Below are 72,089 nucleotides of genomic sequence, written 5' to 3'. Positions count from 1 at the left end.
AAATGGGATCTCTGTCACTTACAATAATCTTTGGGTTTCCATGTAGCTTTTGAATTGTTTCCATAAATGCAGTAGAAACTGTACTGGCTTTAAATGGATGTGATAATGCACAAAAGTGTGCATACTTGGTAAGTCTGTCAACTACCACCATGATGACACTCTTTCCCTCAGACTTGGGTAAACCTGTGATAAAATCCATTGAAACCTCCTCCCAACGTTGGCTTGGAATGGATAAAGGTTGTAATAGACCCGGTGTCTTAATTGTTTCAACTTTATTTTGTTGGCAAACCAAACATTCTGCCACAAACTTTTGAATATCTGATTTAAGGCCATCCCAAAAAAATTCCTTCTTAACCCTGTGGTAAGTTTTTAAAAATCCTGAGTGCCCTCCTAAGGGAGAAGTGTGCAATTCCATAAGAATCTTTTGTTTTAGCTGGGAATTCTTACAGAGGTATAAGCGATCTTTGTACCATAACGAATCATTTTTCCAGCTAAATGTATCAGACGTACTGGAATCTTGTTGTAGCTTTCGAATAAGTGCCCACACTTCTTCGTCATTCTTCCATTCCTCCCTTGCTTCATTTATCCAATCTGGTTGGATAATAGAAATGGCGCACAACAATGCTTCCACATCCTCATCCTTTCTTGAGAGTGCATCTGCCACCACATTTTGCTTCCCTTTTTTGTAGATGATTTCAAAGTCATAACCCAACATCTTTGTGACCCACTTTTTTGCTCTTCAGAGGATAATCTTTGTTCTAAAAAGTATTTAAGGCTATCATGATCCGTTTTTACCTTGAAGTGTCTTCCCATTAGGTAGGGTCGCCATTTCTTAAGTGCATGGAGTATTGCCAACATTTCCTTCTCATAAATAGCTTTTCTTAGAAACTTTCCCTTGATTGGACGACTTTCAAAAGCAATGGGTCTTTCATCTTGCATTAGAATAGCACCAATTCCATTTCCTGAAGCATCGACTTCTTCAAATATCATTCAGGTTGTTAGATCCGATAGGTAGCTGGCGTCAATTTGTAGATCTTTAGTCTTGCTTTCGCATATTGACTGATACATAGCATTTCAACTTATTTTCATTGACCAATTAGCATCACATTCCACAATAAAGGTTTTTGTGAAGTCCTGTGTAGCTAAGACCGGTGCTTGGCACATTGCCTCTTTAAGATGTTCAAAGGCCTTTATTGCTTCCGGAGTCCATGAAAATGCATCTTTCTTCAATAATGTTGTTAGAGGTGCTGCTATTCTCCCATAATTCTTAACAAACTTGCGATAATACCCTGTCAACCCAAGAAATCCTCGCAGATGCTTTATGGATGTGGGGATTTTCCATTCCTTAATGGCTTTAATTTTGCTAGGGTCTACCTTAACTCCTTCATGAGATACAATATGACCCAAATATTCCACCTCCTGGACTCCAAAGAAACATTTGGATCTTTTTGCATATAATTGTTTCTCCTCCAATAGTTGTAGCACCCTGTCAACATGTTCAACATGATCCTTCCAAGACTTGTTGTAGATTAGTATATCATCAAAAAATACTAACACAAATTTTCTAAGGAATGGTTTGAAAATTGAATTCATCAAACCTTGAAATGTTGAAGGTGCATTGGTAAGGCCAAAAGGCATGACCAAAAATTCATAATGACCCTCATGAGTTCTAAATGCCGTTTTTGGAATGTCTTCAATCTTCATTCTGATTTGATGATATCCTGAACGAAGATCCAACTTGGTGAAGTAAATTGATCCATGCAATTCATCCAGTAATTCATCAATGACAGGAATGGGGAACTTATCTTTAATAGTGAGCTTGTTGAGCTCCCTATAATCTGGACACATGCGCCATGATCCATCCTTCTTGTGCACCAATACTACTGGAGCAGAGAAAGAACTTTGACTCGGTTGAATTATACCAGCCTCTAGCATTTCTGCAACCATACGTTCAATTTCACTTTTTTGACATAGGGATATCTGTACGGCCTGATGTTTGGAGGAACACTTCCTGGAATCAGATGAATAGCATGATCATGATCACGCATAGGTGGGAGACCTTTGGGAGTCTCAAATACCTTGGAATGATTGTCCAGGACTTTTTGGAGATCTGGAGAAATAGATGATTCCAATGTGGAAACATCTAGCGAACATAATTGTGCAATTACACCTCTTTGCTCCTTTTTTAGAAGCTTTGTCATACCATTAGAGCTGATTATCTTTCCTGGTTTCCCTGCAATACCCCTTAATTCAACTTCCTTTCCTTCCGTAGAAAATTTGATGAAAAGTTCTTGAAAATTAAAAGCTATTGTACCCAAGGATTGTAGCCATTGGACTCCTAGTACAACATCAGCACCTCCCATTGGAATGGAAAGCATTGGGCTAGTCAATACATATTCTCCCATGGATAGCTTGATATTATGGCACTTTCCAGAGAATTTATTGTTCCTCCATTTGCAATCATCACTTGACACTCTGGTGCTGGATATAGGAAGCAATTCAATTCTTTTGCTACCTTACAATGAATAAAATTGTGGGTGCTTCCTGAATCAATCAACACTATTACCTTTTTCTTCTTGATTTGTCCTTCTATCTTGATGGTTTGAGGAGTGGTAATTCCTGCCAATGCATTACAAGATATGGTCGGATTTATTTGTTCTTCATCTAGGCTTTGTTCCTGGAGTATATCCTCTTCTTTTGACCTTTCTTGCTCCTTTTCTTCTTCCTCTTCACAATCTATGTAGAATAATTTCTTCTCAGCACACTTATGACCTTTAGTGTATTTGCTATCACAACTGTAACAAAGCCCTTTTGCTCTTTTTTCTTCCAATTGTTGTGGTGTCAACCTTATAGGTTGTGGAAGACTAGGGGCAACAACACTTCCATCTTTATAGTTGTGAGTGGTATGCTTCCTGGTTGCCATAATTTTGCTTTCCATTTTTCTTGCTAACCTGAATGCCTTCTCTAATGAATCAGGTTCCCAAAGGCGAACATCATGTTGGATATTATCCTTTAAAGACCCTATGAACACATCAATCCTATGCTCCTCTGGAATATCTTTTACCCTTATGTTCAATTTTTGGAACTCCTCAATGTGCTCCATTATTGAACCCTTTTGTTTGAGACTTATCAATTGGCTAAAAAAAGTGTTGCTTTTTGTATCCTCATAATGTGCTATCAATTCTTCCGTAAAAATTGCCCAAGTGATAATTTTTTTACGAGAGCAAAGCCATTGATACCATACAAACTGATTTGGTTCCAAATATAAAGTTGCCATACGTACCTTTTGTGTGTTTTGCACATTATTGAGATCGAAGAATTGCTCCATCTGTAATATCCATGTGGCGGGATCCTTGCCATCAAACTTCCTCATATCGATTTTTGGAATATGGTGGGTCTTCGATCCAACATTAGAGTCTATGGAATCATGATTAACATTTCTTTTGTTCACATCATGAGTTTCCTTTACAACCTTTTCACCATTAGTAAGTATTTCTTGTAAAAAATTTGTCAAATCTGTCTTCAAATCTGCCATGTCTGTCTTCAAATTTGTCCTCAAATCTGCCTTCAGATCATCCATCTTAGCTTCCATGCCCTTTATCTTAGATTCCACGCCATTTATCTTAGCTTCTGTTAGCTTTTGTGAGCGTGACATTTGTTGCACTTGTTCTTGTAATTTTGATATATCATGTAGCATTTCTTCCTCTTCTTCATGAGTCATGCTAGAGCTTTCAGGTTCCTTACTAGGTGTTTGCATTTTCTTTCCTCGGGGCATCAGTTACCGATAATAATTCTTTACTATGCCCTTTGAATTCCTTCAAACCAAGCTTATGCAAAATTTAAAAAAAAAACTACACACCTTTTTTTTCTTTGTAGAAGCCTGATATTGAATCTGATGTATCTCTGTAATTTCGAATCATCCAATTCTATAATTGTGACCTGTAGTAGCCTCCTATGTCCTCTTTCCAATGCCACTAGTCTGATCCAAATTGGATTCTCCAAGAAAGAGTTATGCACAATCTCCCGCAGTGACCTGATTATAGACTAGTTCCGTAGAGCGAACTTGTATGAAGTGCCACGTGTCCCTGTTTCAACCTTTGACTCTGAAAAATATATAAAAGAAAACTACAATCCGTCCTATTTCTTTAACTTCTTACGAAATTTCAATCCTATGCTCAGAAAAAAAGTTATGACGATTTTCCCCAGGTCACCTGTTTTGAGTATAATTCAGGAGTCTGCAAAAAGACCAACTTCCTCAGATCATATCTCCAAAAATATCGCGCGAAAAGCTCTGAAATTTGGACCCAAGGTTCAGCATGATTGCTTCTCAAATGGGTTTTTTTTGTGACTTCTGAAACGTCACAAAAAAAAGTTATAGCGAAAATGCCACGATGACCTGTTTGGAGCAGCGAAACCCTAGAATCCAAAGCTCTGATACCAAATGTTATGAAACCAGCTCAAGAAAAGATAGAAAAGATAGATCAACACCTTAGAATTCAGCCTCTTCAAGGGGGAAACCTCCTTTACATTACATAAATGAACAATTCTTTGATGATTCAAATGACAAAACCTCCTTTCTATATATAGGAGTCTAAGGAGTCACAATATAATCCAGCCGACCTAACAATAATAATATAAAGCCACAAAAATAACAATAGAGGGATTCTATAGGCACATTAATAACAATATGGGGGCAATGGGGGCACAACAATATAAATAAGGGGTATAACTACAATAGTAATGGGGTAATCACTAGTATTATAGGGACCCAACATTGACACCACAACAGTTGGAGGAAAAAAGAGAAAAAGATCTTTGTTACAGTTGTGATGGAAAATACACTAAAGGTCATAAGTGTGGTGAGAAGAAATTAATGTACATAGATTGGGAAGAGGAGGAATAAAAGGAACAAGAAACATCAAAAGAAGTGGATATACACTAGGAACCAACCTCGGAGAAAGAATAAATGAATCCGACCATATCTTGTAATGCATTGACAGGAATTACCACTCCTAAAACTCCCAAGTTAGAAGGACATATCAAGAAGAAAACAGAAATAGTGTTAATTGATTCGGGTAGTACCCATAATTTTACATTGTAAGATATCCAAAGAATTGAATTGCTTCCTATATCCAGCACCAGAGTGTCAAGTAATTATTTTTTTGCTAAAGCAAGAGTCAATCCTTCTATTTCAAAAAGTGAAAAAATAGATTATCATAAATACAAACGTATCCCGACATCAAGGAAACAATAAAAATTAGAAGATCAGCCACCTTGGTCAAAACCTCTTAGCCTTACAAAGAAAAACATGTAACCCAACGAAAATAACACAAATTCGCAACCCCACCCCCGAAAATCCCACAAAACCTCCCACAACTCAGTACCCGGAAGAGTCCCTTTGATCTGAGTCATCCAATACCACGCTCAAACCAACGGCCGAGGATGAAATTGCTCAGCAAAGACAACCGAAGTTTAACGGGTCACCTCTCCAAGTTGCATGATCAATCTTGACCATTGAACCACACAGCGAAATCCTACGGTTGAGATTAATATCACACCGAACAAGCTGATCAGACGTTAGTGTACAATGGAGGGCGATTTTCCAAACCATTTCTCTACCACGTGTAGGAAGCTGGATGGGATCGTTGCACTAAAACTGTTTCCCACTTGAGAGCAGTGCGATCATCCGAAAATCGCCTAGGAAGCGGTTTTACTCTCTGAAACCCAAAAATGTGAATATTCCAGCTGCCAGTGAAACATGGATTTCTCCCTCACTTGCTCAACTTCCCTGCTTCAACCTAAAACCTAGAAAAGAGGAGAGCCTCTCCATTAATCAAGAAACTAAGGTGTCTGTTTCACTCACCCTGATGAACTATGATTTCCATCTCACTAACACTAGGAATTTTAGCAGCCTGCCGAATTCAGCTCCCCATCAAAGACCAATTTGCAAGAAACTAAAGACGCATACGAAGGACAAAATATTACGAGCTTGCCTCCATGCCTTTGTATCTAAACACTCTCCTATCCTCTTCCTCTTGCTCGTAGCAAAGAGTTCTCAGTCTACTTTGACACAGCTCCTGCCACTCCATCGAAACCTTGTTCTCTGTACAGCTGACCCCCTGATTAGCAAGAAGATCCACAAGCTTATTGGCCTTTCTGCGTACATGATGGAAACTGATAGTGCGAAGGTTTTGGAGATGATCCTGAATTCTCTGGAAAACCCTGATTAATTTCGAGTGTTTGGAGACTTTCTCTGGCATTGTTCCACTATTTATTCTTTTCACTGAGTTAATGATTAGCTCAGAGTCCGCCTCTATTATCACATTGCAACAGTTATCTTGACTCAGAAAATCCAGGCATTGCTCCAAAGCCATTAGTTCATCCATGTTGTTGGTGGCTTTTCCTAGGTGGCAATGGAAGATGAAGATAATACTTCCCTCAGCATCCCTAAGAACTCCCCCACACCCAGCAGTTCCCAAGTTTCCTTTTGAAGCCCCATCAATGTTGTATTTCAGATATCCTTCTGGGGGAGGATCCCAGAAATCCTTCTCCGTGTCCCTTAATGTAACCTTCCTACCAAGACCTTGAGGAGTGAGCCCCTCCATCCCCAGTTGTCTGAGAATTTTTAAATCCATATCTGAGGGAGGATTTTTTGGGTAGTTACGAACAGTGGTACCCACTATCTCCTTAAGTTGTTTCAGGATTGTCTCAAACAAGCGATGTGGGGGATTCTTTTCCTCCTTAAATATTCTTTTGTTCCTCTCCTTCCAAACATTCCATATAATGAAGCTTGGTGTAAGGGCCCAAGCTGAGTTGAGAATTTCATAGTCCGAAAAATTTCTTCTCCAACTAATGAGGGTATTAATGATGCTCCCTCTATCCTTGTCGGATTGTTGAAAGATTTTGGCAAATATGTCCCATAACCAGGAGGTGAAAATGCAGTTGTTGAGTAAATGCTTCATTGTTTCCTCTTGAGCCTCACAGAGTAGGCATCTAGAAGGCCCCAAAACACCCCTCTTCTTGATGTTGTCCCAAGTCAAGATTTTCCTGTGGTAAACCAACCACATGAAGAGTTTGATTTTAATCCATCATTGGTGCCTCCAAAATTTCTACCAGATTTTGTCCAGAACCTGGGGATCCAGCTCTAGGAGAATGCCTTTTGCTTCCTTAAGATTAAAGGTGCCCTCTTTGTTGTTGCCCCATCTTAGATGGTCTTTCCCCTGTGAAACTAAGATCTTCCTTTGTTCCACCATTTTCATTAGTGCCTTTGATTTTTTTCAAGGGATTGTTATTTTTGCAATCAATGTTTCTCCAGATTGTCCACTTTTCCATCTGCTGAGTGTGATCCCAGCAGTCCTTTACCTTAATTAATCCTTGGGAAACTGTATCATGTTTAAGGTTGAGGAAGTCTTATTTTAATAGTATTGGTTCTTGTTGCAACTTATCTTCCCAAAAAAGAGCTAGATCCCCTTCTCTGATTTCCCAGAAACTATTTTCTTGAACTAGTCTTCTATTTTCCCAGGCTTTGTTCCAGATGTGTGAGCCCTTAATATTACCTAAAATTCTTATGAGATCACTAGTTTGCCAGGCTCTTGGATATTTTTCTTTCCAGATATTTTCCCATTGAGTCTCTAGATTCTGAACCCAGCGCCACCATAGTTTGGCCCCTAATACTTTGCTGAGTATTTCATGATCATCCAAGCCTAGCCCTCCATGGTTCTTGGGTTTACAATTTTTTTCCCAAGACACTAAGGCCCATTTCTTTCTTGTCTCCTCCTTACCCCAAAGGAAGTTTCTTTGGATATTTCTGAATTGTTGTAGGACTCCTTTAGGAGTTGGGAGGGCAGATAACATAAAAATAGGGATGGCTTGCAGAACAGCTTTTGTAAGAACCAACCTGCCAACAAGATTTAAAGATCTGATGGTCCATTTACTGAGTTTATCTTGCAACTTATTGAGCAAGGGTTCCCAAATTCTTTTGAGCATTGGTTTAGCAGTTAGAGGAATTCCCAAATATTTTGAGGGAAGGGAATCCCTTTGAAAGCCAAGAATTCTAGAGATATTTTTCTGAATAGCAATATTGGTATTGAAGAAAACGATTTTTGATTTGGAGAGATTAACTTCCATACCTGAGGCCAAGGAAAAGAGATTCAGAATTTTTTTGTAGGCTGAAGCTTCTTTGACTGTGGGAAGTCCCTGTAACATGGTGTCATCTACAAATTGTTGGTGAGTCAGGGCCTGACCATTCTCAGTTAGTTGCAGTCCCTTAATCTTTCCTGTAACTTTAGCATGCTTTATTGACCGACCCAATCCTTCCATCATAAGGATGAAAAGAAAGGGGGAGAGAGAATCTCCCTATCTGAGACCTCTTGAAGGACTCAAAATCTTAGAGAGAGAGCCATTAACTAATATAGAAAAATTGGAGGAAGTCACCAGAGCCATTACCCATCTGACCCTATTGTGATCAAATCTAAAAGCAATAAGAATTTTTTTTATATAATTCCAGTTCACCTAGTCATAGGCTTTGGCTATATCCAATTACATGATCATGCCTGCTTGCCTCTTGCTCTTTAATGAGTGAACCACCTCTTGAGCTTGAATAATGTTGTCCAGAATTTGTTTGCCTTACACATAACCTAATTGTTCCCCTGAAACCAGAACAGGAAGTAAAGGTTTGAGTCTGTTAGCCACTACCTTAGATATTATCTTGTAGACCACATTGCATAGGGCTATGGGCCTATATTTATCCGGTGTTTGAGAAATGTCATGTTTGGGGATAAGGGAGATGAAGGAGGTATTGAGCACTTTCAGAATGGTTTTGTTCAACCTAGAGTCCTCCACTACCTGCAGAATGTCATGTTTAACAATATTCCAGCAAGCTTTAAAAAAGTCCACATTGAAACCATATGGGCCTGGTGCTTTGCCATTCTGCATATCTTTTAGGACTTCACCAACCTCCTCTTTCGTTACTGGTATATTAAGGTTGAAATTATCTTCTCTGGACACCAGTTTCGATATATTACAAGTTACCTCCTTGATGAAGTGCTCTCTATCTGTATTGTTCTCCTGAGTTATACCTTGGAAGTGTTGGACTAACACAACTTCTATCTCTTCCTGGGAGATAAGAAGCTCCCCCTTCTCATTCTTGATCGAAGAGATTCTGTTATGAGTTCTATTGGCAATGGTGGATCTGTGAAAAAATTTAGTGTTACTCTCTCCTTCTTTGAGCCATTGAACTCTAGACTTTTGTCTCCAAAATATTTCCTCTTGTCTACATAGATTATCCCATTCTTGATGATGTTTATCCACTTGATCGCTTATGGATTTATCAAAGTCTTCCGTGATCAGAGCTTGATTGAGAACCTGCATTTTGTTTTCAACGGATTTTTTCTCCACAAAAATGTTGCCAAAATCATGCTTGTTCCAATCTTTAAGTCGAAGCTTGATGTGCTTTAGTCTTTTGTGAAGTAGGAACATTCTTGTCCCCTGAATCTGCAAATCTTCTGACCACCATTTCTCAATGTTGCTGATGAAGTCAGGGTGGGATAGCTAGATATTCTCAAATCTAAAAGGTTTGTTCCTAGGAGTTCCAATGCCCTTAATCTCCAATTGAATCGGCCAGTGATCTAAGCCTCCAAAGGGAAGAACTCTCGCTGTTACTTCCTTATCTGCTAGCATAAGATCCTCAGAGATTAGAAATCTATCTAACTTTGAGGCTACATGGGACTCTCCTCCTCTTTTATTATTCCAAGTAAAGAGGCCAGTATTCCTATTAGTGTACACAAGATTCTTATAGTCTGAAAAGGTTTGAAATGCTAAAGAGTCTTTATTTAGAGCTCTGGTTCCCCCTTTTTTCTCTAAAAGAGTTTTGATCATGTTGAAGTCACCTCCCATGATCTAGGGTATTTCTGAATGTCTGTCCCTAAGATCCACAAGGGAATCTAGAAACCTTAGTTTGTCATCTATTCTTTCAGGGCCATAAACATTTGTGACCAGAAAGGTATTCATGTCTCCTACCGGTTGAATAACTACTGATAAATAATTCTTGGAGGCCTCAGCATCTAAAATGCCAATTATTTGGGGGTTCCAAAGAGTGAGTATACCCCCCGACTGTGTTCTCATCTTTGACTTCTAGAAACTCGACTCTACTAAGCCATTTGCTGTGAATTTGTCTTAATTTTTGAATGGAACATTTCATTTCTTGGATGAAGATAATATCCGACATTTCTTGTTTCATTCTATTACGAAGCATTCTCTGCTTTCTCTTACTCCCTATACCTCTAATATTCCATGATGTAAACTTCATTATCAAGATTTGTAAAGGGGTAGTTGGCTAGATCTTTCATCTTACCTAAATCTATCATCAGCTTTCCACACTCCATCAAGAGTTCATTTTGCTTTTTCTTGCCTGGGTTTCTAGTAGCTAATCCCAGAGTCATTTTCATCATTTTCACACCTCTATTGTCCTGCTTATCGATGCTTTTTCCTTTTTCAAACTCCTTAGCCTACGTTTTCCATAAAAACAACTGTTGTATTCGATTGAATTCTTCTTGAGGTAATGAATCTACTCCTCCTGTGGTTCCCTGTTGCAAGAATCCTTCCAGATCTAGGTTTTCTTTATCAAGAATTTCCTGTAGTTCATGATTCTCTAGGTCCATCTCATTCTGGATCATTTTTTGATCCATCTCTAGTTTTGCATCACTCATTATGGCTTCCTTCTGATAATCGATGTCTTGTGTTTGTTCCCAATTTTCTTCTGTCTCCTTGTCCATAGGACTTCCTTCCATTGCTTGATCTTCTTTTGAGATCTCTTCATCTTCCTCAAGCACTTGGAATTTGTTCTGAGTAATCTTTTGTCCTTCATCTTGATGTTTTTTTGGTCCTCTTTTTCCGCCCTTTCCTCGATTCATGACTTTCTGAAAATTGTCTGTTTCCTTCATTGTGTTAGTTTTACTCTTGTTTACTACTTCACTAAGTGGGCAATCTCTGAATAGGTGTCCATGTTCATGACATCTGTGACATCTAAATGGAGCTCATAGTCTACTGTTTGCACCCATTCTTCATCAAAAACTTCCAAGATCACCTCATCTGGTAGAGCTCCTAATAGATCCATATCCACACATATTTTGGCAAAGGACGTATATTTTCCCTTTCTTGTGGCTTCAAAATCTTTAACAAAACGACCTAATTTATTGCTTATGGCAGCTAACGATTCATTTTGCCAGTAATCAAGAGGTAGATAATAGAGCCTTACCTAGACCGGTACTGAAGTAAAAGTTTCCTATTCTGGAACAAAATTCATCATCCATGGCTGCATGTAGAATCCAGCTGTAGCATAGAAGTAAGGTCCTCCTTCAAAAACTTTGTCCTTGTCTTCAATATTCATGAATACCACATTAAAAAATCCCTTTGAACCAAGGTGTAGGTCAATGCTACCTTTAGGTTTCCAGTGGTATCTGATAAATGACTGTAAAGCTTTTTCAGTGGGCCAAAGTCCCATGAATTTGCAGATGACGGCATACGTCCTCATGTGATCTCTGTGCGCCTGCAGAGCCAGACCATTTAAAATAACTCTGGGTGTGATCTCTGCTTTGGGTTTGTAGGGTCCCTTTTGTTTTTGTCTTTAGTTCCCTATTTTTTGTCTTCTACCTCCTTGTCTTTTGGGCCCTTATTTTCCTTATTTATGGCTTCTCCTATCTCCTCTTCCATGTTTCTTGTCCCTTCCTCCACAGAACCTATAACCTTTTCTATAGGTTTCTTTCCTCTACTACCTACAACCTCCTTATAGAGGGAGTGGAGCTCCCTCCTCTGCAACCCTCCATATGGATCACCGACTGCAACTATCTAAAACCCTCATTGTTCGTCCTCATTGTTCGTCCTCCCTTCAACCTCAACCAAGTGTCAAGTAATTGTTACAATGGAGGAACCATAAATTTATTTGGAAGGTGCCATAATATCAAGCTATCCATGGGAGAATATGTCTTGAATAGTCCAATGCTTTCCATTCCAATGGGTGGTGTTAATGTTGTACTAGGAGTCCAATGGTTACAGTCTTTGGGGAGGATAGCTTTCAATTTTCAAGAACTTTTCTTGAAATTTTTTGGGGAAGGAAAATAAGTCGAATTAAAGGGTATCACAAGGAAATGACTAAATATAATCATATCTAATGGCATGAAAAATATTATAAAGAAAGAATAACGGGGCATAATTGCATAATTATGTTCACTAGAGGTTCAAACAATGAAATATTCTATTTCTCCTAATCTCCAAAACATCTTGGACAATCATTCTAAGGTTCAAGTAGTGGAAGATCACATCGAGCATCAATAACAAGTTCTACAACTTAAAGGATAACCTCACTTTGGCGCAAAATTGAATAAAACAACAGGGAGATCAATATTGCAGCGAAAGAATTTTTTATGTAGGCGACTAGGTATTTTTAGGGCTACAACCATACAAACAAATGTCCCTCAAGCAAGCTAAGAAGGATAATAAATTATCACCAAAGTACTATGGTCCTTAAAAGGTGTTAAAAATATTGTTACTATGGCATACAAATTGGAGCTTCCTACATCTTCCTGAGTGCCCCCAGTTTTCCATGTTTCATTCTTAAAGAAGGTTATAGGTGACAAGCTCCCAGTTCAAACAACATTCTCGAAAGTTGATAAGGAAGGAAAAATCATATTTGAACCTGAAGCAGTTATGGAATCAAGAACCCAACATCTATGAAATTGATCAATTTATGAGTATCTCATCAAGTGGAAGAACTTACCTACTGAAGACTCCACATGGGAGGATGATAATTTTATATAGAAGCATCCAAAATTACTCAAACATTGAGGAACAATTTGCAGGAGAGGGGCATGTTAGGTCCCTATACTACTAGTGTAGCCTCTTAGTATTATTAGTGCAACCCCCTTATTCTATTTTTGTGACCATGTAGTCCCCATGTTATTATTAGTGTGCCCCATAGAATCCCACTATTATTATTATTGTGCCCCTACAATATTATTGTTATGTAAGCTCTAATTATATTGGCACCCCTTAGAATCCTATATATAGAAAGGATATCTTGTCATTTGTATCATCCAAGAATTGTTCATTTGTGTAATGTAAAGGGGGTTTCCCCTCGAAGAGGCTTATTTTGAAGTCGTTGATCTATCTCTTCTTCTATTTTGTGAGTTGGTTTCATAAAAAAATCATTTTTCTATCTAAATGTATTATATGTACTCGTATCTTGCTACAACTTTTGAATGAGTGACCAAACCTCTTCATCATTCTTCCATTCATCCCTTGCTTCGATTATCCACTCAGTTTGGATAATATAAATTGAACAAATAAATGCTTCCACATCCTCATCCTTTCTTAAGAGTGCATCTGCAACAACATTTTTCTTCCATTTTTTGTAGATGATTTCAAAGTCATAACCCAACATCTTTGTCACCCATTTTTTCTACTCTTCTGAAGATAATATTTGTTCCAAAAATTATTTAAGACTATCATGATATGTTTTTACATTGAATTGTCTTCCCATTAGGTAAGGTCACCATTACTTTAGTGCATGTAGTATTTCCAACATTTCCTTCTCATAAATAGGTTTGTTTAAATACTTCCCTTTGATTGGATGACTTTCAAAAGCATTGGGTCTTACTTCTTGAATTAAACAAAAAAAATTCCATTTCTTGACGCATCACATTCCACAATAAAGTTTTTGTGAATTCTGGCATAGCTAAGAATGGTGCTTGGTACATTCCTCTTTAAGATGTTCAAAGGCCTTTGTTTCTTCTAAAGTCCAAGAAAATGCATCTTTCTTCAGTAATGATGTTAGAGGTGCCACTATTCTCCCATAATTCTTAAAAAACTTGTGATCATACCCTATCAACCTAAGAAATCCTCGAAGGTTCTTTATGGTGGTGGGGATTTTTCATTCCTTAATGGATTTAATTTTGTTAGGGTCTACCTTAACACCCTCATGAGATACAATATGACCCAAATATTCCACATCTTGTACTCCAAAGAAATATTTGGAGGTTTTTGATATAATTGTTTCTCTACAAATAGTTTGAGCACCCTGTCAACATGTTGAACATGATCCTTCCAATACTTGTTATAGATTAGTCTATCATCAAAAAATACTAACACAAATTTTATAAGGAAGGCTTTGAAAATGGAATTCATCAAACCTTCAAATGTGGAAGGTGCATTAGTAAGGCCAAAACACATGAACAAAAATTCTTAATGACCCTCATGAGTTCTAAATGTTGTTTTTAGAATGTCCTCAATATTCATTCTAATTTGATGATATCTTGAATGAAGATCCATCTTGGTGAAGTAAATTGATCCATGTAATTCATCCGAAAATTCATCAATGACAGTAATGGGAAATTTATCTTTAATAGTGAGCTTGTTGAGCTCCTTATAATTTGGACAAATATGCCATGATCCATCCTTCTTGTGCACCAATATTACTAAATCTGACAAAGAACTTTGACTAGGTTGAATTATACTAGCCTCTAGCATTTTTGCAACCATACATTCAATTTCACTCTTTTGGGCATAAGGATATCTGTAAGGCCTGATGTTTGGAGGAACACTTCCTAGAATCAAGTGAATCACATGATCATGATCATGAATAGTTGGGAGGCATTTGGGAGTCTTAAACACCTTGGAATGATTGTCCAGGACTTTTTGGATATCTAAAGAAATAGATGATTTCAATGTTTGAACCCCTAGTGAGCATAATTGTGCAATTAGCCCTCATTGTCCATTCTTAAGAATCTTTTCCATGCCATTAGAGTTTATTATCTTTCTTGGTTTCCTTGCATTACCCTTTAATTCGAATTCCTTTCCTTCCCAAAAAAAATTGAAGAGAAGTTCTTGAAAATTTAAAGTTATCGTCCAGAAAGTTTGTAACCATTGGACTCCTAGTACAACATCAACACCAGCCATTAGAATGGAAATCATTGTACTATTCAATACATATTCCCCGATGGTTAGCTTGATCTTGATGAGCACGATTATTGCAACAAGAATATTGCAACTCCTTGGGGTTACCAACTTTAATTTTGTAACAAGCTCTAGGGAAAATGTCCATATAAATAGCATAATAGGAACAAAAATACAATAAACAGATTACCCATCAAAATCCATATATACATCAGTACATTTTCACATGAAATCCAATGGAATGAATTTTTCATTAATAAATGCAATGAACCAATCGGTGATCGGACTACCACGTTCCACTCGACCATAGATTGGCTGAGCCACGTCTCTCTTCAGCCAATCACCCTCATGCCATATTCCAAGAATGAATGTGGGACTCGTAGATCACATCAAAAACACCAAGCAATATGGATGCCACCGGAGTTCTCCACCTACACCGTGAGGAATTTGAGTGCCTCCTAGTCTCTTAGACTTTACCTTGCATCCATAGTTTGATCCAAGGATCACTAGGCCCTACACCGAAACATACTCTCCAAGCTTTACCGTGCATTCCATCCAAGAATCACTAGGCCCAATGGAGAGAAAATCCACCTCTTGGCTTTACCGTATATCCCGCCATTCACCGGCAAGGATTCCTAGGCCCACCGAGGTACACAATCTAACTTTACCGCAACCCACAGTCCGGTTCAGGGGTTTCTAGGCCAGTGGCTTCGTGCATATTTAGTTTTGTTCAGGGACCACTACCACCATGTTTTTGTCAATTCAGAGATCCACCCCACTCAGCTTCGAATCTAATCCAGCCATCCCCCAAAAAACGCATGAGAGAACCCATCTCAGCAAAGCTATCAGGAAATGGAAAGGCTACGCTAAAAATACTGTCACACCTGGCAAAACCCATGCCATGGTAGAAAAGAAACACAGGCAATCCCATGCATGCCAAATCTAGCAAGGAAAATACACATGTAAGTTGATACTTGCAATGAAGCTTGTTGTAGCTTCTTGATCCTGCTTTTCCATGATTGATCTTTGCTCCCTCTTACCTTCTTTGTCTTTCTTGCTCCAATGCCAAAGTTCTCCAAGAAAGCTATAAGTGTCCAAGAGTATGAGAGAGAGAGATAATAATGAGAGAACTCCAAAAGTAAACTGACCAAGTCTTGCCCACTGATCCTCAAAATCCTTTTTATTAATGAGGCCTCTATTTTCTTCATTTTCCATTATTTTCCTTCAATTTCCTCCTCACATGCAACATATGACCTTTCACCTTCCTTTTCTCCTAATTTCCGTTATTTTCATAAATAAATGTGTCAGAATACCTTTTTTCCTTTTTAATGCCTTAGCCATTTCCTTTGCCAATTTCCTTAGCCATAAAAAACCAAATCAACACCCCCTAGGATGTCTTTCCCACCATCCAGCTTGGAATACTTGTCCCGTCATCCATGGTATTTAGATATTTTTACATGGAATTTTCACCAGGGCTATTACAAAACCCTCCCCCTTGGGGGAACACCATCCTCGATGCTCCATGACACCTATAACCAACATGACTGTAGAAAACAAAACATACTGCCCATGGATCCTTATAACACATCTCGTTGTAGTATTTATAATGAAAGATATAATCAAAATCAAAACATCATGACAACATACCACATATTGGAGCTTTATAACATAGCTCATTATGGTATTTACAATAACCACATATACATACACATATGTACATTTTTTCAACCAACAAATAAAATAATATGAATCTGCAACAAGGGAATCTAGAGGCTCACTCCTCCGCCCTCAAAGTAATACTAGGATCCACATCCTTCCCAAGAAGTCTAGAATCCACTACAAAGTCAAATTTGCATGCAATGTCCAGCTCTGTAATCCTGTGCCACCTTCCCTCTCATCGAACGGTTACCAACTCATTTTTCCAGGGCGCACTCCCAATGTGCATCTGATTCCATATGGCAATGCTAATGACCAAAACAAATACATCTATTACCTTCCCTTCTCTACTACATAGTCCCTCAAGAATCCTGTCACCCCTTCCATGCAGTCACTCACCTTCCAAGTTCTGTTGGCACCCCCATCTGGGCAGTCCATCCCTTGGCAAGGCTTCCTCACATCAGAAGATACGACAACCAAGGCACATACCTTCCTCAAAACCATCATACTAGTCATAGTATGCTCATGGAAATCAATGGACACACTATCAGGTACCAGTGTCCCACAATGGCCCAGCTCCTAAATACTTTACCAACATGTTGTTGCATGTTTCAGTTTCTTTGTTGTTGCTACCAATTCTTATAGTCGATTTGAACTACCCAACTGGGCATTTCATTTATTCCTATACCAAGCACATAGCTTCCATTAGATTTAAAATAAATTGAAATAAATTCACATCATACCTCATTGGTAGCTCATCAATAAGGTACATTTTCAATCCTGTTCGCTTCCTATCAAAACAATTCAAGCTATCATACTTGACCAAATCAAGATATATAAATATATCATAAAAGGTTAGCTCAAACACAACCATCATAGATCAAAATCACATGTAACCATCATAAACCAAAATCATAGATCCCATATAATCATCATATACCATAGTCATAAGTCACATGCATAATAAAACTGAAATAAAATGTTGTTACTTATCCTTTCATCAATCCTTAGCTTCTACATTTGTCTTTATTCCGTACGCACTCTAGATCGATTGCTACTCCCAAAAAACACCCAGTGCCTTCTCCTCAACCATGTGCATAGACACATAGTGTGCATCAAACACATACAACCACATGACATACCACACCATGAAATACATGCATCTACACTTGACATACAACACATACACCTACACCTAGTGTATACAATCCAATGCATCCATCTATACCTGATGTGAAATATCACCCAATACATGTACTACACGAAGTACAACACAACGAGTACGCACACCACAATACCATGACTACATGATGCTCATACACAATACCACATGCCCATAACACAACATGTATGACATGCACACAATACCACATGTGCACCAATACCATATATACAACATGTGCACAATACCACCTGTACACTACACCACCAACACAATGTGTGCACAAAATTGCATGTACACAGCACCACCTGCATAACGCCACATGTACACTACACCATTGTATAATGTGTATGCAATACCACATGTACACAGTACCACATGAATGATGTGTACGCGACACCATATGTACATAACATCACATGCATGACATGTACACAACACTACATGCTCATAACACCCTATGTAAAACATGTACATGGCACCACTTGTACAATCATGCACACAACACCATATGTACATAGCACCATATGTACAATGTGCACGCAACACCACATCTAAATATCACTGCATATCTAACATATACATAGCATCATTGATGCAAGAGCATCTGACACTCTTAATAAAATTCAGAATCCAAAGATGATAAGGAGATGTGGACCATCAGAGAAAAACAGGGGACAAATTCTGTTTAAAATAGAGCTAGTTTGATGGAATTGATAAAGTCTCTAGAAGACTTATTTAATGTAATCTAATCTTCCATGTATGCGTATAGAGATTTTAGGGGTTTGTTGAGTGATTGTGGGAGGAAACCGTGCATCTTAAATGATCCACGATTGTTGTAATCTCTTATAAAAAGAGAGTCTGTGTAGAGAGAAGGGGGGATGAGATAGAGCAATAGATAGAAATTTGTGTAACCAGAGTGTAGTTTCAATGTAGTCGAGAGGGAACTTGTTTCTAAGGATGAAATGCCTTAGCCTGTATTCAATATTGTATAGTGAATAGATTATGTGTTCTGTGGATTTCCGCATGACTGTGTATTATGTTCTTTTCATTTCTGTTGTGTATATATATGCACTGATGTCTTAAATCTCATTTGTAAGTGTGTTGATCAACCATCAATCACTATAGGATCGATGGCGATCCAAAGTTATCAAGTTATTGTTGTATGGTGTGTCGTGAGAATAGAGATGGCAGAGGAGAACTGTTTTAAAATGAATTCCATAAATATGCAGAGGATCAATGGCATTGTGACAAAGAACAGGAACCGTCAGATCATCCAAATCGATGTATATTAATGGCGGAAGAGGAATGGCATAGGAAATAGATGTCAATCATCCGATTAATAGATCTCATATATCCACGGTCATCGCATGGTGGAAGAGCATGAAAGTTAATTCGCGAGGAAAGTAGTTTCGCAACAATGAAAGTGGTATTTCGGGCGAGGTCTAAGCTATAAGCTATATTAAAGGCTAGTCACCTGATTCCACTAACCATTCGACACATAGTAACCGAGGAGAGAGGAAAACAACTTTTCGGGCGGGTAACCACTATGCAAGTGGTCCACCCGAAATCAATGTCAACCGTCAAATCTAATGGAGGGAGATCGATGGTGGACGATCAATGGACTATTTTGAATTTTCAGAGTGAATGTTGACCATTGGATTGGAGAATGAAATGGACGGTGGAGATCAGGCCAATCAAAGATCGGAGATCAGAAAGCACTACGGAGATGTCTTTGATGTGTGGGCCTGACGATTTATGAACGCAGATGCATAATATTTGAGATCCGTCTAAGTGTTTTAGGTGCTTTTTTCTTGTGTTTCCCGTGTTATTCCATTATGTTGTGTGCCCCGGGTTTTTAAGGAAAAATCAATGTTTAACGCTTTCGATAGGTTTGTGGGCCATAACCCACAGGCTTAAGGATCGAAATTTATAAACAAAGGGGAAATTGGTATACCACAAAATCTCCTTTCATCAATCATCCATACACATCATTGGATATCCAACATGCACAAAGCACCATATGCACACACGCTGCATATACATCATGAAGATAGTACAATATGTATACAACACCCCAAATGCAATATTCGCACAACACTATTTGTACCATCATGTACATAACATTGCATAAATAACATGTACACATGTTATGTATACACAACACCACAAGTGCACAAATCATAGATGCAACATGTACAACATATACAACGTGTGCACAACAATAGTACCATACATCCAAAACCACATTGTCCTTACCAAGAAACCTTTATTCGCGTGTCTTATCCATGCTTACCCTAGCATGTCACAAACCACACTACCTTCACTTTGCTAATGTATCCTTCAGCGTTACATGTCATAACATAAACATACAAGCATATAAATTCATATTCACATGACATTGACCTCATATATTTGTCATGACTACTCTTCCACTTGATTCCTCACGAGACCAGGAACCTGTCCATGTCGTTCTCTTGCATAAGAAATCATTCCTCCACAAGAATTATCCCTGACAACCCTATCAAATAGTAAAGATACATGGATACATACATATCTATATCTATATATATATATATATATATATATATATATATATATATATATATATATATAACGTTAGCATAAAACAATCATGATCCTGTCAAACAACGACATACATACATACATGTATACATATATAAACTTCAACATAATCATGATCATAAAATAATTACTAGATATCAAGGTCAAGGTTTAAGAGAAATTCCTTTATTCATGCAACACATACAAAACATTAAGAATATTCATTCCCATCATATCCAAGGCATACAATGCCTCAGATCCATTTACTTTACATTCTTTGGTTACCTTTCTCATGTTTGTATTGCCACCATCCATTTACCACAATGGACCCAACCAGTCCAACTGGTTTTCATAGTCTTACCTTCCGTTGCGGTGACTCATTCCCCGAGCTTCATTTGTGTCTTACATTACTTTTTTAGTACCACATAGCTCTCCCCGAGCTCCATTAACTTTCCTCTTTCCCAACCAATTCCCCAGACTCAAAACATAAAAGGCAAGAATTAAAATAACAACAAAAAGAAAATCATGAAAACCAATAACAAAACGACTCTGCAAACAAATTGGTATGGACATACACTATTCATAAACAAATCTGAAAATCAAGTGCAAGAAAATCACAAAAGGCTAAAAACACAAGACTAAAAACAAACACCATGACTCAAGCCCCATGGTTCCCGGGGAAACTCAACTAGAGCCTTCTTCAAGATATCATGGCAGTCTCTTTCCATGCAACTCCCTGCTTTATACTATCATTAACACATAATTGTTAGTGCATAAATAAACATAACAATACACCAGTTACCTCATTTATTTGTGCCAAGAACACTGCTTGCAACTAAACACATCCACGTCACCTCTCGAGGGACTCAAATCCTTTAACAGATCCACATGTAGCTAAAGACTAGATAATATACCTGTCAAGTACATGTTCATGAATATAGCACATATCCACATAATGTCAGACAAAATCAAGGTTAAGAATACTTCATGTGTGCAAAGTACTCATTCATTTGAAATTAGGGTTTCCAAACATAGCCAAAGGAATTCTTGCCCAATTCCTTTCTTTTACCTTTTTACTTTGTTGGAATCGGGGCTTACTATATGTTGTCACATCACCCAACTGTTAGTGTACAAACACATCAACTACTACCTTCTCAGGCTAATACCAACAACGTTTCCTACAACTGCTCACACATGTCAACCAGATGTTCCAAATATCAAGACAATCATATTTATCAATCTTAAATCAAAACAAACAATCATGTCATAATCCATAATCATTAGTCATAATACTACAACTATCAACTATATTCAAGTACATATCAACTGTCTCAACACATACATGTTAGTACAATCATCTTAAAAAAATAAAATCGTTTGAACACATACTCATATTAAGCAATTCATCAATCATTCAACCACTTGCAAACATACCATGTTACATAAATCAATTAGACAACATAATAGGCACCAAACACTCAAGTATCAAATAGACGACATAATCACTATGAAACACAAAGTATGATACATAAGCAAACTCATACCTTAGTGTACGTCAAGGGAGGCTATCTTATCTTCATAATCAAGCTAGGTAAGCATGATACAACTTTACAACATATCAACTCAAACATAAATCATGATATCCCTAACAATAACTAACTAACATGTTCATGTCATAAGCTCATAAGAATTTTTCATTCATGCATAACAATCACATATTTATGATCAATCTAGCTTAGTATGACACCATCTCACAAATATGTTGGTTCATACCTAAATATCGCAACCATACCATCTACATAGGTCAAACAAGGTTAACACAATACATATAACATCAAGATCTTCAAGGATATGAACATAACCATCACGCATATGACCAATCCAAATTACAACATCAATATCTCAATGAAATAACTCTAATCTTCAAGTTAATAGCACATTACGACAATAAGCTATATATCATTCTCATCAACACATATAACCTAATCATCAATTTACCTAACATAAACAACAAAAGCAATGCATACAACCACAAGCTACTATCACTCTTGACTATCCGACCAATGTGCATATAACTACACTAATCAACTAACATCTATCATGAATGTAACCATAACATCAAAATACATGTACATAAACCTAATGTATATAAACATAATGCATATAAAAATCCTTAACTTACATACCTACATGCCCACATGCAATACCTGTATGATGATCTGCCCTTGCCTCGAGGTCCAATATTGCAACTTCATTTTGATGATCTGCATCTCTTGCTTTATCTCATCCAAATCATTAGCATCATAACAACCAATAGCGCCATGATGACCTAAATTTCATATAATGACTTCACAAGGCATGTTTGACCTACTATACATGCATAATCATAGCCATGACCATACATGCATAACAACAACCATTACTCCATTGTACACAATGCCACATGCAACCAACAGTATGCATAAGTAATGCCAAATCAACTACACCTACACATAAATGTGAGGTCAAACATAAGAGATCAATTCTTGTAATTAACCTACAATATTGATACATGTAATCAAAATTCTCAAAAATGTAACCTAACATACAAGGATGTAAGTAGGTATCATGAAATCAACATGTAAGCAACATATAATTCATATATAGTCAGTCGCATGTTCCAAAAATAAAGACATCATGTCTATTCATTTGAAATCAACATTCACCAATACTAACAACCTATAAGCATACCCCCTTACTATCCATGGTCCACACTAAGGTAGAAGGAGGAAGCTACTATAATGGCCCAATCTCCAATGTCCAATTATGGAAATGGGATCTCCAAAACTCTACTAAATTTAATCACACTTGAAAAGAAATTGATTTTTATTTCTCATGCATTTTGTATGATATTAAGTCAAAAATATTTCATTTATTCCACTTGTAACATAATAACTAAAAACATGCCACTTTTCCATTTCCTTACATGAAAATTTTCAAATTCCTTGCATGCAACCTTTCAAATTCCCTACATGCAACTCTTCCATTTTTTTTGCATGAAAATAGGAATAGATCAGATACATCCATATTATCATACTACACTACTATCCCATTAAAAAATTACATTCTCATCAAACAATTACCAAACTTTTACATTTTATTCAAACAACTACTATTCTATTACATTTTCATGTAAGCATTTCTTCAAACACTTTACATGCAAACTAATATAGAAAACTATTTGCATACAAGTAAGAATATATCAACTACAAAAATACTATTACACATAAATACTATCCCCAACCACAAATAACATACTCATTGGAGCATTTTATCAAACAGTTTGCATGGAATTAATCATTGAACCATTTAAGAATTTCATCAAACACTTTGCATGCAAATTAATATAGTGAATGATTCAATGCATATATCCTAAACTTTAGTAGAAAAAGTTATGGTAAGCAAACCATATTATCAGTGGTATTTTCCCTCACTGTGGTTCAAGTTTAAACTTCTGAGATTTCATATATGAAAAGTTATAACAAAATACCAACACAATCATATTTGGTGCACAATTCGAGTATCTAGAAATCTTGACTTCCACTGGTCATATCTCCTAAACTATAGTGAATGAATGTCTGAAAGTTTTATCACAGTATAAGTGGGATTTCCCCCCATTGCGGAAAAAAAATCAGCTCCTAAGAGTGCCCAAAACAAACGTTATAACAAAAATGTCAGCGTGACCTATTTGAGGCCTGATTTTAGGAGCATTCGGAAGGCTCGACTCCCTCTACTCATATCTCCTAAAATATTGTGACCACATATCTGAAATTTCTACCACATAATCCATGGTATTTCCCCTCAATGTGGACAATTTTTTAACTTCTGAAAGCCTACAGAATATGAGTTATTGCAGAAATTCCAACATGACCTGTTTTAAAGGTGCATTCAAGAAGGTCATCTTCCTTAGATCATAATTCCTAAAGTATTGTGAACCAATATCTGAAATTTTTACCACATTATCAGCGTAATTTAACTTAAATATGGAAAAAATTTCAAATTCTAATATGCCACAGAAGTAAAGTTATAACAAATATGACAGAAACGTCTAAAATTTAAACTTTGTTCTTCATTTCACCTATGATAGAGCCCATCCAGTCCAAGTGTTTGAACCTGGAAGCTCTGATACCACTCTGTAACAACCTCCACGGTAAATGTGCACATAAACAAAATAATAGGAAAAGAAATACAATAAACATATCAGCCATAAAAATCCATATATACATCAGTACATTTGCACATGAAAATCAAGGGAACGAATTTTTCATTAATAAATGCAATGAACCAACCAGTGATGGGACTACCACGTTCCACCCGACCATAGATTGGTTGAGCCAAGTCTCTCTTTAGCCAATCACCCCCGTTCCATATTCCAAGCATGAATGTGGGACTCATAGAACACATCAAAAACACCAATCAATGTGGATGCCACCAGAGTTCTCCGCCTACACCGTGAGGAATTTGAGTGCCTCCTAGCCTCTCAGGGTTTACCGTTCATCCACATTTTGATCCAGGGATCACCATGCCCTACATCAAGACATACTCTCCAGTATTTACCATGAATTCCATCCCATAATCACTAGGCCCAACGGAGATAAAATCCACCTCTTGGCTTTACCATATATCCTGCCATTCACCAGCAAGGATTCCTATGACCACCAAGGCACACAATCTAGCTTTACCACAACCCAAAGTCTGGTTCAGGGGTTACTAGACCAGTGGCTTCGTGCATCCTCAGTCTAGTTCAGGGACCACTACCACCATGTGTTTGTCAATTCGAAGATCCCCCCTACTCTGCTTCGAATCCAATCTAGCCATCCCCAAGAAAATGCATGAGAGAACCCATCTCATCAAAGATATCAGGAAATGGCAAGGCTAGGCTAAAAATACTGTCACAACTCGAAAAACCCATGCCATGGTAGAAAAGAAACACATGCAATCCCATGCATGCCAAATCTAGCAAGGAACATACACATGCAAGTTGATACTTGCAATGAAGCCTGTTGTAGCTACTTGATCCTGCCTTTCCCTATGTGATCTTTGCTCCCTCTTGCCTTCTTTTCCTTTCTTGCTCTAATGCCAAAGTTCTCCAAGAAAGCTCTAAGTGTTCAAGAGTATGAGAGAGAGAGAGAATAATGAGAGAGCTCCAAAACTAAACTGACCAAGTCTTGCCCACTGATCCTCAAAAGCCTTTTTATTATTGAGGCCTCTATTTTCTTCATTTTCCATTATTTTCCTCCAATTTCCTCCTCACATGCAACATGACACCTTTCACCTTCCTTTTCTCCTAATTTCCATTAAATAAATGTGCCAAAATAACTTTTTTCCTCTTTAATGTCTTAATCATTACCTTTGCAAATTTTCTAAGCCATAAGCAACCAAATGAACATCCCCTAGGATGTCTTGCCCACCATCTAGCTTGGAATATGTGTCCCATCATCCATGGTATTTATATATTTTTACATGGAATTTTCACCAGGGTTGTTAAAACTTTATCAACACGGGGTTTGTACAAACTTGGAGGTGACAGTGTTGTATACACAAGTAGATGCAATGGGTCCACTCTTTGTCACTGCTGAGCTAGCGATAGACCACTAGGGTTTCTCAAACCAACCTTCTATTGATTTAGAAGAATTTTTATTACCAATGGAGAAAGGCTAATTTTACCCTAATTGAGAGAATTGAAATATTATCTACCGCAGTAAGGAAAGATTGAAATAAATGCTTTAAACACACCACTCATCTAGCTATTTGTTAATATATCTTGCTTCAGAAGAATTCTAAACTAACATATGTGTAATCCTAACTATCATGAGCATGCAATCTGAGATAATAAAACACTTTACAACTGGGAATGTAAATGAACACAATAACCTTTTTTCCTTTTTGTCCTTTTTGTGAAATTATGAATGCTAATTCTTATTGGTTGTATGGTGGGTAGGTTAGGTGTGGAGAGATATGGTTGTGAAGGGTCAAATGGATTAGGAGGAAAGAAGGGGTCTTCTCCTAACTTTCTGGATGCATTTTCCACAAGTCAGCCTCAAACCAGGACACTACAGGTCGTCCTACAGGATGTCCTAATTCACCTGCAAGATGTCCTAATGCTCCTACAGCATCCCCTGTATTCCTATAGGATCTGGATGAAATAATAAGGAGTGATTTGGAAGGTGGTATAGGGCTTATGGAAGGTGAGTGATGGAAGAAATAAGGCAAGGGAGTGGCTAGGACTTCCTCAAAACTCAAACCAAAGTTTGTAAGATGGTTGGATTTTCTCAACAATCATGGAAAGTTGTTCTTAAATCAGTTTATGGACTTAGTGGCTTTTAGTGATCATGGATGGATGAGGTTAGGCTAGGGTTGTTGACATGAGATCTTCATACACTATTGAAACTCTTGCAATACACACATTACTGGAATTTACCCATGAATCATGTCAAACAAGAAAGATTTCCAATCAACATAAGAAAACAAAATTCCATTATTTAGTTGCCTAGTTCATGCATGGAAATACTTGCAGAATATTGTGAAACACCATGAGATCTAATACAAATCTGGAGATATTAGAAATAACAACTGAAACCTATTCTTGAAAATTGAAAAGATGCTGGCCTAATTAGCAGAAAACCCTAAATTCCATAAGAAATCATAATTCTATCTTTTTGGGGCTGAATAGGAGTTTTCCTCAAACCATGGTCCCTAAAGGGAGGAGTGAAGCAATATTCGCCTTCTATCAGCCTTTTTGGTGTTCCTTTATCTCTCTAAATATATTTCTAAGGATATGCACAAATGGAAGCAAACTAATCAAATTCACCAATACTTGCAATGAAATAATGTCAAAATCAATTCAATAATTAATCTATGAAATAACCTAAGCATACAAGTACCATAAGAGGAACCTCTACTGCTAGGGTTGGGCCCTAACCCAAGAGATTTAGCCCTCTGAGTCAAATCAGTGTTGGATCAAGGAAATGATCATTCTCATTATCATATCAAAAAAATTACATAACAGTGTTTTGCCACAATCCTCAACTCGAAAATACTTAGGGCTCTTACATAAAAAAATCTGAATCCTAATGAGGCTCTAGGCATCCTTATTTATACAACACAAGTCTCCAACAACTTCCTTAAATATAGGGAGGCTTGGCTCCCAAACTCAATATGAATTGGTTCTTAAATACCATTGGCTTGACTGCCCGTGATCTCCATGACTCGGCTACTTGCAACTCCGAGCTAGTGTGATTTGATTGAGGGATATTTGAATGAGTGAGGATTTAATGAGGAAGATCCATCTCCTACAATCTCTCCTTCTTGTCTCATTCGAGTTCCCGCACCTTAATTAACCAAAATTTCCGTGATTTTCTCCCAAAAGCCTGCAATCAATGCACATTAGACCACTAGATATAACATCTTACTTTTACTCATCTCAGTAAGCAAAATATAATTACAACATGTAATTAATTATGAGAAGATTTGATTCTAGTAAGCTTGGAGGTGTATTAAGGTCCATATAGTTACCCAATAATGATCCTCATCATCACCCCCTACTGAAAGTGTTCTCATCCTCTGAGAAACTTAATCTATGTCCATGTCCTTGATTGCTCTAGTAGCATCCCTAACATCCCATGTTTCTACTGTAGTTTCCTCTTCCTGTGAATAAATCATGCCTTCCTCTCTATCTCTTCCCACTTATTTCTTTCTTCTTCTTCTTTCCTTCCTGCCAACATTCCTAGAAGCAGTGGTGGACTGAGTCTCGAGCCAATCCAAATGACTTTGAGTCTTTGTAGAACCTACTTATACATGGGTGTTCTATTTACTGCCTCTATCATTCTGTAAGGAGAATGGTATTCCCTGATTTTTAGGTTGTAAGGCAAGGTTTTCCACCTCCTTTAGCAAGCTTGCATGTTTTCATGTCCTAGCAATCTAAACATGTCTTCAAAGTGTGTGACTATTTGTTCTTGTGTAGCAAGATACCTAGGTGCGAGCTTAGGATCATTTGCAATGAGGTTTTGGCTGTTGATTACAGCCATTGTGTTAGATTATTCAGCTATGATGATAAGGGGTTTTGTCTCTTCTCTTTTCATTACCTTTTCATCTTTGTAGCTCTTTACTCCTCACGATTCATCCATGATGCTAAGGCCATCAGTTCCAAGTCTCCTAGTTTTGAATTTGGGTCCCACACATTCAAATCTCTTAAGGCCAAATTGTGTAGGTAAAAATCAGATATTTGTTTCTCTATCTTCCAAGGTTCTTTGATCACAGAGATCAATGAATTGCCTATATTCTTGGAATGGCATAGTGCCTCTCTGTGCTAAAGTATTGATTTGGAATTGTAGCCATTGTTCCTTGAGATACAAGGCATAATACTTTGTTGGCATCCTTCACTGGATTGCCTCTAAGGATACACTGGCCATAGTTTCCAACAGGCTTTCCCTTTCTTGTAGTTGTCCTCAGAGTCATGCATTCGATGCTTCATCATAACCTCTATGTCCCTTATGTTGCTCAATTCTCTGCCCATCTCCTTCAGTTTTTCCTCCATGTGGCCTACATCCTCCACTCCTTTTGATTTGGAAATTTGCATCCTAGTGTGTTTTCTTGCCCTCTCTCTTTCAAGTTCAAAGAATAAGGGAATGGAAAAATTTTGTGGGATTACCCTACCTCCTTCAATGAACCTGTAGTAGGAGCTAAGGTTGGGATGTGGATTAGGTTCCCTCGGTTCTTGGTCTTCTTCCTTTGTTTCTTGTTGAGTGATACCTTCTTGGTCCCTTTTCTGTACATCATGTAGGTTTGACAGAGTTTCCTATAGGTTTGACAGAGATTCCTTGCCTAATTCTAGTGTTATTTCTTGTCTTGAAGTATAGTGTGGTTTGTCTTTACCTCTTCCCTTTTGACTTGAAAGGTGTACTTAGGGAAGTAATAGCAGTTGTTGCCCCTTTCTCAGTTGGTTCTGGAGATACCCTTGGTGAATCTCCCCCTTCTTTGTCTTGAATTGTAGACATTTGTTCTTCCTTTTTTTTTGTTTCCTCTTTTCCACTTTTCTTCTCATTCATGTCTTCCTCTCCACCTTCCTCTATATATTCACTCTTCCCATCTATCTCTTATTTTGTTTCTTATTTTTTCTCTTCTTCATTCTCCTCCTCTATTTCTTCTTCTTTTTCACCCTCTATTTCTTCCTCATTTTCCTCCTCTGCTTCTTCTCTCCTTTCACTAGCAGTGGGGCTTTTGTCATATTCAAGAGCTTGAATTTCTCCTCTTGTCTGCATGTCTTTGAAGGTGGTACATGTAATAGGGAGTCTTAGGTTTTGTAGAGCATCTTCTAAGATGAGTTTGATCAACCCATGATGGGCTTGTCATTGATGTTTTCCTTCCTGCACTTTGATGCTCATGTCTATCATTGATTGATGAAGAAAATAGGGTATACTCAACCTATTTTGAGGATGTGTGTTTTCTCCAAATCTCAAATCTTGGAGGAGTCTGAAGTGGTATCCATACACAACACTGCATCTCCCTTCACATGATATGTATTTAATGAGGTGGTAACTAACTTCATCCCAAGGGTATGGAATTCTTTCCCTTCTCACCCCATTATTTTCCTCCACTGGCTCATCCCCTTCCAAAAATAATTTCTTCATTGCAAGGGTGATATTACCCTTGTCTTCTTTTCTCCATGGTAACCCTGAAGGAAGTATAGTGATTTTTCTTATAACTTTAGGGGTAATTACTACTAATAATCCTTTCGTCACAACAATGGCATGGGTCCTAGTGAGGGGTATGAGTGAGAGAGAAAATTCTCTGGCCACCTTGACATCATCGTATCCTCTCATCCTCTCAAAGAACCCCATCCATTGGTGCCTTGTGAAAATTTCTACTGTAGGAGGATGCTAGTATTTCCTTGTTGTGTGTAAGGGTTCTCCCTTGTTAAAACCTCCTATATTCTTCCCTTGGTAATTGTGGAGGCTTGTATGGACACAATTCAAGAATTCTGGTAGGTGATAGAGGTTTGAACGTTTAACTTTTCAATACAATTCTCCTATACTGCAATATCCTTAATCAAATTGAGGATTTTTCTTCTTTCAACTGGAAAACATGGAAGCTATAGCTCCTACCTCACTTTTACATGGCCTAGTGAGGACAACCTTTGATTTCTCCTCCTCTGGTGCCCTTTGATAATCCTGTAGGTGGTTTCCTTTGTCTCTTGTAGGCTTCCTATACGTTTTCCTGTAGGATCCTGTAGATCTCCTACGCTGTAAATGCTCACTATCTCATGTAGGTGTTGCTTCAAGAAGGCCAGGAGAAACCTCTTTTCGATAAATTCTCGATATTTCTAATGCTCTCTTTTTATGGGAATAAGTGTTTTATTTCCATATATGGATGATCATGTGGAGTGGCATGCTGGTTGTCTAAGTACGAGCACCTCCTTTTGTACTGTTGGTCCCACTATCAGTCCATCGTTCCACCTTACCTAGTAATCATATCCCACTTCCTTCCTCCTTAACTTAACCATTTTTGGCCTTTCTCACTTTTCCTTCTGATTTGACTGTTGCCACGTGTGGAGTGGTATAACTTTTTTTTTCCTCATCGACTAGCCAAAGGTGGCCAAGTTAACTGGACACCTTTACTTACAAAACCAACTCTCACATAATCCTACAGTTTTGATCATATCGTACTAATGAGATAGCATGAGTAAGATGACATACCTATGGATAAGATGCTTTGATGATGATGCATGCTAGAGAGTGATGTCTATGTGATGTGTTCTTTCTGCATATTCTTCTTTGTATTTTCCTCTTTTGATGTTTGTTTCTTTTGATGTGCAGGTGGTGGAGAGTGCCTCAAAAGAGGTTTTCACCCAGAGATATTTTTATTTTCTTCTCTTTTTCTTTTTTTGAAAACACCATTGGGCTGCCTCAATAGGTTTTCAACCCAACAGTGGGACTCAGGTGCCTCATAGAGATTTTCACCTAAGGCTCTTTATTTTTTTCCTTTTTTTTCCTTTTCTCTCTTTTTTTTTTTTTTTTTCTTCCTTTTTTCTTTAGGGACTTGGTGGGGTGGAAGCTTAGTCTTGATCCACCACCATCAATGTATTTTTGATGCTATTGATGAATTCTTACCTTGACAGCGGCTTCTTGTAGATCTTCAATCTATACCCATTGACAAGAAAAGGGATAGCCTCTGCATCAATGGTTCTTATCTGTTCAACACCATTATCATAACATTTTTCTATGACATAAGGTCCTAACCATCTAGTGCTTAACTTGCCTTTAAAATCCTTGTACCTAGAATCACACAACAAAGCCCAATCACCTTCTTGAAACTGTTTGTCCTTTATATTCTTGTCATGCCAAATTTTCCTTTGGACTTGAGTCACCTCTATGTGCAAGAGGGCCTGCATCCTAAATTCATCTAACCCATTTGGCTGGAGAAATCTATCTTGTTGTTCTCTGGTGAGATCTAGATCCATTTGCGCTGCCATTGTTAGGGTGTTATATTCAAATTCTATGGACAAAGGAGCTTTCTTCCCATAGACTAGCTCATAAGGAGTGAACCCAGTGGTGGTCTTCCAGGTGGTATTGTAGGGCCAAGTGACCTCAACTAATCTATCTTCCCAATCCTTTCTATTGTTCCTAATCACCTTGGCCAGAATGCCTTCTAGCACTCTGTTGGTTACCTCCACTTGCCCATTAGCTTGTGGGTGGCAAGGAGTGGATGTCCTGAGATTGATCTTTTGTTGGCTTAACAAATTCTCAATCATGTGAGATGTAAATTGACTTCCCTGATCAGTCGCCAATTCTCTAGGGTACCCAAACTTATAAAATACATTTTCCCTTAAGAATTCAGCCACTTTTTCTTGTTTTGTTGCTTTGATTGATCTGAAAATGAAACTACTTTGTTTTTCTGTTCAAGGTATTCATTTCCATTAAATTTTATGTGCAAACTGTTACTGATGTCTTGCAATTGAAAAAAAGTGTTTTTGGTAAATTTCTGAGTCTTATGTGTGGAGTGTTATTTCATTTTAATGTTTATCGTATCAAATCTGAAAAACATAGCAAGATAAATTCACATAATATAACACAGTAGCTGATAAGGTAGTTCACCCCTCCTGGGCTACAACTGTCAGGTCCAAGACCCCCAAATGGGCATGTCCTTGCTCTTATTAGATTCTGAAAATGGTTATACAGTGAGAAGAAAACCTAAACAGGAAAAATAAGCTATGAAAATGAGCTCAGAACATAGAAAACAGTCAAGAATGACTTTTGTTTCACCTCCAATGGTTAACCATAGCCCAATACAGCTCCAACACTCCTTAGGCCCTGATGGCTCTCCAATTTTCTTCACTAAAAAAACACCTGAAGATGAGCTCTGTTGGCTCTGAAACCTATACCATTGGCTCTGGAATGCTTAGAATACCCAAAAAAAAAAATCGTCCAAAAAGGATCTCCTCCTCAAAAGTTATGACCAACTGAAGTTTTCTCCAGTTTGGCCTAAAAAAACTCCACTAAATGTGGATGAACTAGAGTTAGGCCCACTAAAAATGGAAAATCTGCCAAAAATGGCATGCTCCACCAAATTAGCTACCAAGCTGACCATAATCGTTGGTGCTAACCGCATGCATGTGAGCAAGATTCGGGGGCGGTTACATTAATTTTAATGCTAGCGGTGGTTATCGTAGACAGCAGAAACTCTGAACATGTGACCAGGGGACCACTGGTGGTTTAGACCGCTGGCGGTCGATTGCCCAAACAGCATCCTGTTAACATTTAAATGTAACCTACCACACAGTATGGTTAAGAAACAAAGTGTGGCACAGACGGTTAGGGCGTTTCGTTTGCATGCGTGAGGTCCCGCGGTCAAATCTAGCTAAGGCCCAACAAAATTTTGATTGCCAACTCAGGGCCACGTGGCAGCCTCCGAGCTTGCCACATGTCGGCCCTTGATTGGCCCTCCGAATGGAATATTCCAGCGAATATTTTGGGGAATATTCCAAGGAATATTCCTCAGAATATTCCTTTTTAAATTTTTTTCAAAATTCAAAATTTGCAATTTATTAGACATTTTCAAAATGCAATAACGCCTCCATATGGTGTCAGTTTTTTGAACCGTTCATGGTGCCAGAATCAGGACGATGAGATCTATCCGGTTATTTAGGTTTCAACTAATTCTAAGCAGTTCAAAATTTGAGCATTTTTTCCACTTAAGACATGATCCCCTGATCACACCTCCCAAATGGGAAGCTTTTTGAACCTCAGCAATCCCCTCGAGGGCTACTGTGGATCGGTTTGCAAGCTGTAAGACCATTGTGATCTTTCTTAATGAACCTTGGAGATTCATCTTGAGCATGGTGTCCTTAATCATCACATTAATGGCAGCCCCAAGATCAATCAAGGTGTGTGGGACAATGGTTCCATTGATGTGCACATCTACTATAGGGCTTCCAGGGTCTAAATACTTTGGGAAAATTACTTGCCCCAGCATTAAGTCGAACAGTTGTCCAATGAAATTAATGGTAGGGGTGTCTCTTTTTCACCTCCATGGATGTTTGAAACACTTCTCTTTAATCAATTTTTTGTAAATAGGTACATCCTTAATGGCTTGGAGAAGTGGAATTTTGACACATAGATTTTTCAATTCACCCAAAAGTTCATTCTCTTCTGGGGTAGGTTGGACTGGATGAGTTAATCTTTCAGGAAAGGGTGGTGGATTCACTCTAGGCATACTTTCCTCTCTTTCCTCCTCACTCTCCCTAGGTGGAGATGGAGGTTGGTTTTCCGGGAGTACTCTCCCAGACCTTAGGTTGATTTCCTGAATTTCCACAGCATAAGCAGGGTAGGATGTCTCTCCACTATATACCTGTTGTGCCTATCTGTTGTTCGGGTTCAGATTTGGCTGCACAGGAATCTAAGGTTGTTTAGGTGGAGTAGGGTGTAAAAGTTGTGGTTAAGTAGGAGGTGAAGGCAATAAAGATGGAGAATTGTTGTATGGGGGCCTCCAACCCTTGGGTGGTGCATTCAACTGAGGCTGTGGAGGAGTATATGGCTGAAATGGCTAGTTGGTCAGATGGGAATGGTACTAAGGTTCAAAAGACCAAGGATAAGGTGTAGACCAGGGGGGATGAGTAGGGGGGCCCTAAGAGGGAATGGATGTGTTTTGGTTAGGGTTGTAATATGCATAGGATAACCCTTGCATGCCCTGCTGGTACAGTTGAGGCCCATGAGGCCTCATTTTATTTATGTAGCAGAGTTGTTAAGTCACCCCTTCAATTCCCTAATACACAGCTTTTAGTCTATTTAGAGAAGGGAACTTGTATGTGGAGTGGTTTTCTTCACAGACCGAGCAGATTTCTATAAGGATTAATGGACAGTCATTCCTAGGGTGCCTTCTTGTGCATATGGGGTAGAAGATAGCTAATGCTCTCTCTGCTACCTCCTGCTTTCTCTTGATGTTCATAATGTCCATCTATAGGGATAGGGTTTGTAGCATTTCACTATTGAAATCTTCCGGCATATTTCCAATTTCACCTTTTATGGATGTGTTGGAAGAGGATGAGCTAGTCATTGGTTGACCACCCCTACCCTTTTTCCTAGCTGCCCTAAAATGGTTCTTCAAGATGGACTTGATATCTTCATAGGGTAGTTGGTAGATGTCCCCTCCTGCTAGTAGGTTTAGGGTATCTAGAAGATCTTCTCTGACCCCCCTAAGTAGGACTAGCTTCAGTGACTCAGGATCAAGTGTGCACCTGGCCCTTTTATAGCTAAGATGGAATCTTTCCTCATAAAAATCTAAGGACTCATCATGCTCCAAGGTCATTCTAAAAATTTCCTCTTTAGTGTCTTTGGACCTGTAGTAGTCCCGATACCTATTGTATAAGGCTTCTTGCATCTAAGCCCAGGTGGTGATTCTATCCCCAAGTAAACCCATGAACCAGCATAAAGTTGGATCCTTGAGAGTGGATGGGAATAATTTCAACTTTTGATCATCAGTGGTGTAATCATAAGTTTTGCATATGACATCGAACTCAAACAAGAAATTATCTGGATCTTCTAAGGCCAGGCCATGGAAGTGAGGAAGAGTAGAGGGACTAATGTCTTTCATCTTGGCATCCTCATTGGTTTCTCTGATGGAAAAAGAACTCTCAATTCTTTCTCTATCTCCTCTTTCATTTCTATTTTCATCCATTATGTCAGTTGGAATGGGTTCTCCTTCTTCTTCTCCCCCTACAGGCTCTTCAAAAATATATAGTTGTTCGCCTGAGGGGTCCTCCAATTCACAGCCACCAAAGAAGAGGAAAGGTTGGATGTTTGAAGTGGTGGGCGTATTTGGTAGAAATTTTCCTAAGTTGTCCCTATTCCTACGAGGCATGAAAGAAGTGTTTTTGTTTTTTTTTCAATCTTTGAGACTAATTATAGAATTGAAATAACAAACTGAATGGAAACTAACTGATGAATGAAATCTCACTTGCAGGATGGAAAGGAAAGAAAACCAACTTAAAATTACTTTTGAAAAAATGAAGATAATAGAAAAATGAAAGAGATAAGAGATGGAAGAAAGAAAGCAGAAATCACATCTAATTAGACACCTCCCCAGAAATGGCGCCAAAAAATCATGAGCACCAATATTGCAGCAAGAATGTTGCAACTCCTAGGGTTACCAACTTTACTTTATCAACCCGAGGTTCGTACAAAATTGGAGGTGATAGTGTTGTATACACAAGTAGATGCAATGGGTCCACTCTTTGTCATTGTTGAGCTAGGGATAGACCACTAGGGTTTCTCAAACTAGCCTTCCATTGCTTTAGAAGAAGTTTGATTACCAATGGAGAAAGGGGGATTTTACCCTAATTGAGAGAATTGAAATATTGTCTACTGCAATAAGGAGAGACTGAAATAAACTCTTTAAACACACCACTCATCTAACTATTTGTTAAGAGATCTTGCTTCAGAAGAATTCTAAACTAACATATGTGTAATCCTTACTATCCTAAGCATGCAATCTGAGATAATCAAACACTTTACTGTTGGGCATATAAATGAACACAGTAACCTTTTTTCCTTTTTGTCCTTTTTGTGAAATTATGAATGCTAATTCCTCTTGGTTGTATGGCAAGTGGGTTAGGTGTGGAGAGAGATGGTTGTGAAGGGTCATATGGCTTTTGTTGGCTTTTTGGGGCCTGACCCAGGTTCAGAGGTGATTTAGCCAAATAAATCTCGGTATTACTGGCCCTTTCGGCAATAGCCCATGGAGCGCGGATTGAGGTCTCACCCGAAGTAGTATGGGAGGGTGCTAGAACCATGTTTCTGCACCTTGGAGATTTCTGATGAGTTCAAGTGGTCCACAATTCAACCCAGCACATGCGTTGATACGTGCACTTTCCTGTACTTCGCAGCCTATGATGATACCTTCGTCTAGCCCTACTCGGAGGCCAAACACTGTTATTACCCAAGTTCTTACTAGTATTCCAATATTAGTTGATTAACTTAGCTTAATTGTATGATTTTTGTTATACTTAACAATATTCACAATTCATACAAGTGTGCACAGTAAATAAATAGTATAATTGCAATTTATATCCAAAATATAATAACCCAAGAACAAATACATGAATTAAGATAAAATTTCTCTTTATTATTCTCTTCCTTCGGTTACAGGCTCGACTCCACCTTGCGCACTCAGCTACAGGGATCTGCTCACTCAGCTGCAGACTCTACTAGGCCTCTGCGCACTTAGCTGTAGAGCCTTTTCCTACTCTACAACACACTTAGACTTCCGCTCTTATATTCTACTTCGCTATCTATCTGATTCCATTCCTTTCTATTCAATTTGATGTCTCTTTACAACTTAGAGCCTCACTCTATTTATACAATCCCGTGGTCTGTGGAAAATGGGTAGGCCAAAATTACATTCAAAACTAGGGTGGACAACCCTATGACTCTAACATACATTTCATGCCCGCAATTCGTGGAGCTTTACAACAATATCAACTCAAAACTTGGGCTTTGAGCCCCAAAACCTGCCTTGGGGGGATTCCATGCCCAACAAGCCCCCAACACAAACATCGTGACTCGCCCTCGAGTCACTCTGTCGGCGTGGTGATCTTGGCGTGGAGTCCCTGCACTTGTTCTCGAACCATACTGATGTCCGCAGCGCACTAAGTTGCTGCTTGCTGAACTTACTGCATCTGCTCTTCTGCGACCTCGGTTACTAAAATGTTCCTATACATCTATACTGGTATATGTTTATAGTCCCACACCTTTGTCCAGCTCCCTAGAGTGTGAAGATTGTGCTTCTCTCAGTTATGTAGATAGTCGGCCCACTCGTGTAAGGCTTCAAGCGGCTGCCATTCCCTTTGCCTGGGAAGGGTTCTCCATTTAGTTTGACGAGCTAGAACGCGCCTCTGTCTGTGACTTCCTTAACCACGTATGGTCCCAACCAATGAATTCTGAATTTTCCTGGAAATTTTTCAAACTTACTGTCATATAGCAGTACTAAGTCATTTACTTTGTGTTACACAAAAATATCATCACCATGATTATTTGCAGTCAGTGTGGGTCTATCATCACTTGTACTGTCCTCCTGAGTAAGTCTAAGACCTCAGCTCTTCAAATCAAGCTTTGGAAATGAGAGAAAGACATTAAAAATCAATGTAACTCTGGTTCCGCACTTTCTCTCATGGTCACCTATGGTCCCGCACCTTCTGTGTACAAAAGCTGCGTACCTACCCGCTCTGTCCCTAACGGTGTAGGTGCGGACCCTTGTGAAAGTCAAAAGGCGTAAGTTTTATCTTAAAAAACTCACTTTGGGTTAATTCTAGAGTTTTCTAGAAGGAATTTTGACGTGGATTGTTCGCTCTGAGGTGGTTCATGCATCCCAAAAGAGAAGGAGCTAATCCCTTGACTAAAGGAGCTATCCCTTTGAAGGAGGGCTTTATCCCTTTGAAGGAGGACCTAGTAACTTCCCTCCATTGCACTATAAATATAGGCATTGGGGTGAGGACTAGGGAGGTTAGAAGCTAAACATTTTGAGGGTAAATGTTGGTGAAATTAAGACTTCCTAGTTGAGCTTAAGAGGAGAGATCACATACCTTTTTGGCTTCATTGGGGAGTGAGTGAAACTTGTCAAAGTAGAGGAGACTTCTTGTTGGACCCTGGGAGGAGCTTGTACAGCGTCAAGGCAAAGGTTGTAAGGTTCTTCTTCTTTTGAATGAATACAATCAAACTCATTTTTCTCAATAAGTATCTTATGTTATTTGTTTCATGGACTCCTTGACTTTCATGTTAAATATGTTTTATGCAATTGGTTTTTCAGGTGCTATTTAATTTGTTTGCCTTGTTTTTGTTTGCAGATTCGCGAAAAGGAACTCATTGGAATCAAAGGAGCGAGGGCATCCACAAGCTTGCGTTGGACCAAAGGTAGGCCCTAAAAACACCTGTTTGTTATTTTTTATTAAAGCATATTTAGGGAAAGATAGTATCTGGTTGGTTTGCTTGTCATTAGGTCTTCTTTAGATTCTAGGAAGGTCTATCTTGTCCACAAGATCGACTCATTCCGTGCGACAAAATGTCGACCATACTGGGGACTTGATTGTTTTCCTTGTTTATACTTTGACCTGAGAAACTGTATTTCTGTTTCTGTTTTTGACTTGATGATTGTGGGATTGGGTGAATTTAGTTAATTTTGAGTCAGTTTTTATTTTTCATAGTTTTTGGAGAAGTACGCACCCTCTGAGTTAAGCACAGTGCGTACCTGTACGCACTTTTTCTTTGTACACAGAGTGTGAACGCACCTGTGTAAACAGGCTACCTGCGTACCCTGTCAAAAATCTGAGAAATTTTAAATTTTTCTCTTTTTTATCAATTTAGAATTTGTTTATAGGTTTTAGCCATTGCCCAGACCTGCTTGTTCCCTGTCAAAAACTTTCCTGGGTTTAATTTCATTAGTGTTAAGGTTTTAGGTGGAATTCCTAGGAGTTTTGCTTGTTGGGTTTTTTTTTCATTTTTGGTTGTGTAGTGGCTCTGAGCTTAGAAGCTATAGGGACCTCAGATCACATTGGTGTCTACCAGCCTTCTTATGAGTCTGACCATTTATGAAATCTCCCCTTGTTGAGGAATCCGCTTTGTGTTTTCTCATTTCAAAATTTCAAAAAACTTGTATTTGAAAGTTTGGATTTTTCATTTTTAAAAAGAAAACGAAAGATTGGTTGTTTTTTGACTAATTGTGATTCTGCATAAATTAGTCCTTAGCTCACATTTAGCTAAGTAAAACATCCTCAAAAAGACACTTTGTAATATTTAACTTCAAATAGATTTTTCTAGTTTGTAGAACTCAAGATTAGTCATTTTCATAGTTTTGAGTGTCTTATACAAAATATAAAAAAATCTCTTTTGGAAAAAGTTTGTTTTGTAGTGGTTGAGTGCTTTGAAAAGAAAAGGGAAATTTTTGTGAAATAACTAGTTGTCTCGTTTTGAGTGCTTTGGAAAGGAAAAAGCTCTTCTTTTAATTTGTTTAATTGAAAAAGATTTGTGTTTACAAAGTATTTGCATTCTCAAACTCTTTCTTAGTTTAGAAGTTCATCGAAGAGAAAATATTGTTTAAATCATCTTAGGTGCATCTTTTTAGTGATTTCGAGTCGAGTCTTTACACCACGAGTTTCATCTCCGCCATCTCTTGACTTAAACAACAACCACTAAAATTAACACTTAAAATAAAATTCACCTAGTAACATTTAATTTCTAGGGCTCTGATACACCAACTTAGCTTAGGATAGTGTCTTGGAGTAGGAGAGTAATTAACTCTCCAAGACAGTAAAAAAAAACAAGTAGCTGTATCTTGTGGTAGGAAGAAATCCAATTGTTGAATTTATGCTCTAGGAAAGCTCCTCTTAAAGGAGAAGCACGAGATCGTGTCCGAACCAGTGTGGGAATCAATCCTTCCTCATTGGGAATGACGCCAGATATTCACGTATTAAAAACGGTAAACCTCGGATTAACCATTGTCGAGGAGCCTGGGGTCACTTGTTGGTAAACCTTGGATTATGTCAAGGAGCCTTCAAGGGGATTCAGCTTACTACTCTGCCCTTGCATGCGTATCGGATCGTAGACTGTTCCCCCAGGTGTATTTGTCTCAGTTGGTAACCTTAGAGGCCATATTCTTTAGGATTCTTCCTAAGGTGACAGTGGTGGGAAGATCCCACTGTACCTGGAGTAGACGTCGGCTAGACTCACTTGGATTTTCTGGGGGGTTCACTTCACTCGAGACGGTTAAGTGGAGGAGCTTGGTCCAGTCTATTCATTAAGTAGGTTTCCGAGGTAACTGTTCCAACCGCCATTTCTGTATTGAATTCTGCGACATTGGATTTCATCACCAACTAGTGTTTTCGGTCCGGAAAGTTACTGTTTGTGTGTGTTTGATCTCTAGATTCTTTAGGCGTGTGATTCAAATTTGTTTGGTTCTTTAGAGGCTTTAGGTGGTTTTTCATTGAGATTTTACTTTATTTGCGTGTGAAGTAGTTAAAAGTTTTTAACTGTGGCTGAATTACCAAGACAGTCCCGTAGACTTCGAGGCCAGTCTCTTGAGTTTGTAACCGTGGCTGATTTATTGAGGAAGTCCCGTAGACTTCGGGGCCAGCCTCCTGAAGAAGTCCCGAGCCATCTTGAAGGATTGAAAGTCCTCGTAACTCCTAGTGGTAGTAAAGTTGGGTCACCTGAAGAAGGAGAGTCTTCATTGGTTGTACATCCTGATTACCAAACTCTAGTGACAGGTTACGATCCGCAATCAATTTCAGTTTTCGAACTTGCTGGTAGCTTTTCATCTTCTAGTGATATAGGTGAAAAACCTGAGATATCTGAACCTGTTACTCCAACATCGGGTTTTGTCTCTCCAACTTCTAGTGGTCCTGATTCACCTAGGGTAGAAAGAGTAATTACCCAAGATCTTCCTTCTGGACTTATTGCTATTGAATAACTTGCTCCGGAAGAAGAAGTAGGCATCCCTATCCCTGAAAATCAACCTGTTCTTGATCTAAGGGAGTGTGAATCAATTTTTTACAGTCCGCCTAGGAGTGCTACTTGGTATCTTTCTTTGACTAATTATTTGGAAAACCCAGGGTTAAGTTTTTCACCACCTCGTGCTCCTTATCATCCCAGAGGTTTTTATACTCTCGTAAATATGTCAGGTCAGTCGTCCATGTTTACTCAATCGCCTGAATCTTTTTTGTATGGCGGTCCTTCTGTTCCCTCTGGGTATCAGTCACTTTCTGGTACTTTTTCGGGAGCATCTCCTCAACCCATTGAGCAAGGGTTATTAACTGGAAGAAATGGTACAAAGCCATTGAGCGTAGAAGACATTCTTATGATGTCAGGTTCTATTCCCAATTCTCAACCTTAGGGTGGCCAGTTACCGCCCGTGGGGCAACCTCAAGGTACACAATTTGCATCTGGGGGGCAACCTCAAGGACAGTACGTACCTATGGTACAGTACGTTCCTCATGGTCAACCCCAGACTCAATATGTACCCCAAGGTCAACCCCAGTATCAATTTATCCCTCAAGGTCAACCCCAGTATTAGTACGTGCCTCAAGGGTATCTACCCCAAGGTCAATACTCAAACCAAGGTTTCCAACCACCCCAAGGTCAATCTTATGTTCAAGGAACGGGAAATGTACCTTTCAATTATCAATCCTACCCTCAACCCGGTTATGGTCCTCAATATTCTCAACCTGTTATGGGTCAGTACCCCGGGATGAACAAAGTGTGGGATCCATCGCAAGCCCAACAGGTGTTGCAGCCAAGTGTACAGTTGTCATCTCAAACTGGACAACCCTTAATTTCTGGTACACCCCAGCAACCAGTCCAGTCTAACATTCAAACTTCTGTACCTTCGGTAGTTTCTCAGTCAGGGCCTACTGCGCCTCGTACTCCATCTCAAACGACTGCTGCAACTGCCACAACATCTGTTCAATCTACCCCACCTACTTCTGGAGTATCGACAGCTCCGGTTTCTACTACTCCTGTATCTACTCCTCAGACATCTTTACTACCGTCTGGATCCACGATTCAAACTACGGTTTAGGTGCCTGTAGGACATCCTGGTTTAAGTACGGTTGTCACAAGTCAACCACAATTCACCTATCAACCATACCAGGGACAGTACCAATTCAGTCCTGCTATCTAGCAGCCAGTTTATCAATATCAACCGTATCTTGGGTACACTTATCAACAGCCTAAACAACCCCAGTACGGTCCGGTTAATCCTGGTTTTCCGGGAGGATACAATATCCTGAACGCGATTCCTATTCCTAGTTATCCTGGATATCCTCCTCCTGGGGCTGGTCTCATGACCCAGAGTTTTAGGGATCCTAATCGGCAGTTACCGTTTATCGCAACTTTGGACTTACCAGACTTGTCGCGCCTAACGAATGATCCCATTAATTATCTTCCATTTTGGCCGCCAATGCTGAATAAGTTGCCCAATGACATTCCCAAGTTCGAAGGTAAATCAGGAGAGGACCCGTCGAACCATGTGATGACTTACCACCTCTGGTGTGCGTCTAACTCCATCACAGATGATTCGATCCATCTTAGACTTTTCCAGCACACTCTAATTGGTCTGGCGGCCAAGTGGTACATTGAGTTACCGCGAGGCACTTTTTATAATTTTAGTCAGTTAGCTACCTCGTTTTTAACTCATTTCCAGTTGCCAGTCTGATATGACAATGGCACGGAATTGTTAAATTCACTAAAACAGTCGACATCCACGTACATTTCAGATCATATTCATGAGTGGAGACGTCGACGTCGTTTAGTGAAGGTATTTATTCCGGATCAAATCTTGGCTGAGTGGTTTGTAAAATATTTGTTGCCAAAGATCACTGAAGATGTTGCTAAAGCCGGAGTGGTTACTGAGGAGCAAGTCATTGCTCAAGCACAGTACCTTGACTTAGTTTATACTCAGTCAGGTACGTTACACGAAAAAATCCCCGATCTTCCCAAGTCAAATCAAATCACTGCAGCTCCTTCGGGATCTCATGCCGTTGATGGTATGATTGGCACGGTTAACACTAAAGGTAAGAAGAAATCCTCCAAGAATTCTTCTCCTATTATAACCTTGCCTGATTCCCCAACAGGAGATTCTTCTATAGAGATTTCCGCCGATATTCACATTGTAGAGTCATCTACAGCTAAATCAAAATCCGGTGGGAAGAAGAAAGGAAAGAAGAAGAATAAAAGGGACAAAAGTTCAAAGGAGAAACCTGAAAAGGCGGAATCAAATGATGAAAAGCGTAAACCTCGTTATCCATGTCTCATTTGTGACGATGAACATTTTACAAGAGACTGCCCTCATCATGCAGAGGTTGCGAAGATCGTCAAAGGTTCCCAAACTCCTGCTGTTTTGAAGGATCCATTTCCAAGTCAAGACAGCAAAATGATAGGTTCTTCCTCGAGTACCAATGAAGAACCCATATTGATGATGTCCCATGTTAGGATTGCGACTCGATCGCAAGATTATGGTAGTAAAAGTCCTGTTGATGGCAAAGAATCAGAATCTTCTCATTCTAATCCATCAACCTCAGCTCCCGGTTCCGATCCACTATAGATCGAGAAACCTAACCCGGACTTGGTAATCAAACCGCCCGCCAAGGGTATACTTCGAAAGTCAGCTTTCAATCCACATGTGAGAGCGGCTCAGAACTATAACATTGTTGAGGATTTAGCTATTTCACCCTCGGCAATGTCGACTTTGGAAGTGTTGCAATCATGTCCAGCATAGCGTAAATTACTTTTGTCGGCTATAGGAGTTGTTGATGTTCAGGACCCGAACCTAATAATTTTCGATCTAGAAAATAGTACACCGCGCCTCCCTCATCAAATGGCTTTCCAGATCCCAGTGATAGTCAAAAACAGGCCTATTCATCGGACTGTAATTGATGAGGGAGCCTCAACGTGCATTATGTCAATACAGTGTTGGAGATCGCTTGGTTCTCCTTCACTAAATCAATCCCCAACGATTCTTAAGGCCTTTGATGGCCGTGGGTTTCATCCTTTTGGCATTCTACAGGATTTGCCTATAGGGGTTGAAGGAAAAACCATTAGACTAGATGTGGAGGTGGTTGTTGCCCCTCTAGACTACAACCTTCTCTTGGGTCGAAGTTGGTCTTACGCTATGACAGCGGTCGTTTCATCGCTCTTTCGAGTAATAAAGTTTCCACATAATGGAAAGATCGTAACAATAGACCAGCTGGCTTACTTTTCATCCGACCCAGCCTCTTCGAAGAGTATTCAGCATGTTGGTAAAACGACTATCCCATATAAGGATGTTGGAGTAGGATTAGTTAAAGATGCCGGTTTACTGGGAACTTTTCCTTTTCCTCCAATCAACGCATCATCTTCATTTGCAACTATTCATATGATCACATCAGACACCATTATTTATGATGATCCTTGGATCATCCCTTCTGAATCTGAGATAGACTCATTTGGTAATTCCATGCCTTTGAGTCCATATGAAATTGCCTATGAAGCCGTGCAGTCTTTTGCCGACCTGGGTTCAACCGAAATTGACTTAATGAATGTGGTCCGTGAGGAATCACTTTTCACATCAACCTCGGATTTAACTACATTTTCTGAACTTGTTCACTCTGATGAGAAAATTCGTGAAATCCTATGTGTAGATGATTTACCATGGGAAGATCTCCATCACAGATCTTTGTTTTTACCTGAGGATGACCATTTTGAAAATAATTTCTCATCAATTTTTACAACTGAATATGTCAAGGAACCTCAGAATCCAATGAAACATCCCGATTCAGAGTTAAATTTGGGAAACATCTCTCGAACTATTCCTATTGACATTTCGGTTAAGCCCGGAATTGTTGAAAACATTCATATAGGTGCCTCGTGTACAGATGACGAAATTCAATTATATAAGGCCCTATTTAAAGAATTCCGTGACGTGTTTGCCTGGTCCTATGAGGAAATGCCAGGAATTGACCCCGTGATTGTTGTTCATGAGATCAAGACTTACCCGGACGCTAAACCCGTCCGGCAACGTTTGTGTCAGATTCACCCACGAAAAGTTGCTGCAATTAAAGCAGAAATTGAAAAACTGTTGAAAGCAGGTTTCATTTATCCGATCCCGTTAACGGATTGGGTATCGAATATTGTTCTGGTTAACAAAAAGTAGGGAACAATAAGAATATGCATCGATTATAGGGACATTAATCGAGCCTGTCCAAAGGACAATTACCAAACTCCCTATATCGATCAAATCATTGATGATTGTGCCGGCAGCGAAATATTTTCCTTTATGGACGGTTTTTCCGAATACAATCAAATCAACATTCTACCTCCCGATCAACCAAAAACGGCTTTCATTTGTCCATGGGAGACATTTTCTTATTGCAAATTGCCTTTTGGGCTTAAGAATGCCGGAGCAACTTTTCAAAGGGCGATGTCTTATGCGTTTCATGACATCAAACACATTGTGAAACCATATCTCGATGATTTGCCTGCTCACTCTTTACATCGAGCTGATCACCTTGTCCATTTACGAGCAATCTTTATGAGGTGTAGGCATTATCATATTCGGTTGAACCCACACAAATGTGTCTTCTGTATAGAAATGGGTCGATTGCTAGGATTTGTAGTTTCGAAAGCTGGCATTCGCGTTGATCCCTCAAAGGTCGAAGCTATCATCAAATTGCCTCCTCCTTCGAGTCTTCGCCAACTCCAAAGTTTGCAGGGGAAAGCAAACTTTTTACGACGATTCATTCCTAACTACGCCGAGGTTACAAAGGGTTTTACCCGGTTGTTGAAGCAAAACACTCAATTCTCTTGGGATGAGATAGCTCAAAAATATTTTGATGCACTCAAACACGCATTGACCCATGCACCGTTGTTGCGTCCTCCCAACTACAACCAGAATTACTTCTTATATCTCGCCGCCTCCCATTCCACCATTGGAATGGTCTTAGTTCAGGAAGATGAATTCGGAACGGAACATGTGATATATTACCTTAGTCGAACGTTAAATCCAACTGAGCTAAAATACTCACATGTGGAGAAATTGGCATTGGCAGCTGTTCAAGCTGTCCAACGTTTTCGTCACTACATTTTACTACGTAAAACTACGGTAATTTCATATTGCAAACCTATGATATACATTTTGACCAAGCAGTTGCTAGGGGGCAAGTACTCTAAATGGATCGTTATCCTGCAGGAGTTCGACTTGGAGTTTGAGAAATCTAAGTCTAAGAAATCTTTAGTTTTTGCGGAGTTAATGTGTGACTTCCCGCGTGCTCACACGGAAACTGTGGCAGAGGAGCCCATTGCGGACGAATATTTGTTTCTAATCAGCACTTTAGATCCGTGGTATGGGGATATCATCGTCTATCTCCAGACCCAATCCTTTCGGCTAGAAATTTCAAGGTCGGAACGTCGAAAAATTCGATTCCAATCCCAACAATTCAAAATTATTGGAGATACTCTTTATCGCCGTGGGGCGGACTCTATTTTTCGACGTTGCTTAACTCACGAAGAGGCTGATAGGGTTCTAAATGACTGTCACTCTTGAGCGTGTGGCGGTCATATGTCTGGGTATGCCATAGCCCAAAAGATATTGCGCGCCGGCTATTTCTGGCCGTCCTTGTTTAAAGATTGTATTACGGCGGTCCGAAAATGCCACAACTGCCATATTTTTTATCGTAATATGCATGCTCCACCTGCTCCTCTCCACCCTATAATTTCCGTTGGTCCTTTTGCCAAATGGGGTATCGATTTTATTACATGTAACCCTCACTCAGCCGGGGGGCATGCGTATATCATCCTTGCGGTAGATTATTTTACTAAGTGGGCCGAGGCGATGCCTACATTTGAGGCAGACGAAAAAACAGCTGCAATTTTCATGTTCAATCATATAATTGCTAGGTTTGGTGTCCCACAAGCGATAATCACTGATCATGGGCGTCATTTTAGAAACGTTATGATGACCGAACTTACAGGCCAGCTTGGTTTATGTCACGATAGTTCAACCCCTTATTATCCACAAGTGAATGGTCTAGTTGAATCCATCAACAAAGTTTTAGTTATCATGATCCAACGAATCATTAGGATTCATCGATCGAATTGGCACAACATGCTATTTTCAGCGCTTTGGGCGTACCGAACTTCAGTAAAAACATCAACAGGGTTCACTCCTTTCCAACTAGTCTATGGTTTGGAAGCTGTGTTACCCATTGAATGCGAAATCCTGTCACTGCAAATGGCCATCGAGTTACTTCCAGCCACTTCCAAAGAGGAAAAGTGTTTGTTATACTTGGCTCAATTAGATGAGAATTGACGTGATGTTGCATTGTCAATCGAGACTCACGCAAAACGTATGAAAGCTCAGTATGATCGAGATGTGACCCCTCGAAATTTTTCGGAAGGAGACCTAGTGTTATTATATGATCAAGCCAATGATAAATTAGGCGCTGGAAAATTCGTTCCTATGTGGCATGGTCCCTATATTGTCAAGCGAAAGCTAGCAAAAGGGGCCTATGAATTGGTAGACTTTGACGGGGACTCTTTAGGTAAACCCAGAAATGGTCTTTACTTGAAGAGGTATTATGCTTAAAAGAATGGGTATGGAGATTTTTTAGTTAGGTTAGTTTTTCTTTCTAGCTAGTGTGTTTTAGTTTAAAAAGTGTGCTTAGCTTAGAGAGTGTTTTTCCGTCATTATTCCTGCTTATCTTGGTTTTACTCTTGATATTGCAGATGTCGATGCCTCTCCAAACATACATTGGATTTGCTGATGGTGCTTGTCGTAATACACAGAACATCTCTTCCGCAGCTTGGGTTATCTATTCGCCCTCTGACGAGTTAGTTTCTATGCATGGGGTAAGCCTCGGTCAAACAATAAACAACATTGCAGAGTATAGTGCAGTGATTGAGTTATTATCTGAATTTATTTCATTTGGGATTCGGAGTTTGATAGTGAGGTTAGATTCTGAACTCGTTGTATTATAGCTTAATAAAGTGTATGCCATTAGAAATCCAGTGTTATTGAGATTATTCTTGAGAGTGTCTCTCTTGGAACGTGAATTTGATTACATTGAATATCAGCATATTCCAAGGTCTTTAAATACATTAGCAGATGCAATTGCTTCTTGAATGTTAAATAGACATTTGCAATAATCATACATGTAAATTTAAAACCATTTCATAACATGATTTACAAGATAAGCCGGTAATAGTGATATATATAGGAGTGTGTCAAAAAATACATCGTCCTTGATCATAGGTTAAAAAACACCTTATGATCGGCAAAAATGATAGGTACAAAAAAAAAAAATGTCACATGTGCCCACAATAGGCGATCATCCTATCACTGGTGATGATCTCTATAAGAAACCACTGCCCGGACTACCTTGCAAAGGAACCTCCTAAAAGGTCTCGGGACTCCAATCACATAGCACTGAAGTCGACAAGGAATGTCGTCTATAGTGGTCTCAGGAATATCCCCTGTCAAGCGCTCAAGATGACCCTCCAACTCGGCCAAAACCTCTGCTGATTCGTCCTGTGGGGCTGGCGCGGGTGCAACTGGTTGCCTCCTCTCGAAAGGCCAGAGAGCGGCTGGTCGTTGTGGACCCACATCTGCATTTGAAATTTTTACTATCAGTTTTGAGACGATGGAAAAATAAAAAATTAAAATTAAAATAGGAAAAAGTTGAAAAGGATTTTACCTGACTCGTCCCAATGCTCTCCTGGTGGAAGAGCCATGTCTGGGTCACCACGAAAATCTATCCTAGCGTAAGGGAAGTCCTGAATGGAAAAGACCAAGTTTTCCAACCATTGGAAATGCTCAGGTTTGAACCGAGCAACCTCTGTCCTCTCATCCGGGTGACGGGCCATGACTGCGACCCATCGCATCAGTTTGGGCTCTCGAGGAAACCCAGCTCCAACAGTAAGGTGTTGTGGGATCAGCATAGGAACCCTCTCTAGGCCAAAACTCACGACCAAAGCCCCATAACCAAAGGTCTTTAGTCGTCCGCTCTTGGCCCTGGTCAGTTGGCCTTTCACATTGGCCAGCACAGCATTGCACCAGTTGAAGATGGTGCCTCGAAAGCAATCAACTGCCATACGCATCTGGGATCCAGTGGCAATATGTAATGCGGCAGCTCCGCAAAGTCTGGTGATAGTAAACGCAATCACCATGAGTTCAAGATGGGATATGGTCTTTATGTCTATCCCTTTGTCTCTAGCTTGGCTGTTGTAGTACTCTAGCCGGAGGCTATCGACAGACTGGCCACCTGGCCTAGTCCCGTGCAGAGTCAAGTCTTCGCCTCTCTTAGGCAAACCAATCAAGAAATAAATGTTCGCCGGCTCGATTTCGAGCCGGTGGCCGCCAATGAAAAAGCACTGGTCCTGTATGCTCCATCTGTCAACCAGCCACTGTAAGAAATCCACCTGAGCCCTCATGCCAGGAATGGTCCAGAATTTGTACAGTCCGCACGCCCTCAAAACATCAAGTGAAGGTTGATGATTCCATGCGGCAGCATCCACGTCCTCATGCTCTCGTTCATGCCAATCTAGCATGATGTACTCTCTGCATCAAGTATAAAGATTAATTAAATTGCTAGAAAACATTTTGATTGGTCCATTTCGAGAATTTTTGGGTTCAAAACCCTTGCAGCCGGGTACACACCCTTCGAGTTAGACACAGTGCGTGGGTCCACACTTTGTCTACACGGAAGGTGCGGACCCCGAGCTTTTTCCCAATGGAGAAAAAGTCGGGGTCCGCGGGTCCGCAATGGTAAACCTGCGGACCCCTGCGCCCGGGTTTTGTGCCTAAAAACCCTCCCAAAAAATGAAATGAAGGACTAAAACAAAAATCTAAACGGTTGGAAATGAAGAATAGGATGATGTGGATTACCTGGAGAAGACGGTGCTCAATTCCGACAGCTGGATTTTCCACAATCTTCACGGGAAGTTTTCTAAGCAAAAGCACTATTTTCTCACCCAAAATCAAACGGTAAAAATGAATCGACAAAGGCCCTTTTTATAAGTTTTTTGAGTAAATAAATCGTAAATTTTTTTATGTTTCACTTTGAAAAGGTATTTTGCGACGTTTTTATCTATTTCAAACAGGTATGAGTAATGTTTGTGTTTTTGTGCAGAATAAAGGATTATTCAGGCGAAATCTATCATTTTCGACAGAAAAACATGTAGAGTCATCTTTAAGCTCTTTTCTGACTCCTAAAACATGAAAAGATTGCCGAGTGTTTCTTTTAAACTCGTTAAAATGGAATTAAAAGACGGTCCACTTACAGCTCTTTTTTCGATTGTAAAAACATGAAAAGATTGCCGGATTTTTGTCGTTTCAAATTCGATATTGGTTATAAAACGACGTGTCATTGATCGCTTTTTTACTTTTTCGGGTCAAGGACACTAATAACGAAAAGTACTCCTTGGTCGTAAAAGATCAAGCGGTTCTCTCAAGTATTATTTTATACTTTTTTGGGCTTGGGAGACACAAATTTACGAAAAAGGTCAACCCTGGAGTCTTCTTACGTTTTTTCAGACTCTCTATAATTGAAAAACGCTGAGTTTCTCCTATTCTGGACTCGTTAAAATTTCACAGTAAAGGACCTGTTCAATTACAAACAGGAACAAACCACTCCTTCTTAGGGTTTGAATTTAAACTAAGTTGGACTCATCCAAAGGATGAGCTTATAATCAAGCAAATGTTATCCTCCTCAAGCTTGTCAAAAATAAAGAGGTACTTGCCAGAAATGGTGGGGGAAAAGAGAGAAAAATGAATCTGTTTGTCATACTTTGTAACCACTCTTGAACACGACACTTTTATTCACCTGGGTTGGGAAATCCTTTGCCTAAGAGTTGATCAAACCACATTGAAAGTCTTCAGCCAGTTTCTGGGTATTAACTTTGAGTCAATTGTCACCAAGCCATCTGTCGTGTCGTTATGTGTTCAAGAGGTCACTGCCAATAAGCCATTCATCTGCAAAATATCTGTCATCCATCTTGACCATCCCTGAGTCGGTCCTTGCAACTAAATTTCTTCAACTTGATCTATGATTTCGTGTTGTGGGCTTGCCTACGACGGACCGCTTTCTATCGACATCAGCTCATTATCTAGAAAGATGATCTAGGAATCGTCAGTACCTTGAGATCTGCATGCCTCAATGGCGGGTTTCTCGCCTTTGACGACAGTTTACATCATTGACTTTCGATCGAAGGATTCCGTGATATGATCGACATCAACACATTTATTCACATCTCATGGATTGTACTGGGTACTTTGAGAGCCATTGACATCACTGGTGGTTTCTCTCACACTTGTTAACAGTTTACATCATTGACTGGTAATCAAGTGGTTTCTACCATGTTCGACATCAACACGTTTATTCGCATGGATAGAATCGTACTATTTCGGGAAGTAGAAATGAAGACCCTGGATCTAGTTTCCACCATCCAGGTTGCGAGGAATTTTGTATTCATTATGTTGTGGACTATTCATAAACATATGGCTGTGCCCATACTGTGTTCACATGAGTCTATACTTGTGATGTTTTACAAGATCATTCCTACATCAGAGCAGTAGATAGTTTTCTAGTTAGTTTTGGTCTGAGTATGGGAATGCCTACCTCAGCAATGATATGATCTCATATATATATCTTGCATTGAATGTTTTTACAGGTTCCGACCAGGCTCTCCACAAGATGATCCTCAAAATGATAAAGTACTTCACTCTTCCTATATGATAAATGAAATCCTCATCTACTACAGACTTCGCACTTTAGGAGGCAATCTGTTACACAAAAATATCGTCACCATGATTATTTGCAGTCAGTATGGGTCTATCATCACTTGTACTGTCCTCCTGAGTAAGTCTAAGACCTCAGCTCTTCAAATCAAGCTTTGGAAATGAGAGAAAGACATTAAAAATCAATGTAACTCTGGTTTCGCACTTTATCTCATGGTCACCTGCGGTCCCGCACCTTCTGTGTACAAAAGCTGTGTACATACCTGCTCTATCCCTAACGGTGTAGGTGCGGACCCCTGTGAAAGTCAAAAGGCGCAAGTTTTATCTTAAAAAACTCACTTTGGGTTAATTCTAGAGTTTTCTAGAAGGAATTTTGACGTGGATTGTTCGCTCTGAGGTGGTTCATGCATCCCAAAAGAGAAGGAGCTAATCCCTTGACTAAAGGAGCTATCCCTTGAAGGAGGGCTTTATCCCTTTGAAGGAGGACCTAGTAACTTCCCACCATTGCACTATAAATACAAGCATTGGGGTGAGGACTAGGGAGGTTAGAAGCTGAACATTTTGAGGGTAAATGCTGGTGAAATTAAGACTTCCTAGTTGAGCTTAAGAGGAGAGATCACATACCTTTTTGGCTTCATTGGGGAGTGAGTGAAACTTGTCAAAGTAGAGGAGACTTCTTGTTGGACCCTGGGAGGAGCTTGTACAGCGTCAAGGCAAATGTTGTAAGGTTCTTCTTCTTTTGAATGAATACAATCAAACTCATTTTTCTCAACAAGTATCTTATGTTATTTGTTTCATGGACTCCTTGACTTTCATGTTAAATATGTTTTATGCAATTGGTTTTTCAAGTGCTATTTAATTTGTTTTCCTTGTTTGTGTTTGCAGATTCGTGAAAAGGAACTCATTGGAATCAAAGGAGTGAGGGCATCCACAAGCTTGCATTGGACCAAAGGTAGGCCCTAAAAACACCTGTTTGCTATTGTTTATTAAAGCATATTTAGGGAAAGATAGTGTCTGGTTGGTTTGCTTGTCATTAGGTCTTCTTTAGATTCTAGGAAGGTCTATCTTGTCCACAAGATCGACTCATTCCGTGCGACACTTTGCATGTGTGCAACTTAATATGGTGATCATGCCAAGCCTTTTCACGTTGTTTTTGAACCTGCTAATGAAAACCTGCCAAGAACCGTTCCTCCTCAAGTTCTTCCAATTGCGCGAGTCTTTCTTCCAGAGCTTCGCAGTCAGTCATCCCTGTGAATGTTGTTATTCATAGACAATGTATGATATATTCCATGGGTATGATAGCTTCCACGCTATAAGCTAACCGGAAAGGTGTTTGTCCTGTCAGTTTCTTGCACGTTGTTCTGTAAACCCATAACACTACAGTTACATGCAGGTCCCAATCACTTCGTTATGCATTGCACACTTTAGTTAGTGTAGTATCTAGTATTTTGTTGAATGCCTCTACTGTCCCATTAGCTTGTGGGTTGTACAGTGTCCTCTTCTGATGATACACCTAGAACTCTTCTGTAAGCGCGCTGATGGTTTCATTCAGGAAATTTGTTTCGCGATCACTCATTAAGATTTTCGGACAGCCAAATCGGGTCAACACATTGTCAAACAAAAACTTCACAGCTGTAGCAATTGTATAGTCTTTGATCGGCTGTGCCTCCACTCATCGTGTCAGGTACTCTATCGCGGTGATGATGCAATGCACGCCCGTCTTTTCCTGAGGTTTGATTTGTCCCACAAAGTCGATTGCCCATTTCTCGAATGGCTATAGTGTCATCTACGGATTTAATGGAATCTCATTCCTCCACGATGGTTTTCCAGTCCTTTGGCATATATCACAAGCCTTATAGTGTGCTTTCGAGTCCTGGTGCAGGGTTGGCCACCACAACCCTGCGTAGAGAATTTTTTGTGCAATTTCTCACCCTGCATAGTGTCCTCCTATAGTGCCCCCATGTGCTTCCATGAGGATCTAACTTTGTTCAAATTCAAGTACGTATCTTCGCAATATTTCATCATTTCCCCTTTTTTATAGGTGCCCCACGATGACAGAAAAATCCATCGCACGCACCACTAATTCCTTCTTCTGTTGGATGGAGTGTTCCTTCGGCGCGGTCCCTGTGGTTAGAAAGTGGATTATATCTTCGAAGTGTTTGTCTGCGATGTGTACAACAAAATTCTAAGCATCATGTAGTCCCTCCTCCAAATTAGTGGGTTCCTTGCCCGTCTCAATGCGTGACAAGTGATCTGGTCCTCTGTTCAGGTGTCCCAGCTTTACCACAACCTGAAAGTCATATTCCTAGAACAATAAGAGCCACCTGCATATGTGCCCCCCCAACACAGGCTTATTGACCAAGTATTTCAGCACGGAATGGTCTGTATACATCTTGAAATGTCCTCCTAGCAAATAGTGCTGGTATTTCAAGAGCGCATACACCATCGCTAACCCCTCGCGCTCGGTCGTCGAATAGTTCTTTTTGGCTTTGGATAATCTCCGACTTGCAAATGCAATAGGGTGATCCAAGCCTTCCCTGCCCTCATGTGTGAGCACTACTCCTAGCGCGATACGTGACGCATCAACATGGACATGAAGCTCTACATCCCATTTTGGGAAGACAAAGATTGGAGTGAAGGACAATTTCCCCTTCAGGACATCCAAACTTTTTAGGCAATCATCATTCTAGCAAAATGTATCCTTTTTCAATAGTTTTTCGATCAGTGCGGTGATTTGGGCATAGCTTTTGATGAACTTTCTATAATACCCAGTGCATCCCAAAGTAGCGCACAACTATTTAATACTTCACGGGATTCCAAATTTATAATAACTACAATCTTCGTAGGGTCTACCATTAGTCCCTATTTGCAGACCACATGTCCCAGTAGGTTCCCAAAGGGAACAAGGAATGTGCACTTCTTAAGATTCAACGCAATATGGTGGCATCGACAAGTATCCAACATTAAGCGTAAGCTTGATACATGGTGCTTAACCAATCCGAAGACAGTCCAATAATCTAGATAGACCTCCAGGAACTTGTGGACGTATTCTTTGAAAGTGGCAACAACGATGCGTGAAAACATGGTTGGCGTGTTCTTCAACCAAATGGCATAATGGTATATCGAAAGCAGCCCCATTCTATTGCGAAGGTTGTTTTGCTCCTGTCTTCCGGCGTGATCTTGATCTGGTGGTACCCCGAGAACCCATCCGTGAATGAGTATGCTTCTTGTCCACCAACATTTTCCAATACTTCATCTGTGAACGGTGTTAGGAATCAGTCATGTACACAGGCATCATTTAGCTTCCTGAGGTCCACGCATAGTATTATTTCGCCCTTCTTATTTTTCTCTTGTACTACCATAGGACTCACCCAGTCGGATTCTTCCACTGGCTCAATAATTCCAGCTATGAGCATTTTGCCTAGTTCTACACAGACCTTTTCCTTATATTTCGTATTCAAGTGGTAAGGCCTCTACTTAAGCGGCTTTGCGTCGGATTTCAGGGTGATATTCATCATCTCTAAGTTGCCAACAATCCATTTTAAGTCTATAATTTTGGTCAGGAATAAGTCTTGGTATTCGTGGAGTAACTCAGTGACCTTATCCACTGTGGCATCATCCCAATAGTCTCCAAGCATTGCATACTTTGGTTCCGCCTCCGTCCCAATGTTTACCTGCTTCGTTTTTAGTGGTGTGGTGATGTCTGGATCCTCAATCAATGGTCTTTGAACCTTGCAAAAGCCTTATGTTTCTAGAATGTTAATATTCCATGGATCCTCATCATTCTCCTCAACATTTACATTGTAACACTCTAGTGCGCAGCTCAACTGTGTCACCCATTCTAGCTGAAGCACTTCCATTGGCTCCTGGGGTAATTTGAAGATAGTTGCTTTTACTTCTTGCAGTGCATCATCAACAATATCCCACCAGCGATATTCAAACATGAAGGTTAACAGAAATCCTTCGTGCAAGATATCTCGTTCGCTCATACCATGGTGGAGCTCTGTCTTAGTATACCAATTCATGGCTATGAAATCTAGGGTATGATAGAACAAATGCACCCATTTAGGCCGTGTCTCTTCCCTATAAACCTTGGTCCATTTCGCGAGGTGTGTACATGGATCATCACGTCTGTCATATTTGTCTGTTAGTCGCATCTGCAATTTCCCAAATCGTAGGCGCGTCATCCATCTGCATCCCTGCTAGTCCTCAAAACTCCCTTGATGCATACCCCACCATCTTGCAGGCGTACCACACAGTGCCCATTTCAGAGCATCGAATTGCTACTGTTTTGGCTCTTCGCTTTCAAATTTGTTTAGGAATTCATCCACCGAAGTCAACCCATCATACATAGGTAGATCCCTAGCCTTTGTTGCTACACAACGTAGTGACCTTATCATCATGTTGCAATTTAGAATGGTTACCTCATGTAATCGATTCTATCATCTTTCTATTTCTTTGTCTGAATCCGAAGCACAGGAGCTTTCACACTGCTCCCACGTGGTTATCTTGTAGAGACAGTCTAGATCATCCTCACTATCATCATCGCGCACCGATTCCATGTACCATGAGCCTTCCGTAGGGTCTACAAGTACCATATGTGCAATGACTTTTTCTCAAAAATCATTTTTCACTTCTTCAGATTTATCACTCCATTCATATCAGTAGCCCAATCTATTCCCAGTAGCGCGGGATAGGGATTGTTGTCATGAACAATCTCTATCACCTCTAAACTTGCAAGCATGCTTGCACCTCCAATATCCACCGTTACTCCCTTCAATCTTCCCATGGGTAGGATCTTTTGTTGGTTCACCATTCGCAATTAAATATGGGACCACTACAACGCGGGCTTGCCCATGCGCTCCCATGTCTACTTTGGTAGAGCGTTCGCATCTGATCCTAGATCCAAAATTACTTGATCCATTTCATACTTCTCGATTTGCGTAGTCAATTTCATTTCCCTTCATGTTCACAATGTGTGCTTTCTTAGCTTCTGGACTACGTGTGGTTCCCCTGATCCAGCACATTTATTGATGAGTTCCTGCAGTCCCTTCACAGCCTTGCTATCATGCAGCAGTTTCATGCATGTCTTCAGAAAGGTAGTAAACAATGATGAGTCCATCTCCGATTCTAGTTTGTCTTTACTACCTGAAGTAGAGGCCTCCGTGAAGCTCTTCTTAGCTTCCATGAATGTCTCCTTTGCACACTCCAAATCGAACTCTAGTCCCTCTATAGGAGCCTTGCAAACCCAAGCACTTTCTTCATGTTGCTTTCCCTTGTCATCTCCTGTCGTAATACCTCTTTAGAGCATGATGCTTACATTCAGGTCCTCTTCGCACGGCTCAAACCTCATCATTTGTAGGTTCTGAGCCGGTGGAGGCTAGAGTATTCCTTTATTGTGCAACCTCATTATCAGTGTAGGGTAGTCCTCTATCTCATGATCAAACTAGGTACAATATAAACATGATGCTCTTGTCGGACTTGTAAAATCGTGAACATAATGCCCTAGCCCTCCGCAATTGTAACAAATCAACTGTCTGTGACCCCTTCCTGGTCCCATTCCACCTCGACCTCGTTTGCTCCCCTAAAATCCAGTGCACACCATTCCTGCTTTTTGATCAAGGGCTTTCGTTTCAGTCTACACACTGTAGGTAGGGGTCCGATCTGTCATTAGTTCATAACTTCTGCAGGTGCGCTCATCATGGCATACCAACCTGCAAAAATTACAGAATAATTGTTGGGACGTCTGTGTATACTTTTATAATAGGTGACAATTATCTGTAGCATGTTTTCCTCCTATCTGACAAATCACGCACCATATTGCAGGCACTGCACTTGGTCCTACTTGTGCCTCTGATCTTAATGGCATTAGCCCTCCTACCACCAAGTAGTTCGCGAAAACTGGACAATGGTCTTTGTCATGCCCCTAGCCTTTGAATTTTATGCACCATACCTCCTCGCGCACCTTTGGGTGAGTTGTCCTGTCCCATTTCAAAATTTTCATTTCTAGACATAAATTTTTTAGTTGTGCATGGATTTGTTGGACTCTCAGGCTAGGATCTTATATTGGGGTCTCGTGCAGTCTCATTGCAATCTCCAAAGCTTCAGCCTAGGTGGATAACTTCTGTTGTGACAACGTTGTTCTTAGATGTGGCGTTAGTGAAGCTACAAACCATGTGTGGCGTTTCCCATCTGTCAAGGTCATGTTAGCTTCGTGCATCATACTCTTCAGTCTCTGATCTAGCTCCCAGAGGGTCTCTCCTAGAAGCATCGTGATTTCCTTAAACCTGATAATTGACTGTATCTCCGATTTTGGCCTGCAAAATTCCCTGTTTAGCACAGCCTAGATATATGCGATCCCTGCATTTGGATGGCAATTAGAATGCTTAACGTACCATGTCAGTGCGCGATCCTGAAACATGCTTACCAGCGTTGCCTTCTTTATATTGTCATCCATGACTCCTTGTGCTTCCCATACAGAATTTACTACGAACCAAAATTGGTCCAGATCTTCATTCCCTATTCCTTTAAACACCAACAATTTTATTGCGCTTGCCATATTGAACTGTGGTGGTGGCGAAGGTGGTGTGGGTGGAGATGGGGATGAAGATGGTGAAACTAGTGGTAGTGTAGGTGGAGGTGGTATGCGTGGAATTCGTTGCCTTATCAGACTAATCACACTTCTTGGTCAAACTTTTGCGAGCTCTTCCTCACTTTCTCGCCGAGGTGAAACTAAGGTTCTAGTTTCTATCTCTGTGCTACCTTCGTTTCTATAGATCCTCCCACTTCACATGGCCCCAAACATCAATTTATTTGCATAACCCGCTTTTCACATAGTAGCATTTTAATTCAAGTGTTCACATATTTAATGTACTTACCTTGCAGTCCTTTAAGGAAGCGTCGTTCCGCCTCACTGTAGCTGACTGACGTATCTACCGCAAACTCGGTGATAAACCCTCCTACAATTTGATCAAGCCAATGGTCCACAATGCACGCGATCTTATCTTCTGATGCTTCTAGTCTGCACACCAACTTTGGAGTCCACACGATTGGTTTGTCAAGCCTACGCCTTCCCTGTCTATCTGCTAGCTTCGCAGTCCACTCATACAATTCAGAGGGGAAGGATGCAAAGAAAATTTCATGGATTTCCGTATACACGTAGCACTCTAACCATTGTTCCTTCAATACTCACAAATTCCTATTTTCATATGCCGTGAATTCATGAATCTTTCTATCCAGCCACTTTTCAATTTCTTTCTTTTCAAGTTCCAGTGACACGACATCAGACATCTCTTATGCAAATCCTAGTCCCGGCAACGGAGCCATTTGTTGGCTTATTGGGGCTTGACCTAGGTTCAGAGGTGGTTTAGCCAAACAAATCCTAGTACTACTGGCCCTTTCGGCAATAGTCCGCAGAGTTCGAACTAAGATCTCACCTGAAGTAGTATGGGAGGGTGCTAGAACCAAGTTTTCACACCCTGGAGATGTCTGATGAGTTCGAGTGGTCCGCGGTTCGACCCGGCACGCGCGTTTCTACACGCACTTTCGTATACTTCGTAGCCTGTGATGTTGCCTTCGCGCAGCCCTACTCAGGGGCCGAACACTGTTATTACCCAAGTTCTTACTAGTAATCCAATATTAGTTGATTAACTTAGCTTAATTGTATGCTTTCAATTATACTTAACAATATTCACAATTCATACAAGTGCGTGCAGTAAATAAATAGTATAATTGCAATTTATATCCAATAGATAATAACCCAAGAACAAATACACGGAATTAAGATAAAACTTCTCTTTATTATTCTCTTCCTTTGGTTACAGACTCGACTCCGCCCTGCGCACTCAGCTGCAGGGGTCTGCGCACTTAGCTGTGGACTCTACTAGGCCTCTGCGCACTCAGCTGCAGAGCCTTTTCCTACTCTATGACACACTTAGACTTCCGCTCTTATCTTCTACTTCGCTATCTATCTGATTCCATTCCTTTCTATTCGATTCAATGTCTCTTTACAACTTAGAGCCTCACTCTATTTATACAATCCCATGGTCCGTGGACCATGGGTAGGCCGACATTACATTCAAAACTAGGGCAGACAACCCTATGACTCTAACATACATTTCGTGCCCACAATTCGTGGAGCTTTACAAAAATATCAACTCAAAACTTGGGCTTTGAGCCCCAACACCTGCCTTGGGGGGATTCCATGCCCAATAGCTTAGGAGGCAAGCAGGGGTCTCCTCCTAACTTTCTGGATGCATTTTCCACAAATCAGCCTCAAAACAGGCCACTACAGGTCATCCTACAAGATGTCCTAATGCACCTACAGGATGTCCTAATGCTCCTACAAGATCCCCTGTATTCCTACAAGATCTAGCCAAAAGCATAAGGAGTGATTTAGAAGGTGGTATAGGGATTAGGGAAGGTGAATGATGGAAGAAATAAGGAAAGGGAGTGGCTAGGACTTCCTCAAAAATCAAACCAAAGTTTGTAAGATGGTTGGATTTTCTCAACAATCATGGAATGTTGTTCTTATGGAATGATAAATCGGTTTATGGACTTAGAGGGTTTTAGTGATCATGGATGGATGAGGTTAGGTTGGGCCTGCTGACATGAGATCTTCCTGCACTATTGAAACTCCTAAAATACACACATTACTGACATTTACCCATGAATCATGTCAAACAAGAAAGATTTCCAATCAACATAAGAAAACAGAATTCCATTATTTAGTTGCCTAGTTCATGCATGCAAATACTTGCATAATATTGTAAAACACCATGAGATCTAATACAAAGCTATATATATCATAAATAAAAACTGGAACCTATTCTTGAAAACTGAAAAAGATGTTGGCCTAATTAGCAAAAAACCCTAAATTCAATAAGAAATCAAAATTCTATCTTTTTGAGGTTGAATATGAGTTTTTCCTCAAACCATGGTCCCTAAAGGGAGGAGTGAGGTAAGATCCGCCTGTTATCAACCTTTTTGGTATTCCTTTATCTCTCTAAAGATACTGCTAAAGATAGGCACAAATGGAAGAAAACTACTCAAATTCACCAATACTTGCAATGAAACAATGTCGAAATCAATTCAACAATTAATATATGAAATAGCCTAAGCATACAAGTACAATAAGAGGAACCTCTACTGCTAGGGTTGGGCCCTAACCCAAGAGCTTCAGCCCTCTGAGTCAACTTAGTGCTGGATCAAGGAAATGATCATTCTCATTATCATATCAAAAAAATTAGATAACAGTGTTTTGCCACAATCCTCAACTCGAAAATACTTAGTGCTCTTACATAAAAAATCTGAATCCTAATGAGGCTCTAGGCCTCCTTATTTATACAACTGAAGTCTCCAACAACTTCCTTAAATCTAGGGAGGCTTGGCTCCCAAACTCAAGATGAATTGGTTCTTAACTATCACTCGCTTAGTTGCCCATGATCTCCATGATTCAGCTGCTTGCAACTCCGAGGTAGTGTGATTTGATTGAGGCATATTCTAATGAGTGAGGATTTAATGAGGAAGATCCATCTCCTATAATCTCTCCTTCTTGTCTCATTCGGTTCTTGCACCTTAATTAGCCAAGATTTCCATGATTTGCTCCCAAAAGCCTGCAATCAATGCACATTAGACCACTAGACATAACGTCTTACTTTTACTCATCTCATTAAGCGAAATATAATTAAAACATGTAAGGAATTATGAGAAGAGTTGATTCTAGTAAGCTTGGAGGTGTATTAAGGTCCATATAGTTACCCAATGATGATCCTTGTCAGATATTATGTCACTTTCCAGAGCAATTTATAGTTCCTATATTTACAATCATCACTTGACAGTTTGGTGCTAGATATAGGAAGCAATTCAATTCCTTGGCTATCTTACAATGAATAAAAATATGGATACTACCCAAATCAATCAATACTATTACCTTTTCTTCTTGATATATCCTTCTATCTTCACATTTTGAGGAGTGGTAATTTGATCTGAATTTGAAGAGGAATGCAAAAAATTATAGATATAACGATTAATATAAATATGCATCATAAATAACACCTCATTTCATTAATATCAAATACTGAAATATGCTTACAAATAGAATGGAAATAAGACTAGCTTGGGCAATGGTAGCTTATCTTTGATAATATATGTGGCATCTACATGCCTTTGAACTATGTTACAATGAGACTCAAGGACCTATTTATTATTGGAAAGCATGAGAAAACCCTAAAAAACTAAAAACCTAACCCCAGGAGATGTAACGCCAAGAGTTTTTGGGCCCTGTTAGGGTTAGTTGGGCAGCCAACTTCCCGAGCTCATAACTTGTTCATATTATCTTTGTTTTGCGTATATGATACCTTGATGGGGAGGACTCTCTGAGTACTACAGGATTTTACATAGGCCCTTACCATTGGCAATGGGCCTGCAGCAGACCTCAAAAAGTGTCATTTAGGGGTCAAAGTGGCTCCGGAAGTTCAAGACCCAAAAAACTACTAAAAATAGTAAATGTTGAAATAAACAAGTAAACAAATGAAACTAGATGGAGATCTAGGTGGGATAGGTGGGTGGGAACTAATATCCACCTAGATCATTTCTCCTCCCTTAGGTAGCAATGGTCCCCATTGCGTGCAGAGCCTCCATGAGGTGAAGAAATTTCTATTGAACCTTGTCCCTAGTGACCCACTTTCCTTAATGCAGGAATTGGCTAGCTTTGACAACCTGATATAATTGGATATTTTGTTGGAGACTGTTCTTTACTTGTGTGTCCATAATCCAATCGGTTATGGCCTGTCCCATGTACTTTGGGTTTAACTCTATTCGTATGAGTTTTTCTGCAATGTCTGATGTGTCGAGCAATGTGGGGAAGTATGGTCGAAGGCCATCCACATTGAACACTGGGTGCAAGCCAAGGATTGGGGGAATTCTGAGCTCAAAATAATTATCTCCTATAGCCTTGGTAATGGTGTAAGGACCATATCAGAGCAGTATGAGCTTCCGATGGGCTCATATAAGGCATTCTTTCTGCAATGCAACCAAACTTTGCCACCCACCTAAAACTTGTGTGGCGCCTGATGTTGATCATGTCGTTGCTTGTACTTAGCATTTGACTTCTCCAAGATGTGGTGAATCTGTCAGCAGATGTGTTGGATGCGTTCAATAAATCTGGTCGCTTTATCAGCCTTGAATAGTACATGTGTGTATTTTGTCTGTGTAGTCACATGAGCCATGACAACAGCAATCGAATATAATGGTTGAAATCCTAGACCCACTTGAAAGGTATTGTGACTAGTCAAGCTATGGAGAGCTCTATTATAACTATGTTGCACATATGGAAGACTCTGAGGGTGCTTGGAGTTGTACATGCGGAGTATGTGCACTATCATCCTATTGACAACCTCCCTCTAGCCATCAGTCTAGGGATGGAAGGTAGTCGATTTGGTGAGCTTGGTGTCCAATAGTGTACAGAGGGTTGAACAGAATGTGCTTAGGAACCTTCTATCTCGATCTACTATAATGGTCTATGAGATCCCAAAATGTACCCATACTCGTTCAAAGAATAGTTTGGTAGTGTCATTTGTTGTGATACTCTTCTTGCAGGCCGCCAATATAGCCATCTTAGAAAAAATTTCCACGACCACAAATACATAGTCATTACCATTCTTGGTAGAACGGAGGCTGTAAATATAGTCCATGGAAATGGATTCCCATGGTTGGCTTGGAGTAGGAAAAGGAGTGTACAGGCCTTGCTTCTTGATGGTTGGCTTGGCGATGGCGTAGGTAGTGCAATATCTAATATATTTCCCAACATCCAGTCAGAGATTGGGCCAATAAAATTACTTTTATAGTATAGCCACAGTTTGTCCAATCCAAAGTTTCCTGTGACCCGACTGTAGTGTGCTTCCCAAATCATCATGGCACGCTCGCTTGAAGGAACACAAAGGTGGCCCAAGTAGCATAATAATGTGTCCTAGAGGCGGAAATCAGAAATTTTTTTTCCAGCTACTAGTATCTAGTATGTCGTGGAAAAATCTAGATCATTTTTGTATAGTTTCAGCCATCTAGAGGTCTCGTGACCACAAGAGTTGAGAATAGTAGTCAGTGCTGCAACTGGGAGTCAGATAAGGCAGTCTACAACATGATTGGTGCTGCCCTTTTTTTATTTAATGTTCAAGTGGAATTGTTGCAGATATGTAAACCACTTCTAATGACGATCATTCTACAATGTCCCCTATATCTGTATAAACTAAAGAGGTCGGTGATCAGTGTGGATGACCGTCTCCTTCCCTAGAATGTAATGCTTCCATTGTCAGCAAGCATGCACGATGGAATACATCTCTTTATCATAGGTGGGGTACTTTTGAATTTTATCAGAAAGTGTCTCACTATGATAGGCCACTGGATGCCCGTGTTGGGTGAGGACTGCACCAATAGCATAGTCTAAGGCATTTGTCTTGATTTCAAATGGTTGTTGCAGGTCTGGCAGTGTGAGTACTGATGTAGAGAAGAGGTGGTGCTTCAACTCAACGAATGCCTTCTGTTGGGACTTGGACTAGGAAAAATTTTCTTTCACCCTACCCTTAGTAATCTTACTCAAAGGTCAAGTGATATGGGAGGATCCCAACACCAACCTCCGATAGAAATTTGCAAGGCCCAAAAAGATGTGAAGCTCTATTAAAGTTGTCAGGGATGGCCAATCTTGAATTACTTGGATATTGGTCGGGTCCACATGCACGCCATGTTGATCTATGATGTAACCCAAGTATTAGACCTGGCTCATGCCAAAGGTGCATTACTCCAAGTTGGCACACAGTTTTTACTGTCAAAGGGTTTTAAGGACCTATCGAATGTGTTGCAAGTGTTCTTCCCAACTCTTGTTGAAGATGAGGATGTCGTCCAAATAAACCACCATGAATGAGTAGGTGAAGGGCCGCAAGATGTCATCCATTAGCCTCATAAAATTAGCAGGGGATTTTGTCAACCCGAAGGGCATAACTAACCATTCAAAAAGGACTTACTTGGATTTAAAGGCAGTCTTCCATGCATCTGTGGGCTCTATTGGAACCTGGTGATGACCAGACTTCAGATCGATCTTACTGAAATACTTGGCCCCCTTGAGTTCGTCTGGTAGGTCATCAATTTGTGGATTATATAACTATTCCTGACAGTGATTTTGTTTAGTGATCGATAATCAATGTAGAGCCTCCACATTTCATCCTTGTTCTATACAAGTACAATTGGGTTCCCACAAGGTGAGGAACTTGGTGGAATGTGCCCTTTTTGTAGCAACTCCTGTATTTTCCATTTGATCTCTTCATTTTCCAAAATGGAGTGGTGATATATCGGCCCGTTTGGTAGAGGTGCTCTAGGAGTCAAATCGATTGAATTCTTGACCTGACAATGCAAGGCTACGACTGTGGGTGAGGGGAAGATGTCCCTGTATTCTTCCACAACCATATCCACCTACTTTTACTACTTGGAGGAACCCTTCCCAGGGGCCATGGATGTAGCTACGACCTTCCCCTTACTTTGAGAGCGAATTAGAAAGAAAATAAATTTCCCAATCTTGGAGATGACCTTACTACATTTCTTAGAAGAGATCAAAGAGATGGCAGTAGGTAGGGTTACCTCCTGTATCATGTATAGCTTAGTACCTAAATAAATAGAGCAAGGTCTAGACTCATATACAACATGTTTCTTCCATAAGTATGGTTGTCCTAATAATACATCGCAAACATCAAGAGGAGCAACATCACACAGCACCTCATCCATGAACGACTTGATGCTATAGGGAAGGTGACACTGCTGGTTGAAGCAAAGATCTTGTCCTTGGTGAAGCCACCCGATGGTGTACAGCTCTGGATGTTTTGTAGTCAATAGGCCCAGTCGCTTGATGACCTCTCCTAAAATGAGGTTCTTTTGGCTCCAGTTTTTGACAATGAACTATAGTTGAGAACCCTTCACCCACATCTGTGAGTGGAATAGGTTCTCCCCCTCTTATGTATAGTCAGGCTCAATATTCTAGATCTTAGTGGTGGCCGCAGTGGCATTAGGCTCCGCGTTAATGATCTGCTTCCCTTTGTCATTCCCCTTATTAGGTTCTGACTCAAAGTCGAAACATCCGTCAAAATCAGAAGCCTTCAGCTCAACCACCACCAGCTACTTGGCCTGACACTCACTTGTGTTGTGAATGGAGCTCTTATAGAACTCACACCACTTTCCCGTTTCCTTATTTATCCTCATGGTGTTGTTATTTTTCTTACGGTTTCGACGGGCTATCTTGGGTCATCCCGCCTTGGCTTTGCCCTTTGCTCCATGGTTTACGTGTGCCTTTCCCTTGCCTCGGATTCATATATCCAAAGTATCATTTTTTCTATTTAAGCTTCTGCTCAATCTTGACAGTGTATCAATACGTCGTGTTGTGTGAGGAGATATCCAAGAACTCCATCTCATCCTGGATGTACCTGTTTAGGTAACCGCACTACTTGAGTACCAAATTTTTCTCAGAATCCTTGATACCCAACTTTGTGCAAAGGGTATGAAAAAAATTGGTAAACTCTGGCATGTCGTGGTCCCTTCCCTATCGCAGTGTGGTGTACTTTATGTATTTATCCTCATAGCTCTCGAAAGGGTAGTACTACTCCTTGATGGTGTCCCGGAATAAATCCCAAGTGGGTGCGGCCAAAAATAGTGAGGTTGTAATTTCATCCTTCTACTCATAGTAGGTTTCCCACCAGTCTGTGACGTGGGTGGTGGCTTTGAGAAGAGCAAAAGTAATATTTTCCTGACTGGAAAAATCATGAATAGAAAAATATCCTTCTAGCAGATTTAACCATCCTTCTACATCTCTCTAGCCCTCAAATATGGGAATTTCAAAGCTAACTTGTATCGTCAAAGTTGTGGTGCTTCTAGAGTAGTTTCTAGAAGTAGATGTGTCAGCCTTGGATAATCGCTGAAGGATTTGGACAAAATTTTCCATAATCTCATTCCTCTGTCGCTCGAGTGCTTCTTTGAGCAAGATTTTGAAAGGATCTCCTTCCCTCTCGTCTTTCTTTTCTTCCCCCATGGGAGGCCGTATAGATTTGCAAGGCTATTCTTGCAAAGGTTCGACCAGTTCGATCCCTAACTCATTATATCCCGACCTCATTGGGGACATGCAAAGAAAACCAGAGAAAGAGAAGATCGTTCTAATACTACTAATCTTAATTTAAATAGGAACACAAAAAATTATAGATATAACCATAAATATAAAGATGCAACTATTGTGAAGAAAAATCCCCTTTGAAGATAGAAGCGGTCCCTCTAGCCCAATGAGTGGATCGAGAAACAAACTAAAAAATCTAACATACATGTTCCTATCTTATGTTTGAAAAATTCACAGAGAAGGAGAAACCTACCTCGCTCTAAATCTAATCGCTCGATCCTTGGAGATAGCTTTGAATATTTAGCTCTGAGCCTCGCTCCTTAGTTGTTCTTAACGTCCGGGCACCTATGAGGAATATTAAAGTACTATGCAAGAGACAAGAGCATATATGACTAACATCAAACATAAACTACTTAAAAAATCAAGGAACATTAAGCTAATAGCATAAACATTTAGACAATTATGGAAAGTGAACATCAGATGTATATATTAAGAAACTAAAAAGGGAAGCACAAAACCTATGCCTTGATGTTGGAGACATCCTTTTGGTGGATTTCCAAGTCCAAGAAAAGACTCTTCAAGCACTCCTTCTCCAAGCTAGAATGGGTAGCATGTAAGCATAATCTTAGCATAGGGATGCAACAATCAATAACCAACCATTTGGGAGTGGAAGTGAGTGGATTTATAGGAATTGAGAGGGAGTTAGGGATCCACAAAAGAGGGAGGAAGGTCCACATCTCAAGGGGAAAGCCCATGATGATAAGACCAAGAGGTCCAAAAGGGAGAGCTTGACCATATCAACAACAACCAATATCGAGCTCATTGTTCTAGAAGGTTCTAATGCACAAAGCTTCTCCTCCAATTTGGGAAAACCTGCCATTAGCATGGGTAGGCAGTGGAGAAAAGTGCACTGATGCTAAAACTTAGGTTTTTAGATAACCTTCTTCAGAATGAATTCAAGGAGGTTTTCCTTTGATTCTTCAGGGATATTTTGGTCTATATATCATGATGGATATGACACACAATAGGAAATGTTTTGGTACTTCGGGATATGGAATGGGAAGTGAAAAGGAGGTATGAAAAAATATTGTGTAACAGATGCCCCCTAGATCATGAAGGAAGAATAGGGAGTGATGTCTGATATGCTTTACAAGTCAGTACAAGGATGAGAAAAACACTGTCAGGAGAGCTAGAAATCAATCACATACATGTCCATACACATATCTGACATCTCTAATGATAATGCCTAATAATACATGAACATGCATCTAATAATACATGAATCTGTGGTATGGACACAACCATCCAAAAGGAAGGTATCATGTGCAAAGATCCTTCGTATGATTGCAGCGATCTGAATAGAAAAATATCTTGAATATGGACCCACGGTATGGCCACAGCCATCCATCCAGAGGAAACATGTGTACAATCATGAATAACTCATAACTACATGCAACATGGACTTTATCAGACAAAATCCAGGGTCTTGTGCTCCTGTCTCGACCTGATCAATATATGAATTCTAATGGTGGGCTATGCACAAGGCTAGCTTTAATGATTGGCGTGACTGTAGGAGGATGATGAGAATATGTTTTGGGCAACCAAAAGTGCGGATGACTGATAAGTATGATGGACGAGATGACCCGCGCAATCACATGGCTAAATGGAATAAGGTTTATGGCATAGATCCCTAGCCTGAATGGGTGCATTTGTTTTGTCATACCCTGGGCGTCATACCAATGAATTTATACATGGAAACCGAGTTCCACCATGACACGGAGGAATGGGACATCCTGTGCCAGGAATTTTTAATGATGTTCATCTTTGAGGATGGGCTTGACTGTATTGACACAGCACTACAGGAGGTTAAAGCAGTGATGTTTAGGATACCACAAGATCCTTTGGACTTGATCCAACCTGATTGGACTACCCAATTGAGTCATGTGCTAGAATGCTATAACGTGACCATCGAAGAAGAAGACGAGGATCCTCAAAAAGTTAATATTCCAGAAACTGAAGGTCGAGGTTGAAGGTCCACAAACAGAGGATCTTGACATAACCGCACCGCTGAAAACTAGGCAGGTCAACATTGGCACAAAGGTGGAACCAAAACTTGCAAAACTTTGGGACTATTGGGATGATGCGACAGTAGACAAGGTTGTTGAGCTCCTCCGCGAATATCAGGATTTGTTCCCCACAAACTTCTCTGATTTAAAAGGGATAATAGGATACCTGGATGTCATGAAGATCACCCTGAAACCAGACGCAAAGCCTATAAAACAAAGACCTTACCACCTTAATCCTATGTATAAGGAAAGGGTTCACACTGAGATGGATAAGATGCCCGCGGCAATTATTGAACCAGTAGAAGAGTCTGATTGGGTAAGACCGATAGCGGTCTAGGAAAAGAAACAAAAAGAAGAAATAATGATATGCAGGATCTCTGGAAGCTAAATGATGCTTGCGTGCATGACCCCTCCCGACCCTATTCACTAATGAAGTCCTGGATAATGTAGGCAGCCAAGAAGCATACTATTTCATTGATGGGTTCTCTGGGTATCATCAAATCAAAATTTCACTTGAAGATAGAAGCAAGATGACCTTTGTGACATAATGGGGATGTTTTCAATATACTATAATGCCTTTTGGGCTGAAGAATGCGCCAACAATATTTTCGAGCATAGTCATTGCAGCATTCAAATACTTCATTCATACATTCCTAGAAGTGTACTTTGACGATTAGACAATGTTTGGATTAGTCAAGCGTCATGTGGAAAGTCTCCGCTTAATGTTAGATACGTGTCGAAGGCACCAGATCATGATCAATCTGAAGAAGTGTCTATTTTGTGTCCCTTTAGGGATCCCTCTAGGGCATGTGGTGTGCAGACAGGGATTGATGGTAGACCCCGAGAAGATCGCAGTGATAATCAACTTAGAGGCACTAAGGAATGTGAAACAGTTGCGCACGACCCTGGGGCATACTAGATACTATAGGAAGTTCATCAAGAGGTATGCCCAAATCACCGCACCCATGGAGAAGTTTGTTGAAAAAGGATGCTACGTTCTGTTGAAGTGATGAATTCCAGAAGAGCTTGGATGTGCTGAAAGAGAAAATGGTCACCGTACTGATCCTAGTCTTTCAAGACTAGAAGAAGGAATTTCATGTGCACATGGATGCCTCCTGTATCGCGCTAGGGGTCGTGCTAACACAGGTGGGCGAGGGGGAATTGGACCATCCTATAGCATTCACGAGTAGAAAGCCTGTGTTGGGGGGGAAAGATCTACAGGTGCTTGTTATTATTTCAGGAGTACGATTTTGAAGTTATTATGAAGCCTGGATGATTGAACACAAGACCAGATCATCTGTCAAGCAACAAAACAGGAGAGGAGCCCACTAATTTGGAGGAAGGATTGCCTGACGCGCAACTCTTTGTTATACGTGTCACTAACAGTCACTTTGAGGATATCATTCAATTCCTGACAACAGGGACTGCTTCAGAAGGGTATAAAAGCCAACAAAAGAAGGAGTTAGTAGTGCACGCAGCAAATGTTTATGTCATTGTAGGACATCTATACAAAATGGGGTCTAATGAAATATTGCGACATTATGTACCTGACTTTGAGCGAAGCAACATCCTTGCAGAAGCTCATGGAGAATCTGCAAGAGGACATTATGCAGGAAAAGTGACATCGTAGAAGGTTCTGCGTGTTGGATTCAGAGAAATGGCAAGCCATCGTGAAGGGACGAACTGCCATTGACATTGCAAGTGACATTACATGTAGAAATTTCACCTGTAGAAAAAACCGATATATGCAATGTCCTAAAGCATAATACTTGTTCTACTTCTACAAAACATTAAGTGAAAGCATAATTGAATTCATGAGCAACATCAAGTAGAAACATGCATAACTAATCAAGAGAAATAATCACACATAACACAAGATATATCCAGGGGAAAGCACTAGCATAAAACCCCAACCATGTATTATCAATCAAGTGGAAATCCTCTTCACAATACAAAAAGAATCAGCTCTCAAGCTATTCAGTTCTCAATGAAATATGAAGATATGAAGATATATCTCATGAACCAACCAAGCCCTGTATATAAAGGCTTTACCTATGGTCCAATACCTATTTCCTTACGCAGTTTGCTTAGGAAATAATAGCAAAAGCACATGCAATTAATTCCAAACATACCATGTTAACCAATGGTCCAACTACGCAATCCTTGAGGACACTAGTTCCTCAACCATGCAAAAACTACTTACTAGAAATAGTCAAGCATCTGATAGTACACTCTCCCACATCTGATCTCAACTGCATCTCTGACAAAACTGACATGCAATAGTTATCCATGAGTGAATTCTTAGTTATCTAAAATAATAGTTGTCACATGCATGCAAGCATTAACAAACTATATTTTATTATTTTAACAACTTGTTAAAATAATCTAACTGGACTTGACTAGTTAGAACTAAGTCAACTGATTCTCTCATTATAGAACTCATACTTATTCCCTCAATCAGTGGAGGAAATTAAGGATAAATTCCTCAATCAGTGGGACAACTCATATGCATACTCACAAAGACTTCAAATTCGAATTTCCTTAACTAATTAACTCAACTGAATTAATTAATTAATATTTCCAACTGCTGTTAAGACCAAAATTAATTTTACTTCCTATAGATAGACTAGGGACTCTTATAAATAGGAAGGGACCCAGAAAATGCTATTTTTAGAACTTTATATTTTTAGCAGTTTCACCTCTCACCCAATGTGGCCAATGACCTCACTGGCCAAACTGCTATTTTTAGACATGCTATTTTTAG

The sequence above is a fragment of the Pinus tabuliformis genome, chromosome 2_2 (genome assembly GCF_031772625.1).
Source record: "Pinus tabuliformis cultivar Carrire ecotype Pingquan chromosome 2_2, CPIR1, whole genome shotgun sequence".
In the NCBI taxonomy this organism is placed as follows: Eukaryota; Viridiplantae; Streptophyta; class Pinopsida; order Pinales; family Pinaceae; genus Pinus; species Pinus tabuliformis.
This window is presented reverse-complemented; position numbering follows the sequence as displayed.